We start from the raw sequence: 72,089 nt of genomic DNA on the forward strand, positions 1-72,089 counted from the left end.
AAATGGCATTCACTATTTTGCGATTTTTTTAATTTGCAAATTCGCAATTACAGAATCGCTAATTGGGAATCTGTAATTGCGAATGCGAATATTACCGTATCGCAATTTTTTAGCGAATTTTTTCCTGCATTGCATTTTGCTAATCATAAATAGTGATTCAGTAAAAATCGCTATTTGGGAATCGCTAAATGTTTTTTTGATACATCTGGCCCAAAGAGTCACTCCATCATAATCTATAGATAAAAAATATCTTGAGGAAATTCTTTAATTACCCTACAGGTCTGCTGAGAGTTAGAAACATTTCTTAAGATAACCCTCACCAACCAGGGTTACCGATTGGTGGTATGCTTCATCATTGGGTGCCTCTCATTCCGCCATGGAACGGGTGTGCTGCGACCAACAAATACGTGGGAGTACTGATAGAATTATGACTAATCCTTATGGAAGAAAAATCCTTACGAAAAATAGGAGTGGGAGGGGTTGTGTAAAGTGATTTGAAAAAACCTGGATAGTAGGTAAAAAACTGTTTATTTGCATCCCTACTCAGTATGCTTAAAACAGGGAAAAGAGGAAACCCAAAGGGAAAATGTCCCAGGGTTTCACTGGTCAACAAGTTTCAAGCCCTACCCAAGGCTTTTCGTCAGGTCCAAGGTATCCTCTCCCTTATTCCACTCCTGTAAATTGTGCAGTTCATTGCATGATTAATCAGAAAAAAATAATAAAGGTGATAATCCTAAAAACATATAGCACCTAATCGGTGTTAATCCTTGAGAATATATTGCAAGGCTAATTCATTCGCCATGAGTCCAAAACGGGGGAAAGAGGGACGCTTTTAGTCACACCTTCGTCAAAACTGCTCCCTCGCTCAGGGAACGCTTTCACACCATGGCTCAATTTTTTTATAGATTATGACAGAGTGACTCATTGGGCCCGATTCACAGAACTAACTTAAGACAAAATCCTAACCTTACTACCATTTTGGTATTCACAGAAGGCACTTACTCATTTCGGTATTCACAGAAGTTAGGAGTCCTAACTTTAAGACTCCTAAATGCCTTCTGTGAATACCGAAAGTCTTAAAATTAGGATTTTTCTCAGTTTAGGAGTAGTAAAGTTAGGACTCCTAACTTTACTACACCTAAACTGAGAAAAATCCTAACTTTAAGACTTTAGGTATTCACAGAAGGCATTTAGGAGTCCTAAACAATCTCCCATTGGAGGTTGAGTCCCTTCTTCATTCCTCTATATCCCTTATTGTTGTTTCGGTTATTCAGAATTTTACACTCCATGTAAAAATAAAAGTCCTATTTTTCCACCTCCCTTTTTCTTTTTGTGCCCATGGCTATACTTAGCTTCCACAATACGTTTGAATCCCATTATCTATCATATCCCACAACGTTGGGTAATCCTTTTTACTTTTCAATGATTGTTCACCTGTTGCATTCTATGGTCGTTTATATCCTTTATTGGTTCTATATCCATACCACAAGAGAAAATATCTCTTTCAGAACCATTATTAACCTGGAATTTCCCTTTTAAAAATTGACAATTCCTCAGTCTGCCGTATATTTATAGCATTTTCTCCTGCTCTTTATTATTTATCATGCTTCATATTTACATGCCAAAAAGATTGAGGAATACCACAGTATTCATGTGAATTTATGTGTGGAATCCGAACAGAAAAGGTGTCAGGTTGATTCATAAATTAAATGATGTTAATAAGAGTAGAATAACTTAATTGAATTCGATTGAAGAATGATTTTCTGATATATATGTTTCGTTAACAGTGATTTTAAATGAATTGGAAATTATGAACCAAGAAAAAATGATAACATGAAATGAAACATAGTGCGAATGTGAGTAATGTAAGTGTCCTCTTACAAACATGCTTTTTAAGAACATGCGGGATGAATGCAACATAAGAGGAGGAAAGAAATGAAACATGAAGTATGTAGCTGTAATCACTTGATAGAGGAAAGTTTTGAATAAAAAATAATTAATCCACATTAAATTATGTTTTAGTGTAAAGTCTAAAAGGTTTTTAGGCAATTTCAAATCATGTTCAAATTAGGGTGGTTTTGGCAAATTTTTAGGGTGGCAAATGTTTTTATTTAATTTATATAAAATTGCAAAGGTTATGCAAAGTTATTTAACAAATTGCAAAAATGATTTAAATCTGAGGTTGGTTAATACTAATTATATATATATATATATATATATATATATATATATATATATATATATATATATATATATATATATCAGCAGAACGCTCGCTCTACTTCTCCTTGCTGAGCTGCTGGAAAAAGCGAGAATGGACCCAATTTGGTGCTTAGTAGATTTTAATATGCAAGCACACCTTCCACCATGACGCGTTTCGGCAGCTCCTCTGCCTTGATCACATGACTAATCGTTTGGGTCCGCTTCTCGTCTCTGTGTTCGAGCGAAGCACTGGCAGTGGCGTTTTGCATTCATATATATATATATATATATATATATATATATATTACCTACTGGTGGTCGCCAGTAGGTAGTTATAGTTAGGACCCCTTTTCCATAGGAAATCCGCAACATTCTATTTTGAATAACTTTGGCGCCGGTCGACGAATCCTCATGAATTTCTCAAAATAGGTGAGGCGCTACGCTCCGCTCCTACCCTGAAAGTCTCGGGGGGATTCGTCAAGCGGGGGCTGAGATAAAAGGGGGGTCCCAAAACGCGTTTTTCCCATGCATTTTTCCATAGGACCTTTAGACAGGGCTACAGCCCGAACGGCTGAACAGAATTACTAGAAATTTGGCAGAGAGGTAGTCACTAGGTCAAGGAAGTGCCTTTTGTAGGTTTGGTGTAAATCTGTTCAGTAGGTCCTGAGAAAATAGCATTTAAATCAATATATATATCTGAGCCAGCTTACGGTACGCTTACCGTAAGCTTACCGTACGCGTACGGTGGCGTGCGCGAGCGCGATTCTGATCTTAGTAAACATTCGAATCGGCCGAAACCAGGACGCGGCGGCCGCCATTTTGTGTGTTTCACTCAGAAAAAAAAGAGTGAAAACAAGAAAAGGGGGCAAGGAGGAGAGTTACAGACCCCCTTACATTTGTGAGGGGGTCAAAGAAGGACAGAAAAGTACAAAGAAAACATTTATTGATTTAAAAAAAAATCACGGGGTACGCGTACGGTAAGCTTACGGTAAGCGTACGGAAGAAAAAAAAAATTAAAAAAGAAATGAAATGCAGATTTAAGAGTTTAGATATTAGGGGGCTCTAAAAAGAGCCGTTGTGTTTATGAAGTGATTTTTTAAGTGGTACCTACAAGTAAGTACCGATGCAGAGTCTAAGGTTCAAGAGGAAGACTCTGTTCCCTTCATCATTGAAGTGCACACCATCTCCTCTATAAATGTCTTGCATGTCATAACGCAAGTTGTTGTGGTAAATGGCACCCATACCATAGTCACGGAGGAAAGCAGAAACAGATTTGTTGACGTGCTTTCTTGCTTTGTCAATTTGCGGACAGAAATGATTGGACCAGTTCCATTTTTGCCTTTGGCATATGTTGGAAAACACAAAGGCAGTTTTAGGGAAAAGTGAAAACAGTTGTGCAAAGGTGTCCTTCATAAGCATTTCCAGACCTACCCCAGTCAAAGTGCCTAGGTCATTGCCACCACAGTGCACTATTATGAGGTCAGGGTGTTGGATTTGCATGAAGGATTTCACCAATGGCATCAATTGGTGCCACTTTAACCCTCTCTGACCAATCCATTTAATGTCTACATTTGGCAAAGCAAGGTCTCTCACCATACCTGTTTTCTCTGCAAACTTTTCACTCCAGAAGACATAGCTGTGCCCTACAATCCACACTGTGAACATCTTCAAAGGAGAACTGGATGCACTCAGGAGGTGTCTTTCAGTAGAATGGCAATATGAAAAGAAAGACAGTTTGGAAATGGAGGCATACATATTTTTTTCAAAACAAAAAGAACTGATTGGCTGTTTCATACCATTCTAGAATAAAAACTAGGCTGTATGTGTAAATTAATAGAAGCATGTTTTGTATTGGTACAAAAAAATGTGTTACGAAAGAACAGTACTATGGATTTGCTGTTAGGTTTGAAAAGTCAAGCACTCTTGCTCTGTGGAATTGAAACATTGTGTGGCGAACTTCTGACCTAACTCCACACAGCAGTGTTCCATGAGCTGTTGCTATGGTAGCAGGCAGAAGTCAAGTTGGGGGAAGGGTACTAGGCAGAAGTCAAGTTGGGGGCAGGGTACTTTTGGAAAAGGGTTGGTTTTCAACCAATAGAAATGTGTGATTACATTTGAAAAAAAGGGGGAAGCACTGAGATTTGAAACTTACATGTATATGTGTGGAAAAATAGAGGGAAAGTTTGCCATTATCTGGTTCTGCTGAGAGGAGAGAGGTGTAGAGAACAGAGATCCTGGCTCTGATAATCTGCTGTTTGAGTGCCACATTTCTTTCACAACTAACTAATTTTAAAGGTGAGTTTAGAGTTTGAGAGGGGATGTATATGGTAAATTAAGAAATGAATAATAGAATTGGAATTCCTTTTGTAGAAGTTGTGTTTATTATTTTCTGTTTTGGGAGAAATTTAAATGTGAGGAACATGTAAAATAATATGGACAATTTTTTCATGATAAATTAAGGTGTACTGGTAAAAATAAGGAATACTTTAAGGGTTTGAGGTTGCAGTCAGTAATGCAAATACATTCAGCATCACTAAGGCTGGTTGCCCTTGCTGGAGTGTAGGCAGTCACCGAGGATACACATGGTGGTGGTCTGAAAAAGCAGTTTGGACATGGGCTTTTTAAAAAAATCTAAAAAGTGGATTCATAATGTGTCAGTCTGTAAAAGGGATTTTCACTTGCCAAAAAAAAAGAGCAGTAAGTGTGCATTTAAATTGGCAAAGAAATTTCGTTTTGTGACTAATGTGAAAACATGACTCTGTGTGCAAATAGGAATTACAGGCAGAGATTTATTGCGTTTTGCTCTGGTGATTTCACAGTTGCATTAGTAGGAAAAAGGGGGAGCGATTTTTTGGGGGAAGAAGCAGACTCTTAGCACACACCCAGCTCCTTTCCATGTATAATCATGCACAGTATTTAGAAGCGAGTGGGGTTTTCAGGTTTCAGTCTGTAATGCAAATACATTCAGCATCACTAAGGCTGGTTGCCCTTGCTGGAGTGTAGGCAGTCACCGAGGATACACATGGTGGTGGTCTGAAAAAGCAGTCTGGACATGTGCAATTTAAAAAATCTAAAAAGTGGATTCATAATGTGTCAGTCTGTAAAAGTGATTTTCACTTGCCAAAAAAAAAGAGCAGTAAGTGTGCATTTAAATTGGCAAAGAAATTTCGTTTTGGGACTAATGTGAAAACATGACTCTGTGTGGAAATAGGAATTACAGGCAGAGATTTATTGCGTTTTGCTCTGGTGATTTCACAGTTGCATTAGTAGGAAAAAGGGGGAGCGATTTTTTGGGGGAAGAAGCAGACTCTTAGCACACACCCAGCTCCTTTCCATGTATAATCATGCACAGTATTTACAAGCGAGTGGGGTTTTGAGGTTTCAGTCTGTAATGCAAATACATTCAGCATCACTAAGGCTGGTTGCCCTTGCTGGAGTGTAGGCAGTCACCGAGGATACACATGGTGGTGGTCTGAAAAAGCAGTCTGGACATGGCCTTTTAAAAAAATCTGAAAAGTGGTTTCATAATGTGTCAGTCTGTAAAAGTGATTTTCACTTGCCAAAAAAAAAGAGCAGTAAGTGTGCATTCAAATTGGCAAAGAAATTTCGTTTTGGGACTAATGTGAAAACATGACTCTGTGTGCAAATAGGAATTACAGGCAGAGATTTATTGCGTTTTGCTCTGGTGATTTCACAGTTGCATTAGTAGGAAAAAGGGGGAGCGATTTTTTGGGGGAAGAAGCAGACTCTTAGCACACACCCAGCTGCTTACCATGTGGAATCATGCACAGTATTTAGAAGCGAGTGGGGTTTTGAGGTTTCAGTCTGTAATGCAAATACATTCAGCATCACTAAGGCTGGTTGCCCTTGCTGGAGTGTAGGCAGTCACCGAGGATACACATGGTGGTGGTCTGAAAAAGCAGTTTGGACATGGGCTTTTTAAAAAAATCTAAAAAGTGGATTCATAATGTGTCAGTCTGTAAAAGGGATTTTCACTTGCCAAAAAAAAAGAGCAGTAAGTGTGCATTTAAATTGGCAAAGAAATTTCGTTTTGTGACTAATGTGAAAACATGACTCTGTGTGCAAATAGGAATTACAGGCAGAGATTTATTGCGTTTTGCTCTGGTGATTTCACAGTTGCATTAGTAGGAAAAAGGGGGAGCGATTTTTTGGGGGAAGAAGCAGACTCTTAGCACACACCCAGCTCCTTTCCATGTATAATCATGCACAGTATTTAGAAGCGAGTGGGGTTTTCAGGTTTCAGTCTGTAATGCAAATACATTCAGCATCACTAAGGCTGGTTGCCCTTGCTGGAGTGTAGGCAGTCACCGAGGATACACATGGTGGTGGTCTGAAAAAGCAGTCTGGACATGTGCAATTTAAAAAATCTAAAAAGTGGATTCATAATGTGTCAGTCTGTAAAAGTGATTTTCACTTGCCAAAAAAAAAGAGCAGTAAGTGTGCATTTAAATTGGCAAAGAAATTTCGTTTTGGGACTAATGTGAAAACATGACTCTGTGTGGAAATAGGAATTACAGGCAGAGATTTATTGCGTTTTGCTCTGGTGATTTCACAGTTGCATTAGTAGGAAAAAGGGGGAGCGATTTTTTGGGGGAAGAAGCAGACTCTTAGCACACACCCAGCTCCTTTCCATGTATAATCATGCACAGTATTTACAAGCGAGTGGGGTTTTGAGGTTTCAGTCTGTAATGCAAATACATTCAGCATCACTAAGGCTGGTTGCCCTTGCTGGAGTGTAGGCAGTCACCGAGGATACACATGGTGGTGGTCTGAAAAAGCAGTCTGGACATGGCCTTTTAAAAAAATCTGAAAAGTGGTTTCATAATGTGTCAGTCTGTAAAAGTGATTTTCACTTGCCAAAAAAAAAGAGCAGTAAGTGTGCATTCAAATTGGCAAAGAAATTTCGTTTTGGGACTAATGTGAAAACATGACTCTGTGTGCAAATAGGAATTACAGGCAGAGATTTATTGCGTTTTGCTCTGGTGATTTCACAGTTGCATTAGTAGGAAAAAGGGGGAGCGATTTTTTGGGGGAAGAAGCAGACTCTTAGCACACACCCAGCTGCTTACCATGTGGAATCATGCACAGTATTTAGAAGCGAGTGGGGTTTTGAGGTTTCAGTCTGTAATGCAAATACATTCAGCATCACTAAGGCTGGTTGCCCTTGCTGGAGTGTAGGCAGTCACCGAGGATACACATGGTGGTGGTCTGAAAAAGCAGTCTGGACATGGGCTTTTTAAAAAAAATCTGAAAAGTGGTTTCATAATGTGTCAGTCTGTAAAAGTGATTTTCACTTGCCAAAAAAAAGAGCAGTAAGTGTGCATTCAAATTGGCAAAGAAATTTCGTTTTGGGACTAATGTGAAAACATGACTCTGTGTGGAAATAGGATTTACAGGCAGAGATTTATTGCGTTTTGTTCTGGTGATTTCACAGTTGCATTAGTAGGAAAAAGGGGGAGCGATTTTTTGGGGGAAGAAGCAGACTCTTAGCACACACCCAGCTCCTTTCCATGTATAATCATGCACAGTATTTACAAGCGAGTGGGGTTTTGAGGTTTCAGTCTGTAATGCAAATACATTCAGCATCACTAAGGCTGGTTGCCCTTGCTGGAGTGTAGGCAGTCACCGAGGATACACATGGTGGTGGTCTGAAAAAGCAGTCTGGACATGGCCTTTTAAAAAAATCTAAAAAGTGGATTCATAATGTGTCAGTCTGTAAAAGTGATTTTCACTTGCCAAAAAAAAAGAGCAGTAAGTGTGCATTCAAATTGGCAAAGAAATTTCGTTTTGGGACTAATGTGAAAACATGACTCTGTGTGGAAATAGGAATTACAGGCAGAGATTTATTGCGTTTTGCTCTGGTGATTTCACAGTTGCATTAGTAGGAAAAAGGGGGAGCGATTTTTTGGGGGAAGAAGCAGACTCTTAGCACACACCCAGCTCCTTTCCATGTATAATCATGCACAGTATTTAGAAGCGAGTGGGGTTTTCAGGTTTCAGTCTGTAATGCAAATACATTCAGCATCACTAAGGCTGGTTGCCCTTGCTGGAGTGTAGGCAGTCACCGAGGATACACATGGTGGTGGTCTGGAAAAGCAGTCTGGACATGGGCTTTTTTAAAAAAAATCTGAAAAGTGGTTTCATAATGTGTCAGTCTGTAAAAGTGATTTTCACTTGCCAAAAAAAAAGAGCAGTAAGTGTGCATTCAAATTGGCAAAGAAATTTCGTTTTGGGACTAATGTGAAAACATGACTCTGTGTGGAAATAGGAATTACAGGCAGAGATTTATTGCGTTTTGCTCTGGTGATTTCACAGTTGCATTAGTAGGAAAAAGGGGGAGCGATTTTTTGGAGGAAGAAGCAGACTCTTAGCACACACCCAGCTCCTTTCCATGTATAATCATGCACAGTATTTAGAAGCGATTGGGGTTTTCAGGTTTCAGTCTGTAATGCAAATACATTCAGCATCACTAAGGCTGGTTGCCCTTGCTGGAGTGTAGGCAGTCACCGAGGATACACATGGTGGTGGTCTGAAAATGCAGTCTGGACATGGGCTTTTTTTAAAAAATCTGAAAAGTGGTTTCATAATGTGTCAGTCTGTAAAAGTAATTTTCACTTGCCAAAAAAAAAGAGCAGTAAGTGTGCATTCAAATTGGCAAAGAAATTTCGTTTTGGGACTAATGTGAAAACATGACTCTCTGTGGAAATAGGAATTACAGGCAGAGATTTATTGCGTCTTGCTCTGGTGATTTCACAGTTGCATTAGTAGGAAAAAGGGGGAGCGATTTTTTGGGGGAAGAAGCAGACTCTTAGCACACACCCAGCTCCTTTCCATGTATAATCATGCACAGTATTTAGAAGCGAGTGGGGTTTTCAGGTTTCAGTCTGTAATGCAAATACATTCAGCATCACTAAGGCTGGTTGCCCTTGCTGGAGTGTAGGCAGTCACCGAGGATACACATGGTGGTGGTCTGAAAAAGCAGTCTGGACATGGGCTTTTTTAAAAAAATCTGAAAAGTGGTTTCATAATGTGTCAGTCTGTAAAAGTGATTTTCACTTGCCAAAAAAAATGAGCAGTAAGTGTGCATTCAAATTGGCAAAGAAATTTCGTTTTGGGACTAATGTGAAAACATGACTCTGTGTGCAAATAGGAATTACAGGCAGAGATTTATTGCGTTTTGCTCTGGTGATTTCACAGTTGCATTAGTAGGAAAAAGGGGGAGCGATTTTTTGGGGGAAGAAGCAGACTCTTAGCAGACACCCAGCTCCTTTCCATGTATAATCATGCACAGTATTTACAAGCGAGTGGGGTTTTCAGGTTTCAGTCTGTAATGCAAATACATTCAGCATCACTAAGGCTGGTTGCCCTTGCTGGAGTGTAGGCAGTCACCGAGGATACACATGGTGGTGGTCTGAAAAAGCAGTCTGGACATGGGCTTTTTTAAAAAAATCTAAAAAGTGGATTCATAATGTGTCAGTCTGTAAACGTGATTTTCACTTGCCAAAAAAAAAGAGCAGAAAGTGTGCATTCAAATTGGCAAAGAAATTTCGTTTTGGGACTAATGTGAAAACATGACTCTGTGTGGAAATAGGAATTACAGGCAGAGATTTATTGCGTTTTGCTCTGGTGATTTCACAGTTGCATTAGTAGGAAAAAGGGGGAGCGATTTTTTGGGGGAAGAAGCAGACTTTTAGCACACACCCAGCTCCTTTCCATGTATAATCATGCACAGTATTTAGAAGCGAGTGGGGTTTTCAGGTTTCAGTCTGTAATGCAAATACATTCAGCATCACTAAGGCTGGTTGCCCTTGCTGGAGTGTAGGCAGTCACCGAGGATACACATGGTGGTGGTCTGAAAAAGCAGTCTGGACATGGGCTTTTTTAAAAAAATCTGAAAAGTGGTTTCATAATGTGTCAGTCTGTAAAAGTGATTTTCACTTGCCAAAAAAAAAGAGCAGTAAGTGTGCTTTCAAATTGGCAAAGAAATTTCGTTTTGGGACTAATGTGAAAACATGACTCTGTGTGCAAATAGGAATTACTGGCAGAGATTTATTGCGTTTTGCTCTGGTGATTTCACAGTTGCATTAGTAGGAAAAAGGGGGAGCGGTTTTTTGGGGGAGGAAGCAGCCTCTTAGCACACACCCAGCTCCTTTCCATGTATAATCATGCACAGTATTTAGAAGCGAGTGGGGTTTTCAGGTTTCAGTCTGTAATGCAAATACATTCAGCATCACTAAGGCTGGTTGCCCTTGCTGGAGTGTAGGCAGTCACCGAGGATACACATGGTGGTGGTCTGAAAAAGCAGTCTGGACATGTGCAATTTAAAAAATCTGAAAAGTGGTTTCATAATGTGTCAGTCTGTAAAAGTGATTTTCACTTGCCAAAAAAAAAGAGCAGTAAGTGTGCATTCAAATTGGCAAAGAAATTTCGTTTTGGGACTAATGTGAAAACATGACTCTGTGTGGAAATAGGAATTACAGGCAGAGATTTATTGCGTTTTGCTCTGGTGATTTCACAGTTGCATTAGTAGGAAAAAGGGGGAGCGATTTTTTGGGGGAAGAAGCAGACTCTTAGCACACACCCAGCTCCTTTCCATGTATAATCATGCACAGTATTTAGAAGCGAGTGGGGTTTTCAGGTTTCAGTCTGTAATGCAAATACATTCAGCATCACTAAGGCTGGTTGCCCTTGCTGGAGTGTAGGTAGTCACCGAGGATACACATGGTGGTGGTCTGAAAAAGCAGTCTGGACATGGGCTTTTTTTAAAAAACTGAAAAGTGGTTTCATAATGTGTCAGTCTGTAAAAGTGATTTTAACTTGCCAAAAAAAAAGAGCAGTACGTGTGCATTCAAATTGGCAAAGAAATTACGTTTTGTGACTATTGTGAAAAGAAATGTAGTAATATATTTAAATAAAATAAAGGATTTTTTTTTTAGTTTTTTTCAGGTATTGCTGAAGAGCAGTGGACAAAATTTAAGATGCCTACAAAATCCAGAGTTCAAAAAACGCACAAAAAAAACCTATATTTGAAGACAACTAGAGGACCAAAGTTAGTAGAAGATGCTCATGTTGGGAAAAAGAAAAAATCTTCTGGTAAGCAGAAAAAACAATTTCTAAAAAATATATTCAAAAGAATGAAAAATGTACAAAATGTCTGTACTCGAAAGGATGTTTTGAACAAAAAAGGAGAGGAAAAAATTGACAATTTAGTTAATGCAAATATACCTTCAGCAACTGAAAAGATTTATATAAATAGAAAAACAGCGTTTAAAGAGATACGTAGAAAAATGTTTCAGAGAAGAGTTATGTCCAATTTGATGAAGGATGTGAAGAAATATAAGAAAAAGACATAGTTTTATAAAAGAAAAAAAGAAATAGAAGCCATTGCAGCAAAGGCATTAGAATTAAAAAGGAAACTATTCATTTTAATTTTGAATAGGATGCGTACATTAGACAAAATGGTTAATGTACTGAAATCACATAGCAAAAGGAAAAGAGTAGTGAACAGAACAAACTTTTGTAAAGTGTTTTTAGGAAAGTGGATGCATAGTTCAAGTAGTGAACCTTTTTTTAATGAAGAGAGCTATTTTCAAAGTAATAGTTTGCTGCATGCAGTTGACACCAGAGGTCGTTCTTACGAAGTAAAAAATGGTTGCAGAATGGAGAAGGAGATAATGGTTCCAAGAGATGAGGTACAAGTGATGGCAGATGAGGCTATGGGGAGACGTCCTAAAGCCCCAGTGTACACTTGGAATTGTAGTAGTATTTGCACTGTGCGTCAGGAATCTATTGACAAATTTCGAGAGTTTCTAAGAGAATATAGTAAAAAAAGTATAAAACAGAAGATTAAGGTGCTTCAAAGTCTGGATCCATGCAGAGTGAGAGAGAATACTGGTTTGCAGGGTCATTCTCTGGCTTGTCTATCTAGAAAAGTGTGCAATAGTGTTTTCCATCATTTTAGGATGCTGGCTGTTCATCATACTGAAATGAGAAAGTTTGTGAGACGGTTGTATTTTGCCAAAAGTCCAGCAATAAAGTTAAATGAATTGAATAGGGATCTGTTCCGAGGAACGGTATCAGATGTAGAGAAGGTTGTTGATGAAATTCAGTTTTGTTACTTTGGTCCTGAACAAAACAGTGCAGAGAAGGACACAGTAAATGAGGAAGAAGTGGAAGAGAATGTAGAACCCTCTGTAAGTAACACATTTAATGATCATATAACAAAATTTGCAATAGTCTCTAATGAAAGACCAAATTTTACTTGTATTTGTTGCCGCAGAACTCATTATAGAAAACAAACTAGGAATGTTGATCTCTACAGAAAGAGTGAAAATGAAGATAATTATAAGTGGAAGGATTTTGCCACATATATATTTCTAGAAAATTGTTTTGATTTGGGTGAAGATCAGCGTATTTGTAAATACTGTTACAACAAGTTAGAGGAAAATAGAATGCCGACCAGAGCTGTACATAATAATTTAGAATTGGATGCTATTCCTGCTGAACTTTCTGAATTAAATACATATGAGTCTATACTCATTCAATGTGTTCATCCGTTCCAGACCATAGTACGTATGGAGCCCAAAACTGGTAAATTACCTCCTTCTGATTTACTGAGAGGTTTAAAAGGAAGAGTGGTGTATTTGCCCTTGGATTTGAAAAAAAATATGGAAACTATTGATGCGGATACTTTGGAAACTGAACCATTAATTATTCTGGTTAATGGTGTACCTACAAAGAATAAGAAGATTTGGCAGGAGCTGGTAGATGTGCGGAAAGTACAAAGAGCAAATTTGTATTTGAAAAGGAATAACAAATGGTATGAATCAATTTATATAGAAGAAGAAGAAGAAGAAGATTTACAAGAAGACACAGAAACACCAACTGGACAAATTGAAAAAGTGGACAAGTCAAAGGAAGAAGAAATTTATGAACATTTTAGCATACATCCTCTTCATTCAAAAGAAGTTATGGGAGATAATATTGATCTCTTTCAGATGAAGAAAGCAAAAGGAACTCCCGTGAGTGTATGGGAGGAGAGCTTGGAAGCTCGATGTTTTCCCCAGCTGTTTCCTAAAGGAAAAGGAGGACGATACGATGAACGTCCAGAACAGATTCCAGCTTCTGAGTATCGGACTACAAGACTATATGCTGAAGATCCCAGATTTCGACAAAGTATTCCTTATTTGTTCCATCTTTTATTTGAAAGCGACTTGTCTGCACTGTCTTATGCAGTAAATCACATTTTAAAAAGTGGAGTACATTTACAAAATGTGTCTGCTAAGGATTTTATGGAGAAAGTGCAGCACCGAGATGATCATTTGGAAACACAACTGATCAATCTGATGGCTTGTCAGCGTGGGACAAATGAATATTGGTACCGACGCCATGGTGAACTAAAATGCATGTTACGGAATTTAGGAACACCAACATGGTTCGTTACCCTAAGCTGTGCGGAGTACGCTTGGGATGATTTACTGGATTTTCTACGAGAGGCAAATTCAAACATTAAAAACATTGAATACAAGACAGCAGGAGAACTGTGCTCATTGGATCCGGTTAATGTTTGCAGATATTTCAATCATAGATTTGAGGCTATGATGTCCTTCATCTGCAATAAAAAAAATCCACCTCTTGGAGAAGTAGTAGATTTCTTTTGGAGAAAAGAGTACCAGGCAAGAGGTGCTCCTCATATTCATATGCTGTTCTGGATCAAGGATACCCCAAAGTTTGGAACAGATACTGATGAAGCAGTGTTATCTTTCATTGAAGAATATGCAACATGTGCTATACCAAAAAGCACAGAAGAGAAAAAGTTAAAGGAGCAAGTTTTACGTTTCCAAAGTCATCGGTGAGGAAAATACTGTCGACGGAAATACAAGAGCAAAGATAAATACTACACTAAATGTCGATTTGGATTTCCTAGACCTGTTCTTTCAAATGGAAGAGTCAACAGTTTTATGTCAGCTGTGAGACATACTATCACAAGGAAATCACCTAAGAATACCTACAACCTAAAAAGAAAAGAAGAATCCAAAAATATAAATGACTACAACCCAGTCATTTTATCCTTGTGGAACGCTAACATGGATATACAGTATGTAGCTGACAATTCCATTGCTGTTGCTCGATATGTAACGTCTTACATTACGAAATCAGAAAAAACAGAATTGAAGGAAATGTGGGAAGAGATTTCTCACGAGAAGACTGTCAGTAAGAAGCTGTACAGTTTCAGTTTGAAGATGTTATCGCATCGAGAAATTGGATCCTACGAATGTTCAGATAGGTTTTCTTCTGCAAGTCTCTACTCGAAGTCAAGAAGAATAATTTGGGCAAGTTTAGGCCTTGCAGCAATGAGAAATCGGGTACTGAAATCTGTTGGAGAAATTGAATATTTGGCCGAGAATGACCCAGAAAGTACAGATATTTTGAAATCAAACATGTTGGACACATATTATCCCAAGAGAAGTCAACATCTGGAGAACATGTGTCTCTATGAAGTGCTGCAGAACTACATTTATTCACGGAAAGCCGCAGAAGACATCAACAATGGAAAATATAAAGTCGTTGGTGAGGAAGGATGTTTGGTGAAGCAAACAAAAGGAAGTTTGATAAATCACAGGAAGCTGAGTTGCGACACTACTGACAAGAAGGAATTTTACTACTTGGCTCTTTTACAGTTGTTTAAACCATGGCGTACAGAGGATGAACTACTGGGAGAATTTCAAAGCTATGAACATTCTTTTAATGCTTGCAAAGACAGCATACAATGCAGTACATTCTCAAGTTATCTGCAAATGTTAAATGAAGAAATTGAACAGGAAACTACAATTGCAGCAGAAATAGCTAGAGACAGTTCTCAGGACAGCCAAAGTTCAGGAACACTCAGTCAAGATCCCCTAGGACAAGCAATCGTTGAAAATGAAGCATCAATAGCCATGAATGAAGTGGAAACGGCTATGAATCAAGCTCAAGAAGAATTTATAGACTTAGAAAATTTGGAAAGACAACTGAATCAAGAGCAGCAACAAATTTATGAAGAGATCAGAAACAAAATTGAACACGGATTTCTACATGAAAAAAAAGAGTGCTCATGCACATCATTTCATCCAATCAGGATGTATGTAAGCGGACAAGCTGGAACTGGAAAAAGTTTCCTTATAAAAGTCATCAGAAGCTACCTACAGCAAAAAACAGATTCTACTTTGTCTTGTGTGGTTACTGCTCCAACTGGGTTAGCAGCATATAACATAAAAGGAATCACTTTACATCGTTTTCTAATGTTACCAGTGGAGCATGAGAACAAAATACAATACAACAAGCTAACTGGAGAAGCATCCTTGGAAGTTTCAAGAGTATTGAAGAAGATGCAAGTTCTCATTATTGATGAGGTGAGCATGGTATCAAACTTAATGCTTGCCTTTGTGCATTTAAGAATGCAGCAAATTTTGAAGACAGACTATGACATGTTATTTGGTGGAAAACACGTCATAGTTTTTGGAGATCTTTTGCAACTTACTCCAGTTAAAGGACAACCAGTGTTTAGTACTGTCACACATGAAGACACGAAGAAGTAATTGGGAAGCATCGGAAATACAAATATTTGGTCCTTCTTTGAGTACAAGGAACTTACTACTAATATGAGGCAAGCAAGCGATGAAGAATATGGAAGTATTCTGAAAGATATCAGAATTGGACTACTCACAGAAGTTGGCAAAAAAGCATTACAGAGTCGGCTGCTACATAATTTATTTCCAAAGGAAGAAATAGTTGCAGTGAAAATATACAAGAACATTGCAGACAACAAAAGTGTCATCTGCTTAATGCCAACTCTACGTGAATGCTCAATATTTAATGAGGAGCTTTTGAAATTGGAAAAGGAAGAGATCTGGAAATTGGAAGCAGTGGACAAAATTGAGGATGGAAGAATTACTGTCACAGTAACAGGCAAACTGAAAAATAAATTGGACTCACTAGAGAAGAACATCTCCAAAACAGCTGGATTAGAAAAAAATCTATATGTTTGCATGAACTGTAGAGTATTTTTAAGAAGAAATTTGGATGTTGAAAAAGGTTTAGTTAATGGAGCTATGGGAAGAGTTGTGGGTTTTATTAATTATCAGAAAAAAGATGGAATTGAATGTTTAAAAATAAAATTTGATCAGATAGAAGAAGTTAAAGATATTTGTCGTTGTACAGTTCGTTTCATGCTTGTGAAAGACTTATATGTACGTAGGAAGCAGTTTCCGTTTTCTCTAGCATATGCTGTAACTATTCACAAGTCTCAAGGATTGACTGTAGATTGTGCATTTGTGAACATTGGTTCAACTGTGTTCAAAGAAGGTATGGCATATGTTGCTTTGTCACGAGTGAAAACATTATCAGGTTTATTCATGATAGACTTTGATGATTCAAAAGTTAGTGCTGATACAAACTGTGTAAAGGAGTATAATAGATTAAGAAGAAGCTATGCTCCTCATTTAGGTCAGTATCCTGTGTTGGAGAAACGTGTAGTTTCTTGTAAAAGAAAAAATGAGAATATCTGTAATGAAGATGTAGAGAAGAGGAAAAAAAAGAGGAGTGATGTAATTGCAAGAAAAAAGAAAAAGGAAAATGAAGAACAGGTTGTAGGATGTCATTTTGAAAATAGCTCTGGTGTCAACTGCTACGCAAATGTAGTGCTGAATGTTGCATTTTATCTGGAAAGTTTGCAAGAGCAGATAATAGTAAATCAGGGAAAAAGATTCTGTTCTGAGCTGAGTCTCCTTTTTCAAAAGCTGAGTAAAGATAAAACTCAAATAGAAAGTGCTACTGAAATTAGAAAACTTTTAGATATATGTTCAGGACGAACACAGTTTTCTCAAAATGTACAGCAAGATGCACAGGAATTCTTGATGTATTTTCTTCAGGTACTGGAAGAAGAAGGGGTTCCCATTGAAAATGTATTTGGTCTCTCTTATAAATGGGAACATAGTTGTGAAAACTGTTATAATATATGTGGCTCTAATGTTGATAATGAAAGGTTTATTTATTTGACATTGCCAGAGAGTAAAACAGTCACTTTTGCAAAATTAGTTAAAGATGCTAATCATAGCATGAAATGCGGTGAGTGTAAATCTGACATGTTTTCAACATTAATTTTAAACGAATACGGACAGTATGTAATTTTAATGATGCAACGATGTAGAGCTGATGGTTCAAAATTGGATACTTTAATAAAGAAGTTTACAGGACAGCAATTATCAATTTCAGGAAAAACTTTTGTAACTGTTGCAATAATTTTCCATGATGGACCTACTGTTACTTCTGGACATTACACAGTTTATCTTAAATGTGAAAAAGGCTGGACACTGTGTAATGATTCCCAATTGATTTTCAAACAACGTTTGCCTTTTGATTTAGCAAATTCCTATCTAATCTTCCTGAAACCTAAATTTTAGAGAAACTTGGCAAGATCTGGACAAAATAATTTTACCATTTTACTGGATTACCATTGGAAATTTCTAAAAAAAAAGATTTTTTAAATTATCATTTGGCCTAATGGAAAGATAACCAATTGTAATGTTGACTTTTTTAATTTTTAATGAAACTTTCAAAAACCAATAATTTAGAGATAATCGGTAACATCTGCACAATTTAAATTTTGGAATGTTATTGGAGTGCCATTGGAAATTTTTTCAAAAATGATTTTAAAAATTACTATTTGGCCATGCGGAAAAGTAACCAATTCTATTGTGGACTTATTAAATTATTAAAAAAAAATTCTTGAACCAAAATGTTACAGAGAATCGGTGAGATCTGGACAAATTAAACTTTAGAATTTTATTGGATTACCGTTGGAAATTTAATCCAAAATTTTTTTTAAAATTACTATTTGGCCTAAAGGAAATGGAATCAGATGTATTGTGGAGTTATTTGAGATATAATATTGTGATTATACTTCTGAAACAAAAATATCAGACGGTATTTTAAAGAAATAAGTATTGTTTTTTGATGATATTTTTTTAGAATATTATGCATTTCTGTAATGTTAAGTTTAAGTGAGAAGAGATTCTGGGCTTTTTTAATACAATCTTTGAGATTGTTATTTTTTTGTTGCCCGCTGTTAAATGATGAATGCAATTACTTTCACAATTTAAAGTGAAATGCAATATATTCTGAAAACAGCAAAAATAAGGCAAAAATATTTTTTTATAAATATGTAAATACGAGTACTGTATTTTAAAATGTTTAAAAAATAATAATACTTTTTTCTTTTTTTCAGATTGATATAGAAAATTTTCGAAAACTAGAACCATTTTTAAAGCAATTTTTTTTTAAAAAAACAAATGAATAAATATTTTTTTGAGTGGGTATGGTAAGTCAATAATAATAATTGTAGTGTTTCAAAGTCCTTGTAATGTGTTTATTGATTTTTAGTGTTTTTAAAGAAAAAAAAAAAAAAATTACGCGCACCGTACGCGTACGGTAAAAAAAAAAAAAAAAAAGTTTTTAAAAACATCTATAAAAAAAGATGAAAGATATTGTTGGCTCTTAAAAGAGCCGTTGTGTTCATGCAGGGAGAGAGGAAAGAAAGAATGGGAAAATTAGTCTCTGTGACAAGTGTGCTGATCTATTTTGAGGTCCACTAGGGAAACACTGGTCTCCCTATGACAAATTAGATCATGACAAGAGGCACATCGAATATCAACCCTCAGAAATCGAGGGTTAATTTCCAGAGGGCCAGCAAAAGGAGATGCTCCCCCCACAGATGAAGGGCTCACCTGACCTGCAGAAGAAGGAGTCAGCCCTGCAGATGATGGTCCAGGCTGAGCTGCTGTGGATGTGCTTGGTTGACTTTCTGAAGGGTTACCTCCAAAAAGTCGAGCATGTGTCCTTCTGTGTACATCCCTGAGGTGCCTCATCATGGTATGATTCCCAAAGGAATACTTCCTGTCAGGATTACCTCTTGAAAGTACACGCTTACACAGCTTACAAGTTACTAAGGGTGCATTTACCTTTTGCTGGCCTTCAGGAAAAGTAAAATAATCCCATACATAAGAGGTCTTTTGTTTCCTCGCTCTCTGCCTCAAGGTAGTGCTGCTAGTGCTAGCCTCACTCTCAGAAGAGCTCTGCTGGTCTGCCATCGTATCACAAAGACAACCCAGCTCCTTCTCCTAAGGGATCACAAGCAGAAATGAGGGGAATGGGTGTGGTGTAGGAGAGTTCTAGAACTGAAAGTAGTTTCAACCAATCAAAAGTTGTGTTTCATGATCACATGACCTACCGTACGCTTACGGTACGCTTACGGTACGCTTACGGCAAAAGTGCGCATGCGCGTAAAAAAGACACGCGCTTGCGCGCATGCGCATAACAGTCACTACCCGACACTTCCGCGTAACGTGCGCGTGTAGCGTACACGCGTACGCGTCCCACGCGGAGTACGCGCGGCTACGCAAATTGCGTAACTATACGCAAACAGCGTAGATAAATTACGGGCGTTGCGTAAAAAGTACGCTTACCGTAAGCTTACGGTACGCGTACTAAAAAAAAAAAAAAAAAAAAGGAAAAAATGTATTGCTAATAAATTTTACCTGTTTATTTTATAAAATATTTTTAAAAAAACATATTATAGAATTTTAAAAATTTAACCATAGTCTTAAAAAAAGGATAGAAAATTTAAAAAAAAAATATGTAAAAAAAATAGAAAAAAATAAAAAAATTAGCATTTAAAAAACCTTGCAAATTCACTGAAAAAACCATAGGTTTCACACACGTTATAGTTAGGAATTTGCATTTTAAAAACCTTGCTAATTCAATGAAAAAACCATAGGTTTCACACACGTTATAGTTAGGAATTAGCATTTAAAAAACCTTAGAAATTCAATGGTAAAACCAAAGGTTTCACACACTTTATAGTTAGCTGGACATTTTACTCGTAAAAAACCATTGAAATTCCCCCGTTATAGTTAGTTAAGCTAACTATAACTCGCGCGCCCGCAATGCACTGCTGATGACGTCACATATTACATCACTCATGACATGGTCAGTGACATCACTCATGACATCACTGATGACATCTCAAATGACATCACTGATGACATCACTAATGACATCATCCTTGTGATAGAGTGGCAGACCTCCTCTCACCCTAATATAACCTTTGATACACACATTCATAAATAGAGACTAAACTTTTCAAAACAATGGACATACCAATACCAGTTACAACAACCTCTTCTGTAATTCTAAGATCCACATACACATCCACTCATTCACCAACAGTCCTATACAGTCACTCATATATGTACTCACTCATCATATGTACTCATACACCTATACATCCTGTTACACAATGCCACTCATCAGTAGAGTTACTCACACACATAGTCACTCATGCTAATAAAGAATCAAACATCCATTTACTTGCATATACAGTTATACACACACCACCACACTTACTTCTACAAAAACTTACACATACTTAGTCTTTTAAACAATCACTTATAGAAACACATACTTATTCATACAGGAACTCTTTCAATCTCTCACTCTCACATATACTCACTTATATACACCAATAGTCACATATACTAGTTTAAAACATATGTAGTTACTCATAAAAACACTGTAGAGACAGTCATTCACTCACTAACACACCCATACACACACTCATCCACCCATGCAGTCCTGCACACATACTATCTTCAACACATACAAACAGTGAGTCACTCATTCATGCACCTATGCACTACGTAATACCCCCCATCGAACCATACAGACATCAGGCACTTATACTGATACCCAAAAAACCAACTAATAACCTATATAAACACTCATGTAGCTGCTCACCAACCCATGCAGCCACTTATACACAAAGTGAAAGACTGATACAGATATATACATATTTAAACATTACTCACTAAGCCATGTATTCACTATGATACACCTAATCAGTCAGTTACACAATCAATTTTTCAAAAACAAATCATCCATTTAGACACTTATATACCCATTTATTCTTCCATCGACCTTGAGATATACATATATAAAACATATTTAATTTTCAGAAAAACACACATTCACGGGATGATGTCATCAGTGATGTCATCAGTGATGTCATTTGAGATGTCATCAGTGATGTCATGAGTGATGTCACTGACCATGTCATGAGTGATGTAATATGTGACGTCATCAGCAGTGCATTGCGGGCGCGCGAGTTATAGTTAGCTTAACTAACTATAACGGGGGAATTTCAATGGTTTTTTACGAGTAAAATGTCCAGCTAACTATAACGTGTGTGAAACCTTTGGTTTTTTCATTGAATTTCTAAGGTTTTTTAAATGCTAATTCCTAACTATAACGTGTGTGAAACCTATGGTTTTTTCATTGAATATATATATATATATTACCTACTGGCGGTCGCCAGTAGGTAGTTATAGTTAGGACCCTGTTTCCATAGGAAAACCGCAACATTCTATTTTGAATAACTTTGGCGCCGGTCGACGAATCCTCGCGAAATTTTCAAAACTAATGGGGCGCTACGCTCCGCTCCTACCCTGAAAGTCTCGGGGGGATTCGTCAAGCGGGGGCTGAGATAAAAGGGGGGTCCCAAAACGCGTTTTTCCCATGCATTTTTCCAGAGGACCTTTAGACACAGCTACAGCCCGAACGGCTGAACAGAGTTCCTTGAAATTTGGCAGAGAGGTAGTCTACAGGTCAAAGAAGTGCCTTTTGTAGGTTTGGTGTAAATCTGTTCAGTAGATTCTGAGAAAATAGCCTTTAAATCAATATATATATCTGAGCCAGCTTACGGTGCGCTTACCGTGCGCTTACCATACGCGTACGGTGACGTGCGCGAGCGCGATTCTGATTGGCTGTTAGATCTTAGTAAACATTCGAATCGGTCGAATCCAGGAAGCGGCGGCCGCCATTTTCTATCTCGCACTCTGAGGGGGTGGAAGAAAAACAAAGGCAAAAAACATATAAAGGGGCTGTTTAGACTGCTCCCAACCACCTAGCCTTGATGGAGGTGTCCTCAAAGAACCCCCAAGGGCAAAAATGCAATTTTAATTTTTTTCGAAAAATCGCCGATTACGCTTACCGTACGCGTACGGGAAAAAAACTGCAAAAAAAAAAAATATCCATATTCTCCACACCCCGTGTGCAAATGGTGCCCGAAGGGCACAATTTGTGCATGGGATATATCACCGTCCCATAGCACAACAAAAAATCAAACAATACCTTTCACAACGAAGCGCATAATATGTCCTCCATGCGCGCACGGTGCGCGAAGCGCACCGTGCGTACATGGCCCATCCAGCGTAACGTGGGCACGCGGTGCACGTAGCGCACCGCGTGCCCACCCAGCGTGCACAGCACTAACTGCGTAAAGTGGGCGCGCGGTGCGCGAAGCACACCGCGTGCTCACTGTGCGCGCGCGGTGCGCGCACGGAACGAACTGCGTTATGTGGGCGCGCACGCCACGAATGGCGTAAAGTAACTTAGCATTTAAAAAACCGTACAAATTCACTGAAAAAACCATAGGTTTCACACACGTTATAGTTAGGAATTAGCATTTAAAAAACCTTGCAAATTCACTGAAAAAACCATAGGTTTCACACATGTTATAGTTAGCTGGACATTTTACTGATAAAAAAACCAATGAAATTCCCCCGTTATAGTTAGTGCAGGCAACTATAACTCACGCGACCGCAATCCTCTGCTGATGACATATGTGTCTTTATGAAAAAAAAATATTTGTAATATATGTATAGCTAAAATTTAATGGAAGAAGACATGGGCAAATAATTGTCTAAATACAGTATTAGCATCAGCAGAGGATTGCGGTCGAGTGAGTTATAGTTGCCTGCACTAACTATAACGGGGGAATTTCATTGGTTTTTTATCAGTAAAATGTCCAGCTAACTATAACATGTGTGAAACCTATGGTTTTTTCAGTGAATATATATATATATATATATATATATATATATATATATATATCTATATATAATTATTTTAGGCCCTGATGAAGTCCTTGAGGGGATGAAATTAATTAACTGGGTCTGTCAAAAGTGATGTTTTGAAATTGGCACAACAAAAAAATAAAGGATTTTTGTATGAAATAAGAAAAGCATTTGGAGATTGATTCATCACAAAAGGAAAGACTTTACACAAAGATACATGGATCAAAAAAGTCATTACAGCTGTAAAACAATAGAGGTTCGGATATTTGGGTGAAAAGAAAAAGATATGTTGCCCTCCTATTGGGAAAGATTTGGTGTGTATATGGAGTTATGTAGGCCCTCCACAGACACAACCATACCTGCAGACATCACTGCAGCACACGCTGACCCCTCCACAGATACAACCATACCCACTGACATCATAGCAATAGCCACAGTACTATCTTTGAGGTCCCAATAGATGCCCCTTTGTGAGGAGATTCCCTTTCAGTGTCATTAAGGGCAGGTTAAATCTCACAGCCTTGTGTTGTGGCACATTTTGATAATATGGACTGGCCTTGGCCTTTGTTTCCCTTGATGGGTTGTTCGAGTTTGAGCAAAACCTTTCTTGTTGTGGAAGACATTGGTCCTGCCGTTGCATTTCCATTTGATGTTATAGTCTAGATAGTGATGTGTGAGAACAGATGTGTTTGTTTGATCCCTGATTGCTAATCAAGTTGAAGTGGTTAGTATGATGTGCCCTTGGAGCCAGTGCTGGAGTTAGACAGGACAAGGGAAAATGTTGGATGGATTTCTATGTGGGATGGCATTGCATTGGGTGATCTGTTATGTGGTAAGTATTTCAGTTTGGCCTGAAAACTGTCAACATCATTTAGGTTGCATGTCTCCCTATGATGTAAGTTGGACATGTGATTGATGTGTTGAAGTTAGATATTTCTGTATCCACACATGGAGGGTATCAACTTGTTATAGCTTTGTGGAGTTCTGCATGGAAATGTGTCCATTTTGCAGTGTGTACCTTACAGTTCCTTCAGCTACATGTGAGCCACAAACTGTTAGTGCTGTGTTTGCTTTCCTAAGTTGCACTTACCCCTTGACTACACATGCATGGCACTTGGGTCTGCTATTGGTTGTCCCTTATATACTTCAGTTCCCAGGTCCAGTGCACATGGGGTTTGTCAGGCATGTGCAACAATGGACCGTATCCCAGGGACCCAACCTGTCAGGGTTCCCCTTAATAGAGGCATAGCTATCCTGCACAGAGTGTTTCCATTGTGCCCTTAAAAGCGTTCTTATGCTGATTCTATGTTCTCCTTTCACTGACATTGCCTTTGCATGTGGGTGATGTGTGAGAGTCTTAAACAGAGCTGTGTCAGAGAAGGTGTGTGTGACTTTACTGACATATCCATACAGATGTTTCTTTAACATCAAAACAGAACCTGAGATGTGTGCAATCATGTGAGTGTGTCACATTCACTATAGAATCTTGGTTAGAGTTACAATGACAAGGCCTCATGGCAGTGGCAGTCAGTTCATTGTTACTTTAGGAACACTTGGCAAATGATAACCTGCATTGTAAGGGAAGATCAGTAGTGACATGGCAGACAAGTGAGAAAGGGCAAGAGGAGTGTAGCATATTGGTTAAAGTTCCAGTCACAGGGTCACATGTTAGTAGTGGTAGCTTGTGAATGTCACTTTAGCAACTCTTGACAAATGATAACCTGGATGATCATTTAACATCAGTTGTAACTTGGGAGAAAAGTGAGAAGGGGCAAAGGGACTGTAGCATCTTGGTTAGAGTTCCAGTCACAGGGCCTACTTGGTAGTTGTGGTCACTGCGGTTTCACTTTAGCAACACTTGACAAATGGTAACCTGCATGATAAGTTAGCATCAGTAGTGACAAGGGAGACAAGTGAGACGGAGCAAAAGGAGTGCAGCATCTTGGTTAGAGTTGGAGTGAGAAGGCCTCATGGTATTTGCAGTCACTTCAATGTCACTTTAGCAACACTTAAGAAATCGTAAGCTGTATGACTACTGAAGATCAGTAGAAACATTTCAGACAAGTGAGAAAGGGCAAAAGGAGTGTATCATCTTTGGAAGGGGTGGATGGATAAGGCCTCATGGTAGTTGCAGTCACTTCAATGTCACTTTAGCAACACTTGACAAATGATAACCTACATTATAAGTGAAGATCAGTAGTGATGTGGGAGATAAGTGAGAAGGGACAAAAGGAGTGTAGCATCTGGGTTAGAGTTGGAGTGACAAGGCCTCATGGTAGTTGAAGTCACTTTAATGTCACTTCAGCAACACATAAAAAATGGTAAGCTGTATGACTAGTGAAGATCAGTAGAAACATGGGTAACAAGTGAGAAGGGGCAAAATGAGTGTACATCTTGGTTAGAGTTGCAGTCACAAGGCCTCATGGTAGTTGTAGTCAGTTCAATGTCACTTTAGCAACACTTAAGAAATGGTAAGCTGTATGACTAGTGAAGATAAGCAGTATCAAGTGAGAAAGGAAAAAGGTTATGTGTGACAAAGATTAAAAGGTGTGATATTGTTGAGGAGGTGGTGTTGTGAAACTCCAAATAATGCACACATCACTATCAGTGTATATAATTTGCAAATACATATCTATTTGTGTGCAATGTGCCTTTGCAGTACCAGTGTTTTGGGCTAGGAGGGCATCCTATAGATGTATTTTTGATGACTGACAAAAAACAATCCCAGACAGGATCCCTGTATATGCGTAAATTGCTTGAGGACGCCACCTCCCTTGCCTGGTCCATGGCAGTACATAGGTTTGCAGAGGAGTCTATGGCAACAGGTAGTTGTATGACTTACTGCTGATTTTGACCGTGACGGGCTGGGTTTTGAAGGTGGCTGAGGAGGTAGAGCAGGAAGTGCATAATGGGCTCCATGACAGTAGAAGATGAGTAGAGGTGAGTTTCAGCCTTATATCTCTCACTTTTCACCTCCTCGAATGTGGTGGTTGGACTGCCGCGGTCACGCTGACTGTAAAGCAACTCATAATTGGGCAGGTGGTTTCACTGGTGGTCCGAGTCTCCCACAGCCTCACAGGCCCAATCCGCGGCCGCCGCACTCAGAGTAGGCTGGCGGTGTCAGCGGTTCGGCTGCGGTCTTCGTAAAGCCAATACGCACAGCTTGTAATACGTCAGTCGGACCACCGAGCTCACCTCACTTGGACCGCCATCGCTGGTACAGCAGTTCACGGACCACCCAAACTCGGAATAAACCCCTAAGTCATGATTTTCGGAGATCTTAACATTCTTCTTAAGAAACCAGCCTCTCTAGAAACAAAAGAGTTCCTGTAATCTAGCCTTCATTTAAGGCTAGGTTTGATCTCTAAAATGATCAACACTTAATGCATGCTACAAAAAACCACAACACATGTAGAAGAAGCACTGGGGATCAGCTTCTCTTCTACATGCATTAATCAAGTAAAACAAATATTGAGTTAAGCTGATTGTTCATTGTCAGGCAATCAGTTTATCTACTGATTTAATTCAGTGGATGCTGGAAAGTGATAACCTTCACCAAGCCCACTTTAAGGGCCACTACTACATTATTCACTAGCTCCATTATAAAAACATTTACTAAATTTTAAAACAAGTCAGGTGTTGATGTCCTTTTTTCTTACTAGGAAGATTTTTCACCATTTTCGTATACTATTGTGGTAACACCTGAGTAACTTGTGGTGAGGTCTTCCTAGATTGATTAAAATAACATTTAAGCGAGCATGGAGCAGAAAAGAAGGCGAGAAGATAGAACATTTCTTACCATGTTAGTGATTGCCTAAGGTTTCTTGTAAAGTGGTTATGCCTTTTTTCAGATATAAAGAATAATCCTAGGATTTCAACGTAAAATGTACCTTCATAATAAGTCTTATTTACTACTGATAGTTGTGCGCATGCCACATTGGCAGTCTTGTTCACTGCAGGTACATCATCACATGACCCAAGACAGAATTTATTAGTAGCATTGTCAATCATCAGGGAGCCCTTACAGAGAACTGCTGATGGAACAACAGGGTGAGGAAAGAAGCTGTCCTGTATCTGCTCATCCATCAGAATGTGTTTTAAATCAATTTGCATCATGATAATTGGTCAGGTTTATTGTGTTATCTCTGAAATGTTGTGGGATTTCAGTGATTAAAAGTAATCTGCAACTTGTAGGATAAACAATTTAAAAGAGGGTTAAAAGGTGGGGTCTACTGCTCCTGTAAAACCATTGTGCGCACATAGACGTTTTACCACAACTCCACAACTGTACCTAGTGTAAAGGCTTGCTATGCACTCTATTTCTTTTTTCAGCTGACGGTTTTTGGCAGCGAAAATCAATGTTTGCATTTTGCCACCATAAATAAAATACAACATTAACTTTGGTGGCCTTAGAATATGTAGTATGATGATAAATAGCATTTTTGTATTTTGCGGTGGTCAGTAGTGACTTAAAACTAGGTCTACGGTGGTGTGACATTTGCATAACGCAAAGTTTCAGGAAAATGATGCAGAATTCCGTTTAAATACCTAAAATGTAATTGTCATTTTCCCATAAACTTTATTGTGAAATGCTTCCTCCTGCCAAGTTTTTTCCTGTAAACAGCAGCCGCTCACATTCTGTTTCCATTATTCCTGTGCTTCTGCTCTATGATTTTGCTGCGAATCGTGGCATAACATGCAATAAGCGTAACACAAAATTCCTAAAATTACGCAATATACACACGCGTAATGTGTATTTTGCCCAGGTCTACTAACAACAACGGGGCATATTAACAAGGGCCGGCGATAAATATTGCAAAGCGCTCAGCGCTTGCATATTTATCGCCGGCTTTCTCTGGAATTTATCACCCGGTTAGCGCAACAACGCGCATCGCCGAGGCGATAAAAATTCCAGAGATAGTGTGGATATCGCCGTTTTCCATTGCGGAAAACTGCAATATCCTAGATGATAGGGCCTGTGGTCTTCACCCCCCATGTTAAGCATGGCTTAGTCAAGAATTTAACAGATGTTAAACCCTTCATCAAGGCATACTTAACGCAATTTAAAAAATCACTACCCTTCCTTGTTAATATCGCAAAGCTGCCTTCGCGATATTTTCCCTGGCTGGTTTCACAGCCACGCCTACTTTGCATCTCATTAGTGATGCAAAGTTAGGCATGCTGGAAACGGGCGCTAAGTCAACAAAACACGCTATAGCGTGTCTTTGCTGATAAGGCGATGAAATTATCGCTGCTTTTCACCAAAGATGGACGCAAAAGCGGCGATAATTTCATATCGCCGCCTTGTTAATATGCCCCAACTTTCTTAATATGTGTCTACTGAAAAAGAACGTAGGGCCGTATTATCAAGGAACGGCTATAACATTATTGCCGCTTTAGCGGCAGGAAACTGCCGCTAAAGCGGCAATAATGTTATCGCCGTTCCTTGATAATATAGTCCCCAATGTTTTTTTTCAATTATTAAGAATGGCACAAACCACTGAAAAATAAAAAGAGCAAATAGCAAATGTCAAGCTTGTCTGGTTGCTCAGTGGACTAATTTGCCCCCTGTATGGGCATGTGTTTGACCTAGTTGTATCTCACAACAAGGTCAAAGAGGAGAGTTGAACCACACACGGTATTACTCCTATAACTAGACTCACAAAAATATACCGTAGTGGAGAGGATATCAAAAGGTTAATTACAAACGTGCACAGAACACACACCTTCAAAAATATTAGTTTTTTAAAGACGAGAACCCTCTCTCACCAAGATGGTGACATGCTTCATCATTGGGTCCCCTCACAGGTTCAAATCCCAGCGGGTCCACTCAGCCCTTCATCCTTCTGAGGTTGATGAAAGGAGTACCATTAAGTTGAGTAGAAACACACATCTGTTATTAAGAGCCAATAAATCATTCTGGGGGATCATGCACTTTGCGAATACATCTTATGTTAAAAGAACACTATAAAAAGTTTTATTTGGGGCTTCATTTTGAGTTTGAATGGACATCAAAAGCCCCTAATTTATCGACCATAGTACAGACACGGAGTAGAATCCACGGTCTGAGTTTCCTTCACGCAGGTACATCATTGTGACTGAAACTGAATCGGTGGATTACAATCCGTATTTAGAGAGGATTTGAGAGATTGGATCACATGATGGTAAATGTTCACCACCTGGTAGTTTATATAATACAGCACCAGACGATTAAACTTTTAAAAAGATACCAAAAATTCTACTTCGATTCTGATGCTATCCATGGGAGTTGCATGAATGTGATTCCATTTGAGACAACTACAGTGTATGTAAGTACCTTCTTCAACACAATGAAGGTTTTCAATATCCCCCCCAAAAATCATGTATTTAATTAAGATAATATTAAAATATGATGAAATAGTTTCCTGTTGCCTCGTGTCTGCAGGATCAACAATTTCTATTAGTTAAAGTAATAGCACATACTCTTGTTTTACACCAGAGAAGGAAGTTGTTGCCAAGGAAGCCAGAAAGAAAGTACCAATTGTCATTTCTCTGCAGCAGGCAAAATACACTTGCATGAATATTATTTGCCCATAGCCACAAAACGCATCCCCACATTCCGGGGAAATTCCAGAATCACCAGATACAACCCCTAAATAAGTATGCATTTCAAAGTTAATTAAACAAGGAAACTGAATAACAATGTGCTACCCAGGTAAATACGCTGGCATGTTACCTGTGCTAAACAATGCTAAATTCACAGTGTACACTATGCGGAATTCAAACATGCAAATGGGACCTGTTGGACAGGCCACACAGAGGGCTTGCTCCCTCCCCGCACGACAGGGCCCGAGCTCCGGCCCACCAGGCATACCCCACGAAAAGCACCTGTACCCCGTCTCCCGACGGATCTTCTGCCCTCGGACCTCTACTCATCACGGGGTCCAGCCCCACCGGCTTCCCCGGCCGGGTCAAGCCGCCATCTTGGGCCCTGCACCACGAGGCCGCGTGGCCTCACCCCGACCCTAACCCCGGGCCTGGCCGGCCCCGACATCCCGGCACCACCATCCACCCAGGAGGTGAGCGGACCACTTGGCAGGTCAATGGGAGAACGAAGTGTCAAGGGCTCTCCCCCGCCAGGTGCCGATCGCCTCCAGCTCCCCCAGGCACTGGCTCCACCCCCTGCTGGGTGTCTGGACACCTTCATCCCGGACCCTCCGACCTCCAAGTGCGAGGGTCCGGACATCAAAGGGCACCAGCCCTATAACTGGGGCAGCTCCGGAGAAGGAAGGCAGTTGTATCCTGGAGTCGAGAGACACCGAGAGAACTCAGCCTTGACGGACTACTGGCGCTGCCGTAACCCGCTCTTGTGAACCATCGTTCTGCCTGCTGGCGCTGCCGCGGCCTTCTGCAACATCCATCCTCGTCGGGACCTGCTGGCGCTGCCGCGGCCCGTTGTAACGACCACCCTCGTCGGGACCTGCTGGCGCTGCCGCGGCCCGTTGTGACGACCATCCTCACCGGGACCTGCTGGCGCTGCCGCGGACCGTACATCGACCATCTTTCCGGGACCTGCTGGCGCTGCCGCGGACCGTGTACCGACCCTCTCAACCGGGACCTGCTGGCGCTGCCGCGGCCCGTACCAACTAAGCCACCAAGCTCGAGGATTGTGAGCTAGTCATCATCTCATCCGAACTACCTGACTGGTAGACAGACTGTCCCGCTACCCCTTACCCTGCTTTGAGAGACTTGAATCGAGGGGACCCCTGAGTCCAGACCTCCTTGTACCATTCAACCGTACCTTAAGAAGTGCTTATAAAGACCACTGAACCTTATCCGTGTGTGGTATCTGTCTGTGGGGGGGGAAGTTACTTGTCTGTACGATCGCTGGAGACGGCTCTCCCCGGAGACCTCTCCTCCTGACCCCGGCCGACCCTCCCGGTCCATCTACCCTTTCTAACAGGACCACATTGAGGAACCATATGGTTTATAATGAATAGAGCACCACGAAGACTTTTACCGATTCCTCTCCAGAGAACTACGGTACAACTGGCATTAACAAGAACCGATGTGTACAACACAGAAAACATACATATTTAGAAATTATAGGCTTTGGTTCAAACAATGCATTATATTCATGGAAAACAAGTAAGTATGTAAGTACGACAGTAGATTATATCTATTGGAAACAAATACAGCACAAAATATCTATAACAAACCGAACTATACTTCCTGCAAAAAAAACTTCTAGCACACACAACAGGCATAGCACGTCGCCTAGTGCTCCTAAGAGTCCAACTGACCATTAAATAAGTCAACAACAATGTGCTTTATCTGCGCCTACTTTTCAATATTCACTGCTGTCTGAAGACAGTATTCTGGTCCCACCCTCCTTAGATTTCATTTAAATAGACACAGTCATTCCTCACGGTTAGCCTCATTCTCTCCTGCGCTATATTGACCAGAGCAATTTCCGTGGCAACTGCTAGATAAAAAGAATTATTCACTCCGACAGTGCAAGACAGCGCAATCACCCAACAAACTAACTAACCAATCAACTGCAAGACTACTCTTGGAGTGCTTATGCCACACAAGCCAATCACTAGACATACCAAGTACCCTCTTGCTATAGGGCATTATTAAAGTCAATGGGGTAACCCAGTATCCCTCAGAACCTAGGTACTAATGAAGAGGTCTACAATTGGTTCTGTCGGGCAAAAACAACTGCTTAGCTCATGTAAAGCATGAGTCTGTAAGTACAAAGTATAGTATATTCCTGTGTAGACTTTGAATGGAACACACAGAAACAAAAATGAGTGTTAATTCAACTGTAATATTTACTAGTTATTGTAGGGCTGCCACAATTTAACACATAAGTAACATGCCAATATAGTGATTGAGGTGAGCAAAAGTGAAATAAGTGACAATGTGATATTAAACGTACTGTGTACAAGACAAACAAATATATATGCAATGAGATAAATCAATAAAGATCTGTCCCTTCAGGTTTTTTTTACATATTTTCAACAACCCCTTTGTGATCCATAACTTTCTTGGAGCTGGGACAATTGATGAACATGAGCTGTAATCTTGCTATAGGGGTCATCAGTCCATAAAACCTCTATTGCACCTTCTTCCTAGCCTCTGCAATCTTACCTACCAAAGGAAGTATTAATCCAATCCAGCTCATTGTAGAATACATAACAACAGTTTCTCCCTCACAACTTTCTTCCTGCACCCTGATCAACACTATATCACTAAACAAGATTAGAACATTGGAATGTTGAGCGCTCCATTGATGACAATTGAGAGCGCCTGGCTTCTATTGCCTGGTAGAAGCCCATAGCATCAATGATACAATGTTTGTTCATAGCTGTTGTTGTGAGAAACGGTCTCACGGAGCCTGAGGGGATTTTAAAGGTGAGGCCTTTGTTTTACAAAATAGAACATTCTGACCTCCAGGGGTGAGATATTCTAATAGCATTGGAGCCCTCTGTAGCAGGCTGTAATGGCCATTAAAGGCCCACTACTGGACGCTATTGGTGACAAGTAGCGCTGGTGGGAAGTATTAAGGGAGACTGCACTTAGAATTGTTTTATTTTCATGAGGATCTGTCTTTTAAAATTGAAAACTGCCTAATTCTTACTGCACTCATGTTCAGAATCGGAGCTGTGTTCTGTGTAGGTCACCATTCTAGTTGTTCTTACGACAGCGCTTGAGCCCCCCCACGTGATCTCGCGCATTCGGACTCATTAGGAGCCGATGACACGACCGCGTAGCGGACGTGCGCAGCGGGCACGCCCCAGGCGCGCCATCCACGCCTGGCCGGGACTAGGGGCTATGACCCTTGCCGGTTTCAACTGCACAAGGCCTACCTATTCACATGACCTACTCATGGGTTTCAAAGTCAAACCTAATAGTAAGTGTAAACATTCTATCTGCTGTGAACATTATCCTCTACAATGCTTTAGCTGTGACTTTAGAATTAGCTCTCCTCTATGTAGGTCTGAACTCTTAGGGGAGGAAAAGGAACTTAAAATGCTCCTTCTTAATTGTCACTCCCTCCCCAAACACGCTGTGGGAATTCATATTCTACTGGAAGATGAAAAACCGGATATCTCATTTCTCACGGAAACTTGGCTAGACAAAGATATGGACTACGCCATCACACAAACTCTTCCACCTTATTACATGATACAGAGGTAAGACCAAGATGTCGATCGAGGAGGGGGCAGCACCATTATCTATAAGGAGGAATTTAAATGCCGTATTTCGAATTACCCCATTTCTAACTGTGAGAGTATTTTGTTCTCGATTCAGATATCTCCTGTCACTACTCTCTCGGTCATCTTACTCTACCGCCCTCCAGGTCCTACTGGCCCATTCTGTCAGGCTTTGACAGATAGTGTAGCTAATTTGGCTAGCTCCCTACCTAATTTTACGGTATTGGAAGATTTCAATATACACTTTGACAAAGTACAACTCCCCCAAATAGTAGATATTGTCGAGGGGTCAGCAGCCTTTCAGTTTACTCAAAAAGTCCCAGGACCAACACATAATAAAAGCCACTTATTGGACCCTATTTTTTCTAACATTCAATCTCTGATTGCCTCTCAAACTATTCCCTTACCCTGGTCCAACCATTTCCTGCTCCCATTCACGTGGGTTAGGCAGGAAACAAATCCCCTAGTCAAGAAAACAAATAAGCTCATTCGGACCTGGTCCACTCTACCGTGGAACGTGTGGGAGAATGAATTAGAAACCACTAGCCCCACACTTCATCCAAGTCCCATAATTGCTAATGACTCCTTTAACAGCTGGCTAGAGTCCTCGTTAGATATCATTCTACCAAAAAAAGAGACACAGATGAAAACTGGTTCCAAGAAAAACCCTTGGTACTCTTCGGGACTCCGGAAGCTCAAACAAGAGTGTAAAGTACTCGAAAGGAAATGGAGAAAAGACTTCTCATCTATCAATAAAGTTAAATACAGGGTAGCTATTAAACGCTACAAAGTAGAGATAAAATCTGCTCAAAGTAATTACAATCAGGAGAAAATAACATCAGCGGTGAACTCTCCGCGTGAAATTTTCTTGATTGCTAAATCACTTTTGACACCTTCTGCTCCCTCACTGGCCATAGATAATCTTCAATCTTGGTGTAATCAGCTAGCGAAATTCTTTTCAGTAAAAATTCAAACCATCTATAAATCTTTCCTATGGAAAGAGATATGCAGCTGGTACATCAAACTGATCCGATGCAGGAGCAAGTTTCACTGGAAGAATTTCCCCAATTGCATGAGGTCTCCTTAGCTGAAATCTTAACTCATCTTAAATCTGGCTCACCCTCTGACCCAGCTCCACCCACTGTTCTTCTTAAGATTAGGAAGACCATTTCTCCGGTCTTAGTTGACCTGATTAATGTCTCCTTCCATATAGGTATCATACCTCCCCTGTGGAAGAGGGCAATGGTCAAGGCCCTGTTGAAGAAGCCCAATCTGGATCCGGAATACAGGGCGAATTGTCGACCTATATCCCTGCTCCCTGGCATTAGTAAAATCGCCGAGAAACATGTACACTCTGTCTTGTCAAGCTTTTTGGAAAACAATGATCTGCTGCATTCCTCTCAAACAGGCTTCAGATCGCAGCAGGGCACTGAGACCGCCCTTCTGTTGGTTGTGGAGGAAACTAGGAAGATTCTTGACAGCGGAGGCTGCGCTGTAATTATTTTATTAGATCTCAGCGCAGCCTTCGATACTGTCAACCACTCGCTCTTGATCAGCAGACTTCGAGGCATTGGGATTAAAGGTATTGCACTGAAGTGGCTGCAGTCTTTTCTGGACGATAGAGTTTTTTCTGTCTTTGAGGAAGACTGTACCTCTGACCCAGTACCTCTTACCTGCAGAGTCCCTCAGGGCTCCGCGTTAAGCCCCACTCTGTTCAACATCTACCTGAGTTCGCTGGCTCATATTGTCACCGCATTTGGGGTGCAGATTGTCACCTATGCAGATGATACTCAGTTAGTTGTTTCCTTGAACAAAAATGACAACTCAGGGGGGGCCCTTACGTCCTGTCTAGAAAAAGTGGCCTGCTGGATGGATGCCTCCTATTTGAAGCTCAATGGAGCTAAAACAGAAATCATGATTCTTAGCAAGGCTACCCCTCTGAATATAGACTCTTGGTGGCCTATCATCCTAGGACCGCCCCCCCCCCATTTCGAAAAAGTCCATAAAAAGTCTAGGAGCCGTACTGGATGTTAATCTAGATTTTAAGGAACAGGCGCGGAAAGTTGCAGGCACCTGCTACGGCCTTCTGCGGATGATCAGGAAAATTCTAACATTCTTCCGTTCCTGGCCAGAAGACTGTTAGTACAAGCGCTAATCCTGTCCAGGTTGGACTATGCGAATGCTATATATCTCGGAGCTCCGTTGTCCACCACTAAAATACTACAGACTGTTCAAAACTGTGCAGCACGGCTTCTATTAAACATTCCGAAACGCACCTCAGCCAAATCTGCCTTAGCCTCATTACACTGGCTTCCAATCCAAGAAAGGATTCAATTTAAGACTATGTGCATCGCACATAAATCATTGACAGTAAAAGGACCTCGGTTGATTCAGGCTATGGTTCACCCCTATCAACCCAAAAGTGTCCTAAGATCAGAGGGTAAACACTTGTTAATAGTCCCAAAAGATAAACGAACAAGATGTGGAGGCCGTATGTTTTCATATTGTGTTACCAAGTTGTGGAATCAGGTTCCTCTCTATATTTGCTCTCAAATTAACCACTGTCACTTTCGTAAACAGTTAAAAACGTTTCTCTTCCCCTGATTGTTATGAATCGGATCTAGTGTCTTTTTAGAGCGGGGATGCCTTCGGGTAACCAGGCGCTCTATAAATGCTTCCTCATTCATTCATTCATTCATTCATTCATTCACTCCCTTGTTAAAACCCCTTGCCTTCGGCTCGAGCCTTTAACCCTGGAGCAGGTCTTTTATGGCCGGTAGAGACCTCTACGGAGGGCTCTAAGGTTATAATAGTATTCACATATAGGACCTCCTATGAATTACATCCCAGACATCCTCTTTAGCACTGAAACCTGGCTGAAACATCATGCCACATGCATACTATATAATGCTACAGCTAAGCACTCCCCTCTTTAGAAACTGCATTAATAAGACATTGCATGTATTGAAGGTTATCATTCAAATAGCCTACATGACCAAATGAAATCAGGTCATAGCAAAAGGAACAACACAATGCGCAGCAATTTACAAAGAAGCAATAAAAATGCTTTCCAACTCTACCAATTAGTCAGAAGGCCACTACTTGATTGGCATCATTATCAACTACCGACAAAAACATGAAAATAAAAACCAGCTCAGTTATGGATTAAATTATTTTAAGGCTATTTCATACTATGTGCTTCAAGAGATTGTGGGCTAATTAAAGTAGGATTTCTTCTCTATAATGTTCAGATTCCAAATTGCACGGTGTTAGACCTGGCACCCTTGGCGTGGTTTCCCCTAACTTATTGCCTTCAGACCTCCTGTTTTTGCTGACTTCCATTTTTCTGGACTTAGGATTCTGCTCAATTTACCACTGCTAGCCAGTGCTAAAGTGCTTGTGCTCTTTACCTAAAACGTGGCAAATTTACTGAACTCCAATTGGCACATTTAATTTATTTATAAGTACCTAGTAAAGGGCACAACAGGTGCCCAGGGCCTGTAAATTAAATGCTACTAGTGAGCCTGCAGCACTGATTGTGCCACCCACTTACGTTGCCTCGGTAAACATGTCTCAGGCCTCCCACTGGAGAGCCTGTGTGAAGTTTGATATTGCCATGTTGACTGGCAAGATAAACCTCTTGCCTCCTGATACTGCTTCTATCATCATCTCCTCCATTTTAGCTGCTGTTATCCACCTCTTGGATCAGTCATGGCACGTTGTAAAGGGGATATGGCCCATCCCTTCACTGCAGAGGAGCTGCGGACCCTGGTAGATGAGGTCCTTACTCTGTATGCTCAGCTCTTTGACCCACCAGAGGTAAAGGTAACTATTTCAAGAACAGTTATTTACTCTGTTCAACCTCTTCCTTTCTGTTCTCAATGGCTACAATGTGGCTCTGAGTACAGTAGCTACACTAGGTTCTCAAGTAACATCATGATGTATATGAATTGCTGTGTATGGGTTCACACCATGAGCCATGCCTGTTTACTATTAGTCAGCACTACGGCCATCATCTTGTTATGTTTGCTATGTTCGCCCCAAGTGGCCAAGTGGCTCCTTGTGTTTGCCAAGATAAACCTCTTGCCAGGCCCAAATCTTCCTTTTTAATACATATAAGTCACCCTTAGGGTAGGCCAAGAACAGCCCAGTCCCTATTAGTTTTACATGTCCTGGTAGTGAAAAAATCTTGAATTCATGATTCACTGCTGCAAGGTCTATCTCTCCCATTAGATAACATTGGGGTTACCTTTATTATGTTATGTTATTAGTGTAATTCCCAAATGAGAAGAAATCTCTGGTCATGTTTGGTGTCTCTGGATTCCTAATTTAAAATCCTAACATGGTGAAGTCAGATTTTGAATTGCAATTCTGTTTTAGAAAGTTGGCATTTTCTTGCCTTAGCAATTTGGTGCCTGCAGCCTGTCTCGGGTCACATGACTGAGTGTAGTTGGCAGTTGGGCTTTATGTATTCCCTTAGACAGCCACACGCAATGGGAGTTTAGGTATGACTTGACGGGCCATCCTGGAAGGATGGGAGGGATGAGCTGGGCACAGCTTCACTTACATCAGAGTAGGATGTGTCCTATCCAAACACAATGGGCTACATACCCCTCTGTAGTGAGCCTGGAGACAGGGCTGTAAGGGAGGACATCTGTGCACTTCAAAGGCATGTCTCTGAAGTCTCCCCCACTTCAAAGGCACCATTGGGTATAAGTACCTGAACTCAAACACCACCACTTCAATACACTTCTGGACCTGTGTATACTCTGCAAGGAAGAAGGATTGCTGTGTTGCTGAAAGGACTGCTACTCTGCTGGACTTCTTATTTGCTGTGCTGGCCTGTGGCCTTCGTCCTGCTGTCCACTTGCCCGGGTGAGCAGGACTGGGCCTGCATCTCTTGAACCCAGAACCCAGAGTGACTCCAAGGGTTAATTTGCTGGCCTCCTGATCTGAAGCTTCAAAGACATAACAGACGTCCAACAACATTGCATGTGCACCTGGACTCTGCCATCTGTGAGTCTAACCTGCCAAGTGGTGCCATCCCAGTCATGAACTCTTGGAAGTGGGCCTATGATGCTTCACAATGTAACCGACACATCTCCTCTGCTCCGCAGCGCATCCTCCAGTCGAACCAATGCATCTCCTTGGCAGAGCGGTGCATACTAATGCAGAGAAAATGCACCACTACTGCAGTGTGGATTGGACCCAGGGCAGAAAGCCTGCTTCGCCCTGGCAGTCCTCAGAACCAACCTATTGTTGATGGTGCAGCGCATATCCGACCCAGGTCCTCGCATCTCTCATCGATGGCAGCTTGACAATAACTCTGGCCTCTGCATCTCTGCCTTGCACATCGTCTAAACTGATTCATCGCAAACTGCGCACCGCATCCTTGATGCCCGGACTTCACATCAAATGCCCCAATAATGGGACTTTGCAGCATCTCAGAACTGGTGTATTGCTTCAGCTGTGCGACGCTTCTTCTACTCAGATCCATGCAACGCTCTGTAACCAAGATTTAAGGTACTTTGTTCAGCCTGCCTAACTGAGTACCTGTAGTTGGCCTGTGCTCGATTGCAGTCGGCCTGAAATTGTGGCTTTGTCCCATTCTGGCGTGACCAGGTATGTCTTGTTGGTGCTTTGTGCTTTTTGCCGCTATTTTATTTTAACACTTTAAATTTCAATACCTCTGCTTCAATACTGCCATAGTATTCTCAGGCCACTATACCACTCATTGGGTGTAGGTGCATCAGCCAGAGCTCGTCAGCTCATTTGCTTGGAGGACCCTTTTTAAACAAAAAGAGGGTTGGAGCGGAACTCCGCGAAGTGACCAAACAACTCCACAGCACTACCCAGATTTCCGCAAGCGGCGGAGTGTGTCTGGTCTTGCAGTTCAAGTTGATGTTGAGCGCCGGGTGTTTGTCCCATGCTGTGAAATCAGTGGGACTGGCACCATGCACAGCGCAAGAGGGCTCCGGTTCTTTTCTTGGCGCTCAAGCAGCTTTTCTACTTGATCAGGTGCGTTGTGAATTCTGACAGCCTGCATTGAGAAATCTTGCCAGGAGATTTTCCTTGCTTACGCTCGCCAACTTGAGGCTGGGGAGAGTGAGCGAGGAAAAAACTTCGCTACATGAGTTTGTCAGAACTTCTCTTGCTCCGCAAAGTGCAGAGTGCGAAAACTCAGCACCTAGGCCAAATTTGTGGACCTGTGTTGTCAATCTCAGGTCACTGTATCACTCACTGCTTGCAGGTGTTTGAGGCAGAGCTCGTCAGCTCATTAGCCTAAGGGAGCCTTTTCAAGCAAAAAACAGATGGTTGGAGTACACTGTCTCACATTCCAGAAGTCAGTCACCATTGTAAATGCAGTGCATGATAACTCTTCAGTAACCGTTTTTAGTTTTCACCCTTATTGGTGCAGTCTGGGTATCGTTAACATAACATATGTATTTGTAAAGCACCCAAAAAGGTATCTTGGCACTGAACTGTAGATGTTTCTTGTAACCCAACAGTACTCATTTTATCCACCTCAGAACAATGAAAGGCTGAGTGTACCTGCCAGGATTTGAAACTGTGACCATGAGGTTGATCACAGTACCCTAAAGTGCACACATTAGTGCACTAAGCCACCAGACTCAGCTGTACACACGTTTTTTTCAGGATAGTTGTCCTTCTTCAGTAGTGAGCAATACATTTTTTGGGGGTGCTGGAAATGTTGCCCAAAGTCTTCTTAGGACATTGAGAAAGAGGTCCCAGTGCGCAATCGTTACAGACAGTGAAACTTTCTACCAAATATAACATAATAACTCTAATGCATTGCAGATTATTCAGTTCAATGTTGTTTAATCACATTGAACAATCTTCAGTACTGGTTAGTCAGCATATGATTAAAAAAATATATATTTACACAAGTGCCCCACAGCAGTGGGAGAAAAAGAAAGGGAGGTAAGAGTGCATTAAGTGGGGGTCGTAAAGGTGTACGGGAAAGGTGGTGACATTGTTATTATCACAAAATAAGTTACAGTGGCAGTGGCTTGTATTTGCCATAAGGTATTGTGTTCATTTTCAACATTGCCATGCTTAAAAGTCCATAAAATATCACAGTTGAGAATCACTGTTGGTAAGGGCTGGCACAGAACAGAACAAAAGTCGACGTTTCGACCCCAATATAGTGTAGGCTGTTGTCATCCTTACAGCGGGGTCTTCCTCAGAACTAGGGAAAGGGGAGCACCATGCACCACCCTTGGCATGAGGTGGTTCAGTTGTGTGCAGGTCCTTAGGATCACAAGGACACAGAGCGGAGGATAGGCACTTGAATAATGTGGAAGATGCAAGAGCATTTAGGGCCAGATGTAGGTGGCTAAATACCGGTCGATAACCCTGAAATTCGGTAAATTTCAGGGTTACCGACCGGTATTTAGCCATTCCTAATGTAGGTGATGATTCGGTAAATACCGAATCGGTATTTACCAAATCGGTATGTACCGATTCGGTAAATGCAATGTAGAAAGCACATAAAAGAGTGCTTATGTGCTTTAAGAATTCGTTAATTACCACCAACTTCAAGTTGGTGGCAATTAACGAATTCCTTTAAAAATTCACTTTTGCCCTTAGGGCATGTATGTGCGCCACATGTGCACACAGGCACATTTCAGGGGTGCAACAAGGTGTCCTCTGGACACCCTGGCACCCTTGAAATACTTCCCGGTATTACCGATTCGGTAATACCGAATCGCTAACACGGAATGGCTTTAGATTCATTCCTATGGGCCTGCAAGCCCTTAGGAATGAATGGGTAGGTATTCCTTATTACCGAATCAGTATTACCGATTCGGTAATAAGGAATATTAAGGAATCTTTATTTTTTACCGATTCATTACCTACATAAGAAATACCAATTTAATTCCTAATACCGAATTTTACCGATTCGGTATTAAGAATTCGGTATTTGTGGATTACCTACATCTGGCCCTTAATCATTTGTAATTTTTCAGAAGGCAAAGACACAGAGGTTCATCTATCGATTCCGATAAATCTGCAGTCTGTGGGGCGAGTTTGTCTGCGTGTGAAAAATTACAAATGATTAAATACTCTTGCAGCTTCCACCTAATTCAAGTGCCTATCCTCCGCTTTGTGTCCTTGTGAGCCTACATGCCTGCACACAACTGAACCACCTCATGCCAAGGGTGGTGCATGGTGCCCCCCATTTTCCTAGTCCTGAGGAAGACCCCGCTGTAAGGATGACAACAGCCTACACTATATTGGGGTCGAAACGTCAACTTTTGTTCTGTGCTATGCCACCCCTTACCAACAGTGATCCTCAACTGTAATATTGTATGGACATTTAAGCATGGCAATGTTGAAATGAACACGATACCTTGTTGCAAATACAAGCCACTGCCACTGTAACTTATTTTGTGATAATAACGATGTCACCACCTTTCCCGTACACCTTTATGACTCCTACTTAATGCACTCTTACCTCCCTTTCTTTTTCTCCCAATGCTGTGGGGCACTTGTGTAAATATATATTTTTTTGAATCATATGCTGACTAACCAGTACTGAGGATTGTTTAATGTGATTAAACAACATTGATCTGAATATTCTGCAATGCATTAGAGTTATTTCGTTATATTTGGTAGAAATTTTCACTGTCTGTAACGATTGTAACAATTGCGCACTGGGACCTCTTTTTCAAATGTACTGCTACATACCCAGGGCCCAGTGACTTATTTGGGTCTACCCTTTACTTATAACCCCAAAGTCTTCTTAGGTCACTGTACCACTCACTGACCGCAGGTGCATCAACAGGAGCTCGTCAGCTCATTAGCTCAAGGGAGACTTCAAAAACAAAAAATAGGGTGGAAGCACACTGCCTCAAATCCCAGTGCTTAGTTTACCCCAATGCATCATGCTAAATACAGTGCATGATAACACTTACTTCAGTGACAGTTTTTAGTTATTCACCCTTAGTGCCGCTAGTGCTGTGTATCTCGTGACACGTTTTTCAGGATAGTTGTACTCTCTCATTAGAGAGCAACACATTCTTTTGGGGGTGCTGGAAATGCTACCCAAAGTATTCTCAGGTCTCTGTGCAATTCACTGGATGTCGAAGCATCAGCCAGAGTTCATCAGCTCATTAGCTCAATTGAGCCTTTTGAAACAAAGGAGGGTGGGTACACACTGCCTCACATTCCAGCACTGTTCGCCCCAGTGCATCATGATACATGCAGTGCATGATGACACTAACTTCATTAACAGTCTTTAGTTTTTTCCCCTTGGTACAGCCAGTGATGTGTAAATCTAGAGACATGTTTCAGGATAGCTGTCCTTCTTCACTAGAGAGCAACACATAATGTTTGGGGTGCAGGAAATACTGCCCAAAGTCTTCTCAGGTTTCCGTATCACTCACTAGGCACAGGTGCATCAGCTAGAGCTCGTCAGCTCATTAGCTTTTTCAATAAAACAAAAGTTGAAAGCACACTGCTTTACATCCCAACATAGCGTGCAGTTTTGAAGTGCACATTCACCCAGAAGGGTATCTTGGCACTGAATTACAGATGTTTGTTGTTACCCAACTCAATAGCACTTATTTTATCGACCTACTAAGGATGAAATGCTGAGTGGACCTGTCAGAATTTAAACCTGTGACTAGGAGGTCAAACACAGTTCCCTAACATGGACGCATTAGTCCAATAAGCCACCAGACTTGGTTGTAAACAAGTTTCAGGATCATTGTCCTTCTTCAGTAGAGAGTCTTGGGGGTGCTGGAAATGCTGCCCAAAGTCTTCTCAGGTCACTGTACCACTTACTGGGCTCAGGTGCATCAGCAGGAGCTCATCTGCTCATTAGCTCAAGGGAGCCTTTTCAAACAAAGAGGGTGGGAGCACAATGCTTCACATTCCAGCACTCAGTTTGGCCCAATGCATTGCGGTAAAAGCAGTGCATGATAACGCTTACGTCAGTGATAGTCTTTAGTTTTTCACCCTTGGTGCAGCCAGTGTTGTGTATCTCTATAGATGTGTTTCAGGGTGCTTTTCCATCTTCAGAAGAGAGCAGCACATTGTTATGTGGGTGCTGGAAATACAGCCCATTAGTCGTCTCAGGTCACTGTAGCACTCACTAGGTGCAGATGTATCAGGCAGTGCTTGTCAGCTCATTTGCTCAAGAGAGCCTTTTCAAACAAAAACTGAGGGTGGGCGCACTCTGCCTCACATCCCAGCACTCAGTTTGCTCCAGTGCATCATGGTAAATGCAGTGCATGATAACACTTACTTAAGTGAAGACTGTCTTTAGTTTTTCACCATCCTTAGTGCAGTCAGTGCTGTGTTTCTCTGGACACTATTTCAGGCTAGTTGTCATTCTTCAGTAGAGAGCAACAGATTGTTTTAGGGGTGCTGGAAATGTTGCCCAAAGCCTTCTCAGTTCCCTGTACCACTCACAGGGTGCAGGTGCATCAGCATGGCTCGTCAGCTCATTAGTTCAAGGGAGCCTTTTCAAACCAAAAGAAGGTGGGTGCACACTGCCTTACATCCCAGTTCTCAGTTCACCCGAGTGCATCATGGTAAATGCAGTGCATGATGACACTTACTTCAATAACATTCTTTAGTTGCTCACCCTTGTTGTTGCAGCCACAGCTGTATATCTCTAGACACATGTTTCAGGAAAGTTGTTCTTCTTCAGTAGAGAGCTACACATTGTTTTGGGGCTGCTGGAAATGCTACCCAAAGACTTCCTATGTCTCTTTACCACTCAGCTGAGCACAGATGCATCAGCCAGAGCTCGCCAGCTTATTAGGTGAAGGGAGCTTTTCAAACAAAAAGCAGGTGTGACCGCACAGCCTCTGGTTTTGCTGGTTGGCTTTTTGTAGTTTTTGGTCTTATTGTATTAATTAAACTAAGCTTTATTTTCTAAACCTGCTGTGGAATTTCTTTGTGTGATGTTGACTGTTTTACTGTTTGAAGTTTTTACACATTGCCTTCAAGTTAAGCCTGCTCTGTGCCAAGCTACCAGAGGTGGAACACTAGTTCATTTGGGGTTGTTTGGTGTCTTATCCTGACTAGGATTGTGGTAACTACTTGACCAGGGCTCACACCCCATCATTCAGAAACCCAATTTCTAACTTTAGTGATCAGTGGTGAGAATAGGTCTTGTGCAGTACCATGCAGTAATTTGGTGTACACTACATCCCATGTCTAAGGCCAATTTGAGTAAATTCTCCCTGATTGGCCATTTTTGCTTTATCCAAATTAATTCTCTTTCTTCCTAGCTGTTGTGTTTGTGACCTCACCTACAAAGATGTAGTTTAAACTGGCCAACCTGGGAGGTTGCACCATGGCCCAGCTTAAGTAGTTTTGTCAGGAGAGGGGGCTGCCCACAAGAAGCACTAAAAATACAGAGCTCCAAAAAGCCTTGAAGGCATGGGCAGAGACCCACTGGACCCCAACAGATGATGAAGAGGTAGAGTTGGATTAGGAAGAATTAGGGCAGGACCAAAAAGAGGATCTTGAAAGGCAGTCTGTTGAGGAGGGGGATAACCTACTCCCAGGATTAGACATCCCTCCTAGGGCGGGGAGTCATGTGTATTCCTTGGGCCCGTCCCGAGAGTAGTTAGAAGACAGGAGGGAAGAGAGGAAGCTCAAGTTGGAGATGGCAAAGTTGAAACTGGAGATAGAAAGAGCCTTAGAGGAAAAAAGGCTAGTCATGAAAACAGCAAAATAAATTGGCTATGGAAGAGAGAATTGCTTTGGCGTGTTTGGCTCATAAGAGGAGCCTTAAGGAGGTGAGCCTCAAGGCCAGACAGGCAGAATCCAGCAGTGATGGTGCCTGACTTTGTTGTCGGAAACAATATTGATAAGTGGTTTGAGGCTTACGAGATTGCTTTACAGATGCACAGAATCCCTGAGGAGGACTGGGGGGCTAGTCCATGGAGGCATATCCCTAGTGAAGGGAGGAATACCCTACAGGCCCTAGAGAAGGAGGACAGAATGAGGTATCCCCCATGAATGGGGCCTTATCAGGAAATATGGTCTGTCCCCAGAAAAGTATAGGCAAAAGTTCAGGGACAGCCAGACCTGGGTGGATTGTGTTGATTCCTTTTGCAAGACACTGAATGTTTGGGTAAAGAGCAGTGAAGTCAAGGACTAACTGGGGATGTGCAATTTGATTGCAAAAGAGCATGTGTTCAGTCTTTGTTTTGCAGATCTGCGCCAACACCTGATTGACAGCAGGTTCCCTGACCCCAGGTAGCTCGCTAAGGAGGCAAACCACTGGGTCAGAAACCAGGGTTCATAAAAATGTATCTGGAGCAGATCGCCATGAGGGTGGCAGGGTACCCATCCAAAGAAGGAGGAGGGAGATCAAAATAAACACCAGGGGCCTTATTCACAAAACTAAACTGAGATGAAAGTCACATTTTACGACTTTTGGTATTCACAAATGGCATTTATGAGTAGTAAAGTTAGACTTTTTTCTCAGTTAAACTAAAGTTTTGGTCTTAAGTTTAACTGAGAAGAAAAGTCTAAGGACTTGGGTCTCAGTGAAACTTAACACCAAAACTTAAGTTTAACTGAGATAAAAGTTTCACTTTACTACTCATAAATGCCCTTTGTGAATACTAAAAGTCGTAAAGATAGACTGTCATCTCAGTTTACCTTTGTGAGTTGGACCCAAGGGGTTCTCTAAAAGGCCCTGAATTAGTTCCTCGGGTTAGGACTCTCATTCCCCAACTGAGAAGAAGAAGAGATGGTTCCCTGATACTAAGCCTTCAGGGAAGGCCCCTCCTAAGTGCTATGAGTCCTAATGGGAAGGGCACTTCAAGGGGTATGCCAAGTGTCCGTAGCGGGCACAGCCCCCCAATGGTGGGCAGTCAGTGGGGTTGAATAGTATAGCGATTGGGAAGGAGATTGTTCCATATAGTGTGTGGGACAGAGAGGAGGTTGCCACAGTGTCTCTTTGTGATGGAGAGATGGTGCAGAGATCTCACATGCCTAGCATAGTGGGAAATACAGGAAGTGGGTTACCATCAATGGGCAGAGGGTAGAGGCTCTGAGAGGCACTAGAGCTAGCATGACAACTGTCAGATGTCATCTGATGACCTCAGAGCATGAAGTGCCTAATGCATTCCATCAACTTATTGCTACTGACAAACATAAGAGTCACTATACAGTGGCTGTGGTTCCCTCTGAGTGGGGGGGGTCTCGGGTTCCTTCAGGGTAGCTGTGAGTCCATCCATGCCTGTGGATTTTCTGCTTGGCAATCACCTGGAGCATACCATCTGGAAGGAGGTAAAGGTCAGGTCCCACAAGGAGATGTTAGGGTTGCCTAAATGGGTGTGCCTGACCACATGGTCCAAGGAAGCCGGAGAGGGTAGTCAGGAGGACCTGGAGCCTGGGAGAATGGCCCAGGAGCCTGCCAAGAAGAGGAAGGACAAGGGGTACGGGAAACCCACTCCTGAATCTCCCAAAGTCCGGAAGAAGGCTAACCCATAGGGGGACAATCTGGAGCCTACAGGAGAGGATGTTGCAGAACATGGCAATCTTTCAGAGCTGGCCAACTGGCAGCAGGAAAGGGGTCCCACTAGGGAGGATTTCTGCAAGGTGCAGAGTGAATTCCCTACTCTTGTGGGTCTAGGGCAGCAGGCCGAAACCCAGCTCGTTGGCAATACCTTTGGTGATCACCTGATTTACTGGGAGAATGATGAGCCTAAGGTTCCTGAGCCTGGTTCAACCTGTGTACTACTGGTCTCCCTGTTCTTCCAGGCCTTCCTACTAGAGCTGGCTCATGATGTATTCCTGGATGGAGCAGAACATACCATTTACAGGCTTCCCACACACTTTTACTGGGCTCAAATGAGGAAGGCCTCAGATGCGCTCTGTGGGTCCAGTCCTACTTGCTGTGCTAGTGGCAAGGCAGGAGGGAAGCGCAAGGCTCCCCTGTAACCATGTCCTGTCTTTGGCACCCCTTTAGAAAGGGTGGGTGTAAACATTGTGGGGCCTCTGGACCCCAAGACAGCCAAGAACAACTGGTTTTCCTAGTCTTGTTGGGCCATGCCACCTGGTTCCCAGAGGCTATCCCTCTAAAAACTGTGACTGCACCCACAGTGGTACGGGCACTGATGGGGATCTTTACCTGTGTGGGCTTCCCCAAGGAAATGGTATCCAACCATGGTACCAACTTCATGCCAGGGTACCTGAAGGCCATGTGAAAGGAGTGTGGGGAAACCTACAAGTACTCCACTCCTTACCATCAACAAACCAATGGACTTGTTGGAAGGTGCGAAAGAATCCTAAAGGGCATGATTATGGGCCTGCCAGAGACATGAGTTGGAAGTGGGATGTCCTCTTGCCATGTCTTTTGTTTGCCTACAGAGAGGTAGCACAGAATGGGGTTGGCTTTACCCCCTTTGAAATTCTGTATGGGCACCCTGAGTCAGGACCTCTCAGTTTGTTGAAGGAAGGCAATGAGAAAGCTCCCAGGAAGGCCCCCAGGATGTGGTCAACTACATGCTGGCCTTCTGCAGCCAGACAGCATGATTCCTGAAGCTAGCCCTGGAGAATAAGGAGGACATGAAATGGCATTATCACCAAAACGTCACTCTGGTTGAGTTTCAGCCTGGTCAAAAAGTGGGGAGGATGGTGCCTATGGAGCCCAGAGTCCTGCAAGACCGCTGGTCTGGGCCTTATGAGGTGAAGGAGCGCAAGAGTGATGTCACCTGGACATCCAAGCAAGATGGCCACTTGTTAGAGCGGCTCCGGAGACACATCTGCCTAATCTCCCATCATCCATCTAATTAGCCACCTTCCGCAGCTCTCTGACGAGTGACTTTAGAGCCTGGAGCCATGGGGATACTGAATCTGGCATGTGTTGCTGCTGAGCTGATTGGACCCAAACCTGCAGTGAGGTGCGTCCTGGAGCAGTGTGCGCGGCCATGACCATGAGTGTGCAGCCTGTGCCACCTGTGCCAGAAGGACTGTGAGCCTCTTACAGGAACTTCACCTGGTACGGCAGCAGCACCGAGACCAGAATAACTCTTTGACACTGGTGAGCTACCAAGAATCCTTCCACAGTGAGGCGGCCCGAGGTGCCTGGTGCAGCAGCAGACTTGGTCTGAATTGTGGAGCTGCCGACGGACTGAGCAGTAATTAAGATCGCTCACTCAGTGCACCTGGCTCCTCATTTGACAACTCTGCGAGGCCTTGGGAGCCACCTCTGAGGCACGGACAACCCAGATGATGGACATTAGTTTTGAAAGACCCCCTGGAGTGTAAATAAAGTCTGCATGGCCCGGGAACGGCCAGCAGACAGACTAGATTGAAATTGTCAGTGGTTGCAGCTTCCCCCTTTCTCCAGTTGCAACATCTTTGTCAAAATCACAAATCCAATTGGTCACACACTGCTCGTCCTACCAGCGTGTTACCCCAAAGCATTGTGGTCCATGAAGTCAGCATCAGCGAGTGCGCCTCTGCCAGAGTATTAAGCAAAATCAAAGTCGCGTTGGCCATCCCTGGACACATGTTTCGAGGTTATTACCTCTCGTCAGCAGGGAATAGGCATGTGTGTAGGGGTGCTGCGTAGGCTGCCAAAAATTGTTCTCAGGTCCAGTACCACTTGTGGCACTCAGGTGCGTAACCATGAGCTTGTCAGCCCCACCGGCTCAAGGGAGCCTGAATATTAACACAAATCCAATTGGTCGCACACTGCTCGTCCTACCAGCGTGTTACCCCAAAGTATTGTGGTCCATGAAGTCAGCATCAGCGAGTGCGCCTCTGCCAGAGTATTAAGCAAAATCAAAGTCGCGTTGGCCATCCCTGGACACGGTGTTGCGAGGTTATTACCTCTCGTCAGCAGGGAATAGGCATGTGTGTAGGGTTGCTGCGTAGGCATGCCATAAACTGTTCTCAGTTCAAGGACCGCTCGTGGCACTCAGGTGCGTTACCATGAGCTCGTCAGCCCCACCGGCTCAAGGGAGCCTGAATATTAACACAAATCCAATTGGTTGCACACTGCTCGTCCTACCAGCGTGTTACCCCAAAGGATTGTGGTCCATGAAGTCAGCATCAGCGAGTGCGCCTCTGCCAGAGTATTAACCAAAATCAAAGTCGCGTTGGCCATCCCTGGACACGTGTTTCGAGGTTATTACCTCTCGTCAGCAGGGAATAGGCATGTGTGTAGGGATGCTGCGTAGGCTGCCAAAAATTGTTCTCAGGTCCAGTACCGCTCGTGGGACTCAGGTGCGTAACCATGAGCTCGTCAGCCCCACCGGCTCAAGGGAGCCTGAATATTAACACAAATCCAATTGGTCGCACACTGCTCGTCCTACCAGCGTGTTACCCCAAAGCATTGTGGTTCATGAAGTCAGCATCAGCGGGTGCGCCTCTGCCAGAGTATTAAGCAAAATCAAAGTCGCGTTGGCCATCCCTGGACACGTGTTTCGAGGTTATTACCTCTCGTCAGCAGGGAATAGGCATGTGTGTAGGGTTGCTGCGTAGGCTGCCAAAAATTGTTCTCATGTCCAGTACCGCTCGTGGCACTCAGGTGCATAACCATGAGCTCGTCAGCCCCACCGGCTCAAGGGAGCATGAATATTAACACAAATCCAATTGGTCACACACTGCTCATCCTACCAGCGTGTTACCCCAAAGCATTGTGGTCCATGAAGTCAGCATCAGCGAGTGCGCCTCTGCCAGAGTATTAAGCAAAATCAAAGTCGCGTTGGCCATCCCTGGACACGTGTTTTGAGGTTATTACCTCTCGTCAGCAGGGAATAGGCATGTGTGTAGGGATGCTGCGTAGGCTGCCAAAAATTGTTCTCAGGTCCAGTACCGCTCGTGGCACTCAGGTGCGTAACCATGAGCTCGTCAGCCCCACCGTCTCAAGGGAGCCTGAATATTAACACAAATGCAATTGGTCGCACACTGCTCGTCCTACCAGCGTGTTACCCCAAAGCATTGTGGTCCATGAAGTCAGCATCAGCGAGTGCGCCTCTGCTAGAGTATTAAGCAAAATCAAAGTCGCATTGGCCATCCCTGGACACGTGTTTCGAGGTTATTACCTCTCGTAAGCAGGGAATAGGCATGTGTGTAGGGTTGCTGCGTAGGCTGCCAAAAATTGTTCTCAGTTCCAGTACCGCTCGTGGCACTCAGAAGCGTAACCATGAGCTCGTCAGCCCCACCGGCGCAAGGGAGCCTGAATATTAACACAAATCCAAATGGTCGCACACTGCTCATCCTACCAGCGTGTTACCCCAAAGCATTGTGGTCCATGAAGTCAGCATCAGCGAGTGCGCCTCTGCCAGAGTATTAACCAAAATCAAAGTCACGTTGGCCATCCCTGGACATGTGTTTCGAGGTTATTACCTCTCGTCAGCAGGGAATAGGCATGTGTGTAGGGTTGCTGCGTAGGCTGCCAAAAATTGTTCTCAGGTCCAGTACCGCTCGTCGCACTCAGGTGCGTAACCATGAGCTCGTCAGCCCCACCGGCTCAAGGGAGCCTGAATATTCACACAAATCCAATTGGTCGCACACTGCTCGTCCTACCAGCATGTTACCCAAAAGCATTGTGGTCCATGAAATCAGCGAGTGCGCCTCTGCCAGAGTATTAAGCAAAATCAAAGTCACATTGGCCATCCCTGGACACGTGTTTCAAGGTTATTACCTCTCTTCAGCAGGGAATAGGCATGTGTGTAGGGTTGCTGCGTAGGCTGCCACAAATTGTTCTCAGGTCCAGTACTGCTCGTGGCACTCAGGTGCGTAACCATGAGCTCGTCAGCCCCACCGGCTCAAGGGAGCCTGAATATTAACACAAATCCAATTGGTCGCACACTGCTTGTCCTACCAGCGTGTTACCCCAAAGCATTTTGGTCCATGAAGTCAGTATCAGCTAGTGCGCCTCTGCCAGAGTATTAAGCAAAATCAAAGTCGCGTTGGCCATCCCTGGACACGTGTTTCGAGGTTATTACCTCTCGTCAGCAGGGAATAGGCATGTGTGTAGGGTTGCTGCGTAGGCTGCCAAAAATTGTTCTCAGGTCCAGTACCACTCGTGGCACTCAGGTGCGTAACCATGAGCTTGTCAGCCCCACCGTCTCAAGGGAGCCTGAATATTAACACAAATGCAATTGGTCGCACACTGCTCGTCCTACCAGCGTGTTACCCCAAAGCATTGTGGTCCATGAAGTCAGCATCAGCGAGTGCGCCTCTGCTAGAGTATTAAGCAAAATCAAAGTCGCGTTGGCCATCCCTGGACACGTGTTTCAAGGTTATTACCTCTCGTCAGCAGGGAATAGGCATGTGTGTAGGGATGCTGCGTAGGCTGCCAAAAATTGTTCTCAGGTCCAGTACCGCTCGTGGCACTCAGGTGCGTAACCATGAGCTCGTCAGCCCCACCGGATCAAGGGAGCCTGAATATTAACACAAATCCAATTGGTCGCACACTGCTCGTCCTACCAGCGTGTTACCCCAAAGCATTGTGGTCCATGAAGTCAGCATCAGCGAGTGCGCCTCTGCCAGAGTATTAAGCAAAATCAAAGTCGCGTTGGCCATCCCTGGACACGTGTTTCGAGGTTATTACCTCTCGTCAGCAGGGAATAGGCATGTGTGTAGGGTTGCTGCGTAGGCTTCCAAAAATTGTTCTCAGGTCCAGTACCGCTCGTGGCACTCAGGTGCGTAACCATGAGCTCGTCAGCCTCACCGTCTCAAGGGAGCCTGAATATTAACACAAATCCAATTGGTCGCACACTGCTCGTCCTACCAGCGTGTTACCCCAAAGCATTGTGGTCCATGAAGTCAGCATCAGCGAGTGCGCCTCTGCCAGAGTATTAAGCAAAATCAAAGTCGCGTTGGCCATCCCTGGACACGTGTTTCGAGGTTATTACCTCTCGTCAGCAGGGAATAGGCATGTGTGTAGGGTTGCTGCGTAGGCTGCCAAAAATTGTTCTCAGGTCCAGTACCACTCGTGGCACTCAGGTGCGTAACCATGAGCTCGTCAGCCCCACCGGCTCAAGGGAGCCTGAATATTAACACAAATCCAATTGGTTGCACACTGCTCGTCCTACCAGCGTGTTACCCCAAAGCATTGTGGTCCATGAAGTCAGCATCAGCGAGTGCGCCTCTGCCAGAGTATTAAGCAAAATCAAAGTCGCGTTGGCCATCCCTGGACACGTGTTTCGAGGTTATTACCTCTCGTCAGCTGGGAATAGGCATGTGTGTAGGGGTGCTGCGTAGGCTGCCAAAAATTGTTCTCAGGTCCAGTACCACTCGTGGCACTCAGGTGCGTAACCATGAGCTTGTCAGCCCCACCGGCTCAAGGGAGCCTGAATATTAACACAAATCCAATTGGTCGCACACTGCTCGTCCTACCAGCGTGTTACCCCAAAGTATTGTGGTCCATGAAGTCAGCATCAGCGAGTGCGCCTCTGCCAGAGTATTAAGCAAAATCAAAGTCGCGTTGGCCATCCCTGGACACGGTGTTTCGAGGTTATTACCTCTCGTCAGCAGGGAATAGGCATGTGTGTAGGGTTGCTGCGTAGGCATGCCATAAACTGTTCTCAGTTCAAGGACCGCTCGTGGCACTCAGGTGCGTTACCATGAGCTCGTCAGCCCCACCGGCTCAAGGGAGCCTGAATATTAACACAAATCCAATTGGTCGCACACTGCTCGTCCTACCAGCGTGTTACCCCAAAGCATTGTGGTTCATGAAGTCAGCATCAGCGGGTGCGCCTCTGCCAGAGTATTAAGCAAAATCAAAGTCGCGTTGGCCATCCCTGGACACATGTTTCTAGGTTATTACCTCTCGTCAGCAGGGAATAGGCATGTGTGTAGGGTTGCTGCGTAGGCTGCCAAAAATTGTTCTCAGGTCCAGTACCGCTCGTGGCACTCAGGTGCATAACCATGAGCTCGTCAGCCCCACCGGCTCAAGGGAGCATGAATATTAACACAAATCCAATTGGTCACACACTGCTCATCATACCAGCGTGTTACCCCAAAGCATTGTGGTCCATGAAGTCAGCATCAGCGAGTGCGCCTCTGCCAGAGTATTAAGCAAAATCAAAGTCGCGTTGGCCATCCCTGGACACGTGTTTCGAGGTTATTACCTCTCGTCAGCAGGGAATAGGCATGTGTGTAGGGATGCTGCGTAGGCTGCCAAAAATTGTTCTCAGGTCCAGTACCGCTCGTGGCACTCAGGTGCGTAACCATGAGCTCGTCAGCCCCACCATCTCAAGGGAGCCTGAATATTAACACAAATGCAATTGGTCGCACACTGCTCGTCCTACCAGCGTGTTACCCCAAAGCATTGTGGTCCATGAAGTCAGCATCAGCGAGTGCGCCTCTGCTAGAGTATTAAGCAAAATCAAAGTCGCATTGGCCATCCCTGGACACGTGTTTCGAGGTTATTACCTCTCGTAAGCAGGGAATAGGCATGTGTGTAGGGTTGCTGCGTAGGCTGCCAAAAATTGTTCTCAGTTCTAGTACCGCTCGTGGCACTCAGGTGCGTAACCATGAGCTCGTCAGCCCCACCGGCTCAAGGGACCCTGAATATTAACACAAATCCAAATGGTCGCACACTGCTCATCCTACCAGCGTGTTACCCCAAAGCATTGTGGTCCATGAAGTCAGCATCAGCGAGTGCGCCTCTGCCAGAGTATTAACCAAAATCAAAGTCGCGTTGGCCATCCCTGGACACGTATTTCAAGGTTATTACCTCTCGTCAGCAGGGAATAGGCATGTGTGTAGGGATGCTGCGTAGGCTGCCAAAAATTGTTCTCAGGTCCAGTACCGCTCGTGGCACTCAGGTGCGTAACCATGAGCTCGTCAGCCCCACCGGCTCAAGGGAGCCTGAATATTAACACAAATCCAATTGGTCGCACACTGCTCGTCCTACCAGCATGTTACCCCAAAGCATTGTGGTCCATGAAATCAGCGAGTGCGCCTCTGCCAGAGTATTAAGCAAAATCAAAGTCACATTGGCCATCCCTGGACACGTCTTTCAAGGTTATTACCTCTCTTCAGCAGGGAATAGGCATGTGTGTAGGGTTGCTGCGTAGGCTGCCACAAATTGTTCTCAGGTCCAGTACTGCTCGTGGCACTCAGGTGCGTAACCATGAGCTCGTCAGCCCCACCGGCTCAAGGGAGCCTGAATATTAACACAAATCCAATTGGTCGCACACTGCTTGTCCTACCAGCGTGTTACCCCAAAGCATTTTGGTCCATGAAGTCAGTATCAGCTAGTGCGCCTCTGCCAGAGTATTAAGCAAAATCAAAGTCGCGTTGGCCATCCCTGGACACGTGTTTCGAGGTTATTACCTCTCGTCAGCAGGGAATAGGCATGTGTGTAGGGTTGCTGCGTAGGCTGCCAAAAATTGTTCTCAGGTCCAGTACCGCTCGTGGCACTCAGGTGCGTAACCATGAGCTCGTCAGCCCCACCGGCTCAAGGGAGCCTGAATATTAACACAAATCCAATTGGTCGCACACTGCTTGTCCTACCAGCGTGTTACCCCAAAGCATTGTTGTTAGAAAAGGTAGACGGACCGGGAGGGTCGGCCGGGGTCAGGAGGAGAGGTCTCCGGGGAGAGCCGTCTCCAGCGATCGTACAGACAAGTAACTTCCCCCCCACAGACGAATATCACACACGGATAAGGTTCAGTGATCTTTATAGGCACTTATTTAAGGTACGGTGAACTGGTACAAGGAGGTCTGGACTCAGGGGTCCCCTCGATTAGAGTCTCGCAAGGTAGGGAAGGAGGTAGCGGGACAGTCTATTTACCAATCAGGTAGTTCGGTTGGGGTGATGATGAGCTCACAATCCTCGAGCTTGGTGGTTAGGTGGTATGGGCCGCGGCAGCGCCAGCAGGTCCCGGTGTGGATGGTCGATACAACGGGCCGCGGCAGCGCCAGCAGGTCCCAGGAAGATGAATGTTGCAGAAGGCCGCGGCAGCGCCAGCCGGTCCCGGTGAGGATGGTCGTTACAACGGGCCGCGGCAGCGCCAGCAGGTCCCAGGAAGATGAATGTTGCAGAAGGGCCGCGGCAGCGCCAGCAGGTCCCGGTGAGGATGGTCGTTACAACGGGCCGCGGCAGCGCCAGCAGGTCCCAGGAAGATGACTTGTTGCAGAAGGCCGCGGCAGCGCCAGCAGGCAGGACGATGGTTCACAAGAGCGGGCTACGGCAGCGCCAGTAGACCGTCAGGGTTGAGTTCACTCGGTGTCTCTCGACTCCAGGATACAACTGCCTTCCTGCTCCGGAGCTGCCTCAGTTATAGGGCTGGTGCCCTTTGATGTCCGGACCCTCGCACTTGGAGGTCGGAGGGTCCGGGATGAAGGTGTCCAGACACCCAGCAGGGGGTGGAGCCAGTGCCTGGGGGAGCTGGGGGCGATCGGCACCTGGCGGGGGAGAGCCCTTGACACTTCGGTCTCCCATTGATCTGCCAAGTGGTCCGCTCACCTCCTGGGCGGATAGTGGTGCCGGGATGTCGGGGCCGGCCAGGCCCGGGGTTAGGGTCGAGGGGAGGCCATGCGGCCGCGTGGTGCAGGGCCCAAGATGGCGGCTTGACCCGGCCGGGAAAGCCGGTGGGGCTGGACCCCGTGATGAGTAGGGGTCCGAGGGCAGAGGGTCCGTCGGGAGACGGAGTGCAGGTGCTTGTCGCGGGGATATGCCAGGGGGGCCGGAGTTCGGGCCTTGTCGAGCGGGGAGGGAGCGAGCCGTCTGTGAGGCCTGTCCAACATGCGTCCCCCCCAGCTGAAGGCGGGGAGAGTCACCCATCTCCTTGGGGACTCTCTTCGTCGAGGCGGAAAAAGCGGGACAGGCCATCCGCGTTGGCGTGGTCTTGGCCTGGTCGGTGCTCCACGGTGAAGTCCATTCCCTGCAGGGAGATGGACCAGCGCAAGAGTTTTGGGTTCTCCCCCCGCATCTGCATCAGCCATTGCAGGGGTCGATGGTCGGTTTGTACCCGGAAGTGGGTACCGAAGAGATAGGGTCGGAGCTTTTTGAGGGCCCACACTACTGCAAATGCCTCCCTCTCGATGGTGCTCCAACGCTGTTCTCGGGCCAGGAGACGTCGCCTGATGAAGGCCACTGGCTGGTCATGACCTTCGGGGTTCAACTGAGAGAGGACGGCTCCGATGCCGTGGTCGGAGGCGTCGGTCTGCACCACAAATTCCCGACTGTAATCGGGGGCCTGGAGCACCGGGGCGGTGCACAGGGCGGCCTTCAGCTCCTCGAAGGCCGCTTGACAATCAGGAGTCCAATTGACCCGCTTTGGCTGGTTCTTGGATGTGAGACCCGTGAGGGGCCCCACGATGCTGCCGTAGTCCTTCACGAACCGCCGGTAGTAGCCGGTGAGCGCCAAGAAGGCTCGGACCTCGGTCTGGGTGACGGGGGGCTGCCAGGACTGGATGGCAGCAATCTTAAGTTGTAGTGGGGCCACCAGCCCGCTCCCCACTTGGTGCCCAAGGTAGGTCACAGACCCTTGGCCAATCTGGCACTTGCCGGCCTTAATGGTGAGGCCGGCCCGCTGGAGGGCTTGTAGGACCTCTTGGAGGTGACGGAGGTGGTCGGACCAGTGGCGGCTGTATACAGCGATATCGTCCAGGTAGGCAGCGCTGAATTCTTCAAGTTCCGCCCCGCCAAGACCTGGTTCACAAGGCGTTGGAACGTGGCGGGGGCATTTTTCATGCCAAAGGGCATGACCTTAAACTGATAGTGGCCATCGGGGGTAGAGAAGGCCGACCGTTCCTGAGCCCTGGGGGTGAGGCCGATCTGCCAGTAGCCCGCCGTTAGGTCGAAGATACTGAGGTAGCGGGCGGCCCCCAGCCGGTCGATCAGCTCGTCTGCTCGGGGGATGGGATGAGCGTCGGTCCGGGTGACAGCGTTCAAGCCCCGGTAGTCGACGCAGAATCTCAGTTCAGGAGCGGCGCCGGGGGTAGCGGCCTTGGGAACTAATACGACCGGACTGGCCCAGGGACTGTCCGAGGGCTCGATGACCCCGATCGTGAGCATCTTGGCCACTTCCTCCTGTATGCAGGCCCGTACCCGATCTGGTACGCGGTAGGCCCGGTGCCGGACAGGGGGACTGTCCCCGGTGTCTACGTCGTGCAAACACCAGGGGGTGACCCCGGGGGTGAGGGAGAACAAGGCAGCGAACTGCAGCAGGAGGTTCCGGCAGTCCTGGCGTTGCTCCGAAGTGAGGGCGTCAGAGAGCCGGACCCCGTCCACGGAGCCGTCCTTCTCCTGAGTCTTCAGGAGATCCGGGAGGGGCTCGGAGTCTTCTTCCGTGCCACTGTCTGTAGCCATCAAGAGGCTTAGTTCGGAGCGCACAAAGTGCGGTTTGAGCCGGTTGGTGTGGAGGACCCGAAGGGGGTTCCGGGAGGACCCCATGTCGATGAGGTAAGTGACGGGGCTTTTGCGCTCGACCACTTTGAAGGGCCCCGTCCACTTATCTTGCAGGGCACACGGTTCGGTGGGGGACATCACCCATACTTGCTGCCCAGGCTCGAATTCAACGGAGGAGGCATTGTGATCATACCACCTCTTCATGTCCTCCTGGCTGGCCTCGAGGTTCGCCTTGGCCATCTCCCTGAAGCGCCGGGTCTGGTTTCGTAAGGCCAGGATGTATCTGAAGACGTCTGGAGGGGTCGTTAGGGGGGCCATCTCCCAACCTTCCTTGACTAGGCTGAGGGGCCCTCGCACAGGGTGTCCGTATAGGAGTTCAAAGGGGCTAAAACCGAGGGACTTCTGGGGAACTTCCCGGTAGGCGAAGAGGAGGCACGGGAGCAGTACATCCCACTGGCGACGGAGAGGTTCTTCCAATCCCCCAATCATCCCTTTGAGAGTGCGGTTAAAACGCTCCACTAGTCCGTTCCCTTGAGGGTGATAGGGGGTCGTGAATCTGTAGGTGACCCCGCATTGTTGCCAGAGGGACTTCATGTACTTTGATATGAAATTCGTGCCTCGGTCGCTGACGACTTCTCGGGGGAAGCCTACCCGGGAGAAGATCCCCATCAGGGCCCGGCCAACCACTGGAGCGGTCACTGTCCGTAGGGGCACCGCCTCGGGGTAGCGGGTGGCATGGTCCACTAGTACCAAGATGAACCTGTGTCCTTGTGCCGTACGGGGGTCCAGAGGTCCCACAATGTCTATCCCCACCCTTTCGAACGGGGTGGTGACCACCGGGAAGGGTTGTAGAGGGGCCTTCAGCTTCCGGCCACTCTTCCCGCTGGCTTGGCATGTGGGGCACGATCGGCAGTGGTTCAGGACGTCATTCCTCATTTTCGGCCAGAAAAAGTGGGTCACCAGTCGACTGTACGTTTTATCCTGGCCCAGGTGTCCAGCCAGGGGGACATCGTGGGCTAGGTTGAGCAGAAAGTCTCGGAAGCGGAGCGGTACCACCAGAACTCGACCGGCCCCCAGCTCGGCGATTCTTTGCTCGCTGTAGAGCAGGTCGTTATCCCAGTAGACCCAGTGGGTTCCGGTGGTGTCCCCGGCGTTTTGGGTGCTGGCTTGTTGGCGGAGTCCCTCGAGGGAGGGACAGGTCTTTTGCTCCTGGCGGAACTGTTCTTGGGTGGGCCCCCCCTCTTGCCGCCACTGAGCCAGATCCGGAAGGTCCTGGGGTTGCGCGCCTTCTTCGGTAGTCTGGTCCGGGAGGTCGGGCTCGCCGTTGTCCTCTACGGGGGCAACCGGGGGCGGAGGTGCTGGCCATTCGGTTTCTTCTGAACGGGGGGCGGCACGGCCGGCCATGGATCGGGTGGTTATGCAGGCCCAGTCCGGAAGGCCCAGCATCCCCAAGTGCTCTCTTCTCTCGACGGTGGCCCACGGGGAACTCTCGAGGTCATTCCCCAGGAGGCAGTCCACGGGGGCATCGTCCCGGACCGTCACCTTCAGTAGGCCGGAGACCCCTCCCCATTCAAACGGGACGCAGGCCATCTTGCACATGCTCTCAGAGTTATCTGCCGAGCGGACGGGGCAGAGAATGTTCGGCAGGATCTGCTCGGGCTTCACCAGGTGACAGCGGACGGCCGTCACGCTGGCGCCGGTGTCACGCAAGGCCTCGGCTCTCTGTCCATTAATGGTCACCCACTGACCGTATTTTCTGGTGTTGGCGGGTAGGGGAGCCCGCGGAACCATGTCTCTTCCCCCTAAGCATGCCAGGACCATGGCGGCCGGTTCCCACCCTTGCTGGTCCGGCTCATACTCCTCGGGTCCCTCCGACGACTGCTCTTCCCCCAGGGCAGCGGCAGCTACCTGGCGGGGCTTGGGTGTTTGGTTCAGCGGGCAGTTCGGATCGTTGGCGTAGTGGCCTACTCGCTGGCACCGGTGGCACGTGACGTTGGCTCGGTACCCAGGCCGTAACGGGGGGTTGCCCCGGCCGGCCGGAGGCGGGGTGCTGGCCACGGGTGTTGCTGGTAAGGCGTCTCTCCCTCGCCCCTGGCCCCCTCCTCCTCCCCGAGGACGGTGCTGGCCTTGGTTGCTTCTGTTCTGGTCGTGTGGCCCTTTCCGGCCCACCCGGGTGCTTTCCCACCGGTCAGCTTCGGCGGCGAGCTGCCGGGGGTCAGTCAGCTTACTGTCGAGTAGGTGCTGCCTGAGCTCGACGAAACAGTTGTTTGACAGGTGCTCCCATACCATAAGGTTGAAGAGTTGTTCGTAGGTGGTGACCTGACTCCCCTTGATCCAACCCTCGAAGGCCCGGCTGAAATAGTTCACGTACTCCACCCAAGTGGTACCTGGGATCCGGGTGCAATCTCTGAACCTCTGGCGGTACATCTCGGGCGTGAGGCCGTAGCGGGTGAGGAGGGCAGCCTTCATGTGGTCGTAGGACGACATTTGGTGATCGGGGAGCTGCAGCAGGGCATCGCGACCCTCGTTGATAAATCTCCCCCAAAGTCCGGCTCCCCAATCACTCCGGTCGATCCGGTGGGAGGTCATTGCGATCTCATAGGCTTTGAACCACTGTTGTATGTCGTCTTCTCGGACATACTCGCGGACCACATCCTTGGGGATGTGAACTTTTTTCTCGATTGGTCCCGGGGTGTGTGGTCGCTCAGGCACCCCCAGTTCCTTATTCTGTTTGCGCAGTTCTATTTCCGCCAGTTGGCGCTCGTGCTCGAGCGTTATTTTTTTCTCTTCCAGCTCTCTCTGTCTCTGCTTTTCTTCTCGTTCCTCTCGAAGCCGCATATGCTCGAGGTTGAGTTTCTGTTCAGCTAACTTGAGCTCCCCATCCATCTTGAGTCGTGCCATCTCTAATTCGTGTAGTCGGACTCTGTCTCTTTCTCGTATCTCCTCCTGTGAGAGGCCCGTTCCCCGCTCCTCGGGAGTCGTGGCGTTCTCCTCTGGTGCGATGCTGTTTTGGTCTGGTGTGACGCTGCTTTGGTCGGAGGGTCTTGCGACCCCAGTTTCTGTCCACGACTCAAGAGCGCGCTTCAGATCATCCTTGGTACTCAGGCCGGTGGTAGCAATGCCAAGTTCTATGCAAAATTGTCTCAGTTCGCGGTGGTTGTATTCTTCTAATTTCTCCATTTGGAACTTCTCGGTGGAGCTGCTATCTTTGGTCGACATCGTGCTTTGTCGTGGGGCGAGCTACTCTCTGTACGATTACGCGTTGATTCGGATCGCGCCGCTGGCCACCAATGTTAGAAAAGGTAGACGGACCGGGAGGGTCGGCCGGGGTCAGGAGGAGAGGTCTCCGGGGAGAGCCGTCTCCAGCGATCGTACAGACAAGTAACTTCCCCCCCACAGACGAATATCACACACGGATAAGGTTCAGTGATCTTTATAGGCACTTATTTAAGGTACGGTGAACTGGTACAAGGAGGTCTGGACTCAGGGGTCCCCTCGATTAGAGTCTCGCAAGGTAGGGAAGGAGGTAGCGGGACAGTCTATTTACCAATCAGGTAGTTCGGTTGGGGTGATGATGAGCTCACAATCCTCGAGCTTGGTGGTTAGGTGGTATGGGCCGCGGCAGCGCCAGCAGGTCCCGGTGTGGATGGTCGATACAACGGGCCGCGGCAGCGCCAGCAGGTCCCAGGAAGATGAATGTTGCAGAAGGCCGCGGCAGCGCCAGCCGGTCCCGGTGAGGATGGTCGTTACAACGGGCCGCGGCAGCGCCAGCAGGTCCCAGGAAGATGAATGTTGCAGAAGGGCCGCGGCAGCGCCAGCAGGTCCCGGTGAGGATGGTCGTTACAACGGGCCGCGGCAGCGCCAGCAGGTCCCAGGAAGATGACTTGTTGCAGAAGGCCGCGGCAGCGCCAGCAGGCAGGACGATGGTTCACAAGAGCGGGCTACGGCAGCGCCAGTAGACCGTCAGGGTTGAGTTCACTCGGTGTCTCTCGACTCCAGGATACAACTGCCTTCCTGCTCCGGAGCTGCCTCAGTTATAGGGCTGGTGCCCTTTGATGTCCGGACCCTCGCACTTGGAGGTCGGAGGGTCCGGGATGAAGGTGTCCAGACACCCAGCAGGGGGTGGAGCCAGTGCCTGGGGGAGCTGGGGGCGATCGGCACCTGGCGGGGGAGAGCCCTTGACACTTCGGTCTCCCATTGATCTGCCAAGTGGTCCGCTCACCTCCTGGGCGGATAGTGGTGCCGGGATGTCGGGGCCGGCCAGGCCCGGGGTTAGGGTCGAGGGGAGGCCATGCGGCCGCGTGGTGCAGGGCCCAAGATGGCGGCTTGACCTGGCCGGGAAAGCCGGTGGGGCTGGACCCCGTGATGAGTAGGGGTCCGAGGGCAGAGGGTCCGTCGGGAGACGGAGTGCAGGTGCTTGTCGCGGGGATATGCCAGGGGGGCCGGAGTTCGGGCCTTGTCGAGCGGGGAGGGAGCGAGCCGTCTGTGAGGCCTGTCCAACAATTGTGGTCCATGAAGTCAGCATCAGCGAGTGCGCCTCTGCCAGAGTATTAAGCAAAATCAAAGTCGCGTTGGCCATCCCTGGACACGTGTTTCGAGGTTATTACCTCTCGTCAGCAGGGAATAGGCATGTGTGTAGGGTTGCTGCGTAGGCTGCCAAAAATTGTTCTCAGGTCCAGTACCACTCGTGGCACTCAGGTGCGTAACCATGAGCTTGTCAGCCCCACCGTCTCAAGGGAGCCTGAATATTAACACAAATCCAATTGGTCGCTCACTGCTCGTCCTACCAGCGTGTTACCCCAAAGCATTGTGGTCCATGAAGTCAGCATCAGCGAGTGCGCCTCTGCTAGAGTATTAAGCAAAATCAAAGTCGCATTTGCCATCCCTGGACACGTGTTTCGAGGTTATTACCTCTCGTCAGCAGGGAATAGGCATGTGTGTAGGGTTGCTGCGTAGGCTGCCAAAAATTGTTCTCAGTTCCAGTACCGCTCGTGGCACTCAGGTGCGTAACCATGAGCTCGTCAGCCCCACCGGCTCAAGGGAGCCTGAATATTAACACAAATCCAAATGGTCGCACACTGCTCATCCTACCAGCGTGTTACCCCAAAGCATTGTGGTCCATGAAGTCAGCATCAGCGAGTGCGTCTCTGCCAGAGTATTAACCAAAATCAAAGTCGCGTTGGCCATCCCTGGACACGTGTTTCAAGGTTATTACCTCTCGTCAGCAGGGAATAGGCATGTGTGTAGGGATGCTGCGTAGGCTGCCAAAAATTGTTCTCAGGTCCAGTACCGCTCGTGGCACTCAGGTGCGTAACCATGAGCTCGTCAGCCCCACCGGCTCAAGGGAGCCTGAATATTAACACAAATCCAATTGGTCGCACACTGCTCGTCCTACCAGCGTGTTAACCCAAAGCATTGTGGTCCATGAAGTCAGCATCAGCGAGTGCGCCTCTGCCAGAGTATTAAACAAAATCAAAGTCGCGTTGGCCATCCCTGGACACGTGTTTCGAGGTTATTACCTCTCGTCAGCAGGGAATAGGCATGTGTGTAGGGTTGCTGCGTAGGCTGCCAAAAATTGTTCTCAGGTCCAGTACCGCTCGTGGCACTCAGGTGCGTAACCATGAGCTCGTCAGCCCCACCGGCTCAAGGGAGCCTGAATATTAACACAAATCCAATTGGTTGCACACTACTCGTCCTACCAGCGTGTTACCCCAAAGCATTGTGGTCCATGAAGTCAGCATCAGCGAGTGCGCCTCTGCTAGAGTATTAAGCAAAATCAAAGTCGCGTTGGCCATCCCTGGACACGTGTTTCGAGGTTCTTACCTCTCATCAGCAGGGAATAGGCATGTGTGTAGGCTTGCTGCGTAGGCTGCCAAAAATTGTTCTCAGGTCCAGTACCGCTCGTGGCACTCAGGTGCGTAACCATGAGCTCGTCAGCCCCACCGGCTCAAGGGAGCCTGAATATTAACACAAATCCAATTGGTTGCACACTGCTCGTCCTACCAGCGTGTTACCCCAAAGCATTGTGGTCCATGAAGTCAGCATCAGCGAGTGCGCCTCTGCCAGAGTATTAAGCAAAATCAAAGTCGCGTTGGCCATCCCTGGACACGTGTTTCGAGGTTATTACCTCTCGTCAGCAGGGAATAGGCATGTGTGTAGGAATGCTGCGTAGGCTGCCAAAAATTATTCTCAGGTCCAGTACCGCTTGTGGCACTCAGGTGCGTAACCATGAGCTCGTCAGCCCCACCGGCTCAAGGGAGCCTGAATATTAACACAAATTCAATTGGTCGCACACTGCTCGTCCGACCAGCGTGTTACCCCAAAACATTGTGGTCCTGGAAGTCAGCATCAGCGAGTGCGCCTCTGCCAGAGTATTAAGCAAAATCAAAGTCGCGTTGGCCATCCCTGGACACGTGTTTCGAGGTTATTACCTCTCGTCAGCAGGGAATAGGCATGTGTGTAGGGTTGCTGCGTAGGCTGCCAAAAATTTTTCTCAGGTCCAGTACCGCTCGTGGCACTCAGGTGCGTAACCATGAGCTCGTCAGCCCCACCGGCTCAAGGGAGCCTGAATATTAACACAAATCCAATTGGTCGCACACTGCTCGTCCTACCAGCGTGTTACCCCAAAGCATTGTGGTCCATGAAGTCAGCATCAGCGAGTGCGCCTCTGCCAGAGTATTAAGCAAAATCAAAGTCGCGTTGGCCATCCCTGGACACGTGTTTCGAGGTTATTACCTCTCGTCAGCAGGGAATAGGCATGTGTGTAGGGTTGCTGCGTAGGCTGCCAAAAATTGTTCTCAGGTCCAGTACCGCTCGTGGCACTCAGGTGCGTATCCATGAGCTCGTCAGCCCCACCGGCTCAAGGGAGCCTGAATAATAACACAAATCCAATTGGTCGCAAACTGCTCATCCTACCGGCGTGTTACCCCAAAGCATTGTGGTCCATGAAGTCAGCATCAGCGAGTGCGCCTCTGCCAGAGTATTAAGCAAAATCAAAGTCGCCTTGGCCATCCCTGGACACGTGTTTCAAGGTTAATACCTCTCGTCAGCAGGGAATAGGCATGTGTGTAGGGTTGTTGCGTAGGCTGCCAAAAATTGTTCTCAGGTCCAGTACCGCTCGTGGCACTCAGGTGCGTAACCATGAGCTCGTCAGCCCCACCGGCTCAAGGGAGCCTGAATATTTACACAAATCCAATTGGTCGCACACTGCTCGTCCTACCAGCGTGTTACCCCAAAGCATTGTGGTTCATGAAGTCAGCATCAGCGGGTGCGCCTCTGCCAGAGTATTAAGCAAAATCAAAGTTGCGTTGGCCATCCCTGGACACGTGTTTCGAGGTTATTACCTCTCGTCAGCAGGGAATAGGCATGTGTGTAGGGTTGCTGCGTAGGCTGCCAAAAATTGTTCTCATGTCCAGTATCGCTCGTGGCACTCAGGTGCGTAACCATGAGCTTGTCAGCCCCACCGGCTCAAGGGAGCCTGAATATTAACACAAATCCAATTGGTCACACACTGCTCATCCTACCAGCGTGTTACCCCAAAGCATTGTGGTCCATGAAGTCAGCATTAGCGAGTGCGCCTCTGCCAGAGTATTAAGCAAAATCAAAGTCGCGTTGGCCATCCCTGGACACGTGTTTCGAGGTTATTACCTCTCATCAGCAGGGAATAGGCATGTGTGTCGGGTAACTGCGTAGGCTGCCAAAAATTGTTCTCAGGTCCAGTACCACTCGTGGCACTCAGGTGCGTAACCATGAGCTTGTCAGTCCCACCGTCTCAAGGGAGCCTGAATATTAACACAAATCCAATTGGTCGCACACTGCTCGTCCTACCAGCGTGTTACCCCAAAGCATTGTGGTCCATGAAGTCAGCATCAGCGAGTGCGCCTCTGCCAGAGTATTAAGCAAAATCAAAGTCGCGTTGGCCATCCCTGGAAACGTGTTTCGAGGTTATTACCTCTCGTCAGCAGGGAATAGGCATGTGTGTAGGGTTGCTGCGTAGGCTGCCAAAAATTGTTCTCAGGTCCAGTACCACTCGTGGCACTCAGGTGCGTAACCATGAGCTTGTCAGCCCCACCGTCTCAAGGGAGCCTGAATATTAACACAAATCCAATTGGTCGCACACTGCTCGTCCTACCAGCGTGTTACCCCAAAGCATTGTGGTCCATGAAGTCAGCATCAGCGAGTGCGCCTCTGCTAGAGTATTAAGCAAAATCAAAGTCGCATTGGCCATCCCTGGACACGTGTTTCGAGGTTATTACCTCTCGTCAGCAGGGAATAGGCATGTGTGTAGGGTTGCTGCGTAGGCTGCCAAAAATTGTTCTCAGTTCCAGTACCGCTCGTGGCACTCAGGTGCGTAACCATGAGCTCGTCAGCCCCACCGGCTCAAGGGAGGCTGAATATGAACACAAATCCAAATGGTCGCACACTGCTCATCCTACCAGCGTGTTACCCCAAAGCATTGTGGTCCATGAAGTCAGCATCAGCGAGTGCGCCTCTGCCAGAGTATTAAGCAAAATCAAAGTCGCGTTGGCCATCCCTGGACACGTGTTTCGAGGTTATTACCTCTCGTCAGCAGGGAATAGGCATGTGTGTAGGGTTGCTGCGTAGGCTGCCAAAAATTGTTCTCAGGTCCAGTACTGCTCGTGGCACTCAGGTGCGTAACCATGAGCTCGTCAGCCCCACCGGCTCAAGGGAGCCTGAATAATAACACAAATCCAATTGGTCGCAAACTGCTCATCCTACCGGCGTGTTACCCCAAAGCATTGTGGTCCATGAAGTCAGCATCAGCGAGAGCGCCTCTGCCAGAGTATTAAGCAAAATCAAAGTCGCCTTGGCCATCCCTGGACACGTGTTTCGAGGTTATTACCTCTCGTCAGCAGGGAATAGGCATGTGTGTAGGGTTGTTGCGTAGGCTGCCAAAAATTGTTCTCAGGTCCAGTACCGCTCGTGACACTCAGGTGCGTAACCATGAGCTCGTCAGCCCCACCGTCTCAAGGGAGCCTGAATATTAACACAAATCCAATTGGTCGCACACTGCTCGTCCTACCAGCGTGTTACCCCAAAGCATTGTGGTCCATGAAGTCAGCATCAGCGAGTGCGCCTCTGCCAGAGTATTAAGCAAAATCAAAGTCGCGTTGGCCATCCCTGGACACGTGTTTCGAGGTTATTACCTCTCGTCAGCAGGGAATAGGCATGTGTGTAGGGTTGCTGCGTAGGCTGCCAAAAATTGTTCTCAGGTCCAGTACCACTCGTGGCACTCAGGTGCGTAACCATGAGCTTGTCAGCCTCACCATCTCAAGGGAGCCTGAATATTAACACAAATCCAATTGGTCACACACTGCTCGTCCTACCAGCGTGTTACCCCAAAGCATTGTGGTCCATGAAGTCAGCATCAGCGAGTGCGCCTCTGCTAGAGTATTAAGCAAAATCAAAGTCGCATTGGCCATCCCTGGACACGTGTTTCGAGGTTATTACCTCTCGTCAGCAGGGAATAGGCATGTGTGTAGGGTTGCTGCGTAGGCTGCCAAAAATTGTTCTCAGGTCCAGTACCGCTCGTGGCACTCAGGTGCGTAACCATGAGCTCGTCAGCCCCACCGGCTCAAGGGAGCCTGAATATTAACACAAATCCAATTGGTTGCACACTGCTCGTCCTACCAGCGTGTTACCCCAAAGCATTGTGGTCCATGAAGTCAGCATCAGCGAGTGCGCCTCTGCTAGAGTATTAAGCAAAATCAAAGTCGCGTTGGCCATCCCTGGACACGTGTTTCGAGGTTATTACCTCTCATCAGCAGGGAATAGGCATGTGTGTAGGCTTGCTGCGTAGGCTGCCAAAAATTGTTCTCAGGTCCAGTACCGCTCGTGGCACTCAGGTGCGTAACCATGAGCTCGTCAGCCCCACCGGCTCAAGGGAGCCTGAATATTAACACAAATCCAATTGGTTGCACACTGCTCGTCCTACCAGCGTGTTACCCCAAAGCATTGTGGTCCATGAAGTCAGCATCAGCGAGTGCGCCTCTGCCAGAGTATTAAGCAAAATCAAAGTCGCGTTGGCCATCCCTGGACACGTGTTTCGAGGTTATTACCTCTCGTCAGCAGGGAATAGGCATGTGTGTAGGGGTGCTGCGTAGGCTGCCAAAAATTGTTCTCAGGTCCAGTACCACTCGTGGCACTCAGGTGCGTAACCATGAGCTTGTCAGCCCCACCGGCTCAAGGGAGCCTGAATATTAACACAAATCCAATTGGTCGCACACTGCTCGTCCTACCAGCGTGTTACCCCAAAGTATTGTGGTCCATGAAGTCAGCATCAGCGAGTGCGCCTCTGCCAGAGTATTAAGCAAAATCAAAGTCGCGTTGGCCATCCCTGGACATGTGTTTCGAGGTTATTACCTCTCGTCAGCAGGGAATAGGCATGTGTGTAGGGTTGCTGCGTAGGCTGCCAAAAATTGTTCTCAGGTCCAGTACCACTCGTGGCACTCAGGTGCATAACCATGAGCTAGTCAGCCCCACCGGCTCAAGGGAGCATGAATATTAACACAAATCCAATTGGTCACACACTGCTCATCCTACCAGCGTGTTACCCCAAAGCATTGTGTTCCATGAAGTCAGCATCAGCGAGTGCGCCTCTGCCAGAGTATTAAGCAAAATCAAAGTCGCGTTGGCCATCCCTGGACACGTGTTTCGAGGTTATTACCTCTCGTCAGCAGGGAATAGGCATGTGTGTAGGGATGCTGCGTAGGCTGCCAAAAATTGTTCTCAGTTCCAGTACCGCTCGTGGCACTCAGGTGCGTAACCATGAGCTCGTCAGCCCCACCGGCTCAAGGGACCCTGAATATTAACACAAATCCAAATGGTCGCACACTGCTCATCCTACCAGCGTGTTACCCCAAAGCATTGTGGTCCATGAAGTCAGCATCAGCGAGTGCGCCTCTGCCAGAGTATTAACCAAAATCAAAGTCGCGTTGTCCATCCCTGGACACGTGTTTCAAGGTTATTACCTCTCGTCAGCAGGGAATAGGCATGTGTGTAGGGATGCTGCGTAGGCTGCCAAAAATTGTTCTCAGGTCCAGTACCGCTCGTGGCACTCAGGTGCGTAACCATGAGCTCGTCAGCCCCACCGGCTCAAGGGAGCCTGAATATTAACACAAATCCAATTGGTCGCACACTGCTCGTCCTACCAGCGTGTTACCCCAAAGCATTGTGGTCCATGAAGTCAGAATCAGCGAGTGCGCCTCTGCCAGAGTATTAAGCAAAATCAAAGTCACGTTGGCCATCCCTGGACACGTGTTTCGAGGTTATTACCTCTCGTCAGCAGGGAATAGGCATGTGTGTAGGGTTGCTGCGTAGGCTGCCAAAAATTGTTCTCAGGTCCAGTACCGCTCGTCGCACTCAGGTGCGTAACCATGAGCTCGTCAGCCCCACGGGCTCAAGGGAGCCTGAATATTCACACAAATCCAATTGGTCGCACACTGCTCGTCCTTCCAGCATGTTACCCCAAAGCATTGTGGTCCATGAAATCAGCGAGTGCGCCTCTGCCAGAGTATTAAGCAAAATCAAAGTCACATTGGCGATCCCTGGACACGTGTTTCAAGGTTATTACCTCTCTTCAGCAGGGAATAGGCATGTGTGTAGTGTTGCTGCGTAGGCTGCCACAAATTGTTCTCAGGTCCAGTACTGCTCGTGGCACTCAGGTGCGTAACCATGAGCTCGTCAGCCCCACCGGCTCAAGGGAGCCTGAATATTAACACAAATCCAATTGGTCGCACACTGCTTGTCCTACCAGCGTGTTACCCCAAAGCATTTTGGTCCATGAAGTCAGTATCAGCTAGTGCGCCTCTGCCAGAGTATTAAGCAAAATCAAAGTCGCGGTGGCCATCCCTGGACACGTGTTTCGAGGTTATTACCTCTCGTCAGCAGGGAATAGGCATGTGTGTAGGGTTGCTGCGTAGGCTGCCAAAAATTGTTCTCAGGTCCAGTACCGCTCGTGGCACTCAGGTGCGTAACCATGAGCTCGTCAGCCCCACCGTCTCAAGGGAGCCTGAATATTAACACAAATCCAATTGGTCGCACACTGCTCGTCCTACCAGCGTGTTACCCCAAAGCATTGTGGTCCATGAAGTCAGCATCAGCGAGTGCGCCTCTGCCAGAGTATTAAGCAAAATCAAAGTCGCGGTGGCCATCCCTGGACACGTGTTTCGAGGTTATTACCTCTCGTCAGCAGGGAATAGGCATGTGTGTAGGGTTGCTGCGTAGGCTGCCAAAAATTGTTCTCAGGTCCAGTACCACTCGTGGCACTCAGGTGCGTAACCATGAGCTTGTCAGCCCCACCGTCTCAAGGGAGCCTGAATATTAACACAAATCCAATTGGTCGCACACTGCTCGTCCTACCAGCGTGTTACCCTAAAGCATTGTGGTCCATGAAGTCAGCATCAGCGAGTGCGCCTCTGCTAGAGTATTAAGCAAAATCAAAGTCGCATTTGCCATCCCTGGACACGTGTTTCGAGGTTATTACCTCTCGTCAGCAGGGAATAGGCATGTGTGTAGGGTTGCTGCGTAGGCTGCCAAAAATTGTTCTCAGTTCCAGTACCGCTCGTGGCACTCAGGTGCGTAACCATGAGCTCGTCAGCCCCACCGGCTCAAGGGAGCCTGAATATTAACACAAATCCAATTGGTCGCACACTGCTCGTCCTACCAGCGTGTTACCCCAAAGCATTGTGGTCCATGAAGTCAGCATCAGCGAGTGTGCCTCTGCCAGAGTATTAAGCAAAATCAAAGTCGCGTTGGCCATCCCTGGACACGTGTTTCGAGGTTATTACCTCTCGTCAGCAGGGAATAGACATGTGTGTAGGGTTGCTGCGTAGGCTGCCAAAAATTGTTCTCAGGTCCAGTACCGCTCGTGGCACTCAGGTGCGTAACCATGAGCTCGTCAGCCCCACCGTCTCAAGGGAGCCTGAATATTAACACAAATCCAATTGGTCGCACACTGCTCGTCCTACCAGCGTGTTACCCCAAAGCATTGTGGTCCATGAAGTCAGCATCAGCGAGTGCGCCTCTGCCAGAGTATTAAGCAAAATCAAAGTCGCGTTGGCCATCCCTGGACACGTGTTTCGAGGTTATTACCTCTCGTCAGCAGGGAATAGGCATGTGTGTAGGGTTGCTGCGTAGGCTGCCGAAAATTGTTCTCAGGTCCAGTACCACTCGTGGCACTCAGGTGCGTAACCATGAGCTTGTCAGCCTTACCATCTCAAGGGAGCCTGAATATTAACACAAATCCAATTGGTTGCACACTGCTCGTCCTACCAGCGTGTTAACCCAAAGCATTGTGGTCCTTGAAGTCAGCATCAGCGAGTGCGCCTCTGCCAGAGTATTAAGCAAAATCAAAGTCACGTTCGCCATCCCTGGACACGTGTTTCGAGGTTATTACCTCTCGTCAGCAGGGAATAGGCATGTGTGTAGGGTTGCTGCGTAGGCTGCCAAAAATTGTTCTCAGGTCCAGTACCGCTCGTCGCACTCAGGTGCGTAACCATGAGCCCGTCAGCCCCACCGGCTCAAGGGAGCCTGAATATTCACACGAATCCAATTGGTCGCACACTGCTCGTCCTACCAGCATGTTACCCCAAAGCATTGTGGTCCATGAAGTCAGCATCAGCGAGTGCGCCTCTGCCAGAGTATTAAGCAAAATCAAAGTCGCGTTGGCCATCCCTGGACACGTGTTTCGAGGTTATTACCTCTCGTCAGCAGGGAATAGGCATGTGTGTAGGGTTGCTGCGTAGGCTGCCAAAAATTGTTCTCAGGTCCAGTACCACTCGTGGCACTCAGGTGAGTAACCATGAGCTTGTCAGCCCCACCGGCTCAAGGGAGCCTGAATATTAACACAAATCCAATTGGTCGCACACTGCTCGTCCTACCAGCGTGTTACCCCAAAGCATTGTGGTCCATGAAGTCAGCATCAGCGAGTGCGCCTCTGCCAGAGTATTAAGCAAAATCAAAGTCGCGTTGGCCATCCCTGGACACGTGTTTCGAGGTTATTACCTCTCGTCAGCAGGGAATAGGCATGTGTGTAGGGTTGCTGCGTAGGCTGCCAAAAATTGTTCTGAGGTCCAGTACCGCTCGTGGCACTCAGATGCGTAACCATGAGCTCGTCAGCCCCACCGGCTCAAGGGAGCCTGAATAATAACACAAATCCAATTGGTCGCAAACTGCTCATCCTACCGGCGTGTTACCCCAAAGCATTGTGGTCCATGAAGTCAGCATCAGCGAGTGCGCCTCTGCCAGAGTATTAAGCAAAATCAAAGTCGCCTTGGCCATCCCTGGACACGTGTTTCGAGGTTATTACCTCTCGTCAGCAGGGAATAGGCATGTGTGTAGGGTTGTTGCGTAGGCTGCCAAAAATTGTTCTCAGGT

The sequence above is a fragment of the Triturus cristatus genome, chromosome 8 (genome assembly GCF_964204655.1).
Source record: "Triturus cristatus chromosome 8, aTriCri1.1, whole genome shotgun sequence".
Classification (NCBI taxonomy): Eukaryota; Metazoa; Chordata; class Amphibia; order Caudata; family Salamandridae; genus Triturus; species Triturus cristatus.